The sequence below is a fragment of the Nelumbo lutea genome, chromosome 1, assembly GCF_056320005.1.
Source record: "Nelumbo lutea isolate HS-2025 chromosome 1, American lotus-T2T, whole genome shotgun sequence".
Taxonomy (NCBI): domain Eukaryota; kingdom Viridiplantae; phylum Streptophyta; class Magnoliopsida; order Proteales; family Nelumbonaceae; genus Nelumbo; species Nelumbo lutea.
Genome location: NC_142684.1, coordinates 54743625 through 54815713, shown reverse-complemented (window position 1 = coordinate 54815713; position 72089 = coordinate 54743625).

Genomic DNA, 72089 nt, shown 5'->3' with positions numbered 1-72089 from the left:
ACAGTTTCATTTTTTACAAGAGTTGAGTTGATTTCCTAATTATGTAAATTTGATGGGTTTTTTAATATTATCGTGATTAGAGTTGTATTAAGCCAGGTTCTCATACGTTTAATTGTTTGTGTCAAGTATTTCCTTTGAACTTTTTTAGATCGTTGACAAGGTATTGTTTGGATTGATCCAAGTTAATTGGTTTGTTTGAGTAGGTCTGGGCTTCCTATTTAAACGATATGACAGTTTACCTACTTTATCTCATTATTTTGGATTGGTTGAATTACTACATGGAGTTTGGAGTTCTAATAAGGATTATTAGTGGGTCTAGATTTGGTCGATCATTGGATGGTTGGTGAGGGCCTGGTCAGTTTTGGAAAAAGTTTAATTGGCTCTACCTGGTTTGGATAGAATCATTTCTGTGGGTTTCGATTCAATGGTTTGATTTGTTTTATGTTGTTTAAATGGTGGCATTGTTTGTATTGATGCTTGCTTATTGGCTATCTTTTGATTTCAATAAACTGGTTTCATTTTTTAAAACAATTGAGGTGATTTCCTAATTTCTCTGAATATGATGGGTTTTTTAATTCAGCATATCGTGATTAGAATTGTATTAAGCCGAGTTCCTGTACATTAAATTGTTTATATCATATATTTCCTTTGAATTCTTTTAAACCGTTGACAAGTTATTGTATCGATTGTTCCTAGTTCATTAGGTCTGGGTTTGCTATTTATACGAGAGTATTGTTTTCCAGCTTTATCTATGTAAGTTGGATTCGTTGAATTTACCACAAGGACTTTAGAGTTTTGAAAAGGATTATTAGTGGGTATAGATTATGACGATCATTGGATGGTTGGGGAGGGATTGGTCAATTTTGGAAAATGTTTAATTGGTTCTACCTGTTTTGGCTAGAATAAGTTTTGTGGGTTTTCATTGAATGGTTTTATTAACCTTAGGTATAATCGATGTTTATCAGATGAGTTTATCTATGTCGAGTTGGTTTTATTTGTATCTGGATCGATTAGTTTGAAAGTGAGTGCTCAAAAATTGACTATTTCTACTTTCAACTTTATTGTTTTTAATTTGGCTTTTTCTTGATAGGTTACATTTGCTTGGATTATCTTGGATTGTTTTAAGTTGATTTCAACTATGCTTTGCGTAGTTGATCTTTTTTATTTAATGCCTCGATAATTTACAATGGATTTGTTAAATAATGTGGATAATTTCTTGCCAGGCTTTTGTTTTGGAAAATGTATAATTGTATTTTGGCTAGAATCTGTTTTGCGGGCATTGATTGAATGGTTTCGTTGACCTTAGGTATAGACGATGTTTACTAGATGAGTTTATCTATGTTGAGTTGGTTTTATTTGTATCTGGGTCGGTTAATTTGAAAGTGAATCCTCAAAATTTGACTGTTCTTCTTTCAAATTTGTTGTGTCTAATTTGGCTTTTTCTTGATAGGTTACATTTGCTTTAATTATATTGGGTTGTTTTAAGTTGATTTCAACTACGCTTTGCGTAGTTGGTCTTTTCTAGTTAATGCCTCGATAATTTACAATGGATTTCTTAACTAATGTGGAAAACTTCTTACCAAGCTTCTATTGTAAATGTGAGCGGTTGGATTTATCTTATCTAGATATGATGGGTTTGTTTATGGTAAATTAGTGGTTTTAGAGTTGAAATCCGCACGATTCTTAACAGTTGATTTTACTATGTCAGTTTTCTGCTTTGAGTTGTTTGAGGTTGTTTAAACGGTGCGATTGTTTGTATTGATCCTTGTTTGTTGGCTTTGTTTTGATTTGAGTAGGAACAGTTTCATTTTTTACAAGAGTTGAGTTGATTTCCTAATTATTTAAATTTGATGGGTTTTTTAATTTAGAATATCGTGATTAGAGTTGTATTAAGCCAAGTTCTCATACGTTTAATTGTTTGTGTCAAGTATTTCCTTTGAACTTTTTTAGATCGTTGACAAGGTATTGTTTGGATTGATCCAAATTAATTGGTTTGTTTGAGTAGGTCTGGGCTTCCTATTTAAACGATATGACAGTTTACCTACTTTATCTAATTATTTTGGATTCGTTGAATTACTACATGGAGTTTGGAGTTCTAAGAACGATTATTAGTGGGTCTAGATTTGGTCGATCATTGGATGGTTGGTGAAGACCTGGTCAGTTTTGGAAAATGTTTAATTGGCTCTGCCTGGTTGGATATAATCATTTCTGTGGGTTTCGATTCAATGGTTTGATTTGTTTTATGTTGTTTAAATGGTGGGATTGTTTGTATTGATGCTTGCTTATTGGTTATCTTTTGATTTCAGTAAATTGGTTTCATTTTTTAAAACAATTGAGGTGATTTCCTAATTTCTCTAAATTTGATGGGTTTTTTAATTCAGAATATCGTGATTAGAATTGTATTAAGCCTAGTTCCTGTACGTTAAATTGTTTATATCAAACATTTCCTTTGATTTCTTTTAAACCGTTGACAATTATTGTATGGATTGTTCCTAGTTCATTAGGTCTGGGTTTGCTATTTATACGAGAGTATTGTTTTCCAGCTTTATCTATGTAAGTTGGATTCGTTGAATTTACCACAAGGACTTTAGAGTTTTGAAAAGGATTATTAGTGGGTATAGATTATGACGATCATTGGATGGTTGGGGAGGGATTGGTCAATTTTGGAAAATGTTTAATTGGTTCTACCTGTTTTGGCTAGAATAAGTTTTGTGGGTTTTCATTGAATGGTTTTATTAACCTTAGGTATAATCGATGTTTATCAGATGAGTTTATCTATGTGGAGTTGGTTTTATTTGTATCTGGATCGATTAGTTTGAAAGTGAGTGCTCAAAAATTGACTATTTCTACTTTCAACTTTATTGTTTTTAATTTGGCTTTTTCTTGATTGGTTACATTTGCTTGGATTATCTTGGATTGTTTTAAGTTGATTTCAACTATGCTTTGCGTAGTTGATCTTTTTTATTTAATGCCTCGATAATTTACAATGGATTTGTTAAATAATGTGGATAATTTCTTGCCAGGCTTTTGTTTTGGAAAATGTATAATTGTATTTTGGCTAGAATCAGTTTTGTGGGCATTGATTGAATGGTTTCGTTGACCTTAGGTATAGACGATGTTTACTAGATGAGTTTATCTATGTTGAGTTGGTTTTATTTGTATCTGGGTCGGTTAGTTTGAAAGTGAATCCTCAAAATTTGACTGTTCTTCTTTCAAATTTGTTGTCTCTAATTTGGCTTTTTCTTGATAGGTTACATTTGCTTTAATTATATTGGGTTGTTTTAAGTTGATTTCAACTACGCTTTGCGTAGTTTGTCTTTTTTAGTTATTGCCTCGATAATTTACAATGGATTTCTTAACTAATGTGGAAAACTTCTTACCAAGCTTCTATTGTAAATGTGAGCGGTTGGATTTATCTTATCTAGATATGATGGGTTTGTTTATGGTAAATTAGTGGTTTTAGAGTTGAAATCCGCACGATTCTTAACAGTTGATTTTACTATGTCAGTTTTCTGCTTTGAGTTGTTTGAGGTTGTTTAAACGGTGCGATTGTTTGTATTGATCCTTGTTTGTTGGCTTTGTTTTGATTTGAGTAGGAACAGTTTCATTTTTTACAAGAGTTGAGTTGATTTCCTAATTATTTAAATTTGATGGGTTTTTTAATTTAGAATATCGTGATTAGAGTTGTATTAAGCCAAGTTCTCATACGTTTAATTGTTTGTGTCAAGTATTTCCTTTGAACTTTTTTAGATCGTTGACAAGGTATTGTTTGGATTGATCCAAATTAATTGGTTTGTTTGAGTAGGTCTGGGCTTCCTATTTAAACGATATGACAGTTTACCTACTTTATCTAATTATTTTGGATTCGTTGAATTACTACATGGAGTTTGGAGTTCTAAGAACGATTATTAGTGGGTCTAGATTTGGTCGATCATTGGATGGTTGGTGAAGACCTGGTCAGTTTTGGAAAATGTTTAATTGGCTCTGCCTGGTTGGATATAATCATTTCTGTGGGTTTCGATTCAATGGTTTGATTTGTTTTATGTTGTTTAAATGGTGGGATTGTTTGTATTGATGCTTGCTTATTGGTTATCTTTTGATTTCAGTAAATTGGTTTCATTTTTTAAAACAATTGAGGTGATTTCCTAATTTCTCTAAATTTGATGGGTTTTTTAATTCAGAATATCGTGATTAGAATTGTATTAAGCCTAGTTCCTGTACGTTAAATTGTTTATATCAAACATTTCCTTTGATTTCTTTTAAACCGTTGACAATTATTGTATGGATTGTTCCTAGTTCATTAGGTCTGGGTTTGCTATTTATACGAGAGTATTGTTTTCCAGCTTTATCTATGTAAGTTGGATTCGTTGAATTTACCACAAGGACTTTAGAGTTTTGAAAAGGATTATTAGTGGGTATAGATTATGACGATCATTGGATGGTTGGGGAGGGATTGGTCAATTTTGGAAAATGTTTAATTGGTTCTACCTGTTTTGGCTAGAATAAGTTTTGTGGGTTTTCATTGAATGGTTTTATTAACCTTAGGTATAATCAATGTTTATCAGATGAGTTTATCTATGTCGAGTTGGTTTTATTTGTATCTGGATCGATTAGTTTGAAAGTGAGTGCTCAAAAATTGACTATTTCTACTTTCAACTTTATTGTTTTTAATTTGGCTTTTTCTTGATAGGTTACATTTGCTTGGATTATCTTGGATTGTTTTAAGTTGATTTCAACTATGCTTTGCGTAGTTGATCTTTTTTATTTAATGCCTCGATAATTTACAATGGATTTGTTAAATAATGTGGATAATTTCTTGCCAGGCTTTTGTTTTGGAAAATGTATAATTGTATTTTGGCTAGAATCTGTTTTGTGGGCATTGATTGAATGGTTTCGTTGACCTTAGGTATAGACGATGTTTACTAGATGAGTTTATCTATGTTGAGTTGGTTTTATTTGTATCTGGGTCGGTTAATTTGAAAGTAAATCCTCAAAATTTGACTGTTATTCTTTCAAATTTGTTGTGTCTAATTTGGATTTTTCTTGATAGGTTACATTTGCTTTAATTATATTGGGTTGTTTTAAGTTGATTTCAACTACGCTTTGCGTAGTTGGTCTTTTTTAGTTAATGCCTCGATAATTTACAATGGATTTCTTAACTAATGTGGAAAACTTCTTACCAAGCTTCTATTGTAAATGTGAGCGGTTGGATTTATCTTATCTAGATATGATGGGTTTGTTTATGGTAAATTAGTGGTTTTAGAGTTGAAATCCGCACGATTCTTAACAGTTGATTTTATTATGTCAGTTTTCTGCTTTGAGTTGTTTGAGGTTGTTTAAACGGTGCGATTGTTTGTATTGATCTTTGTTTGTTGGCTTTGTTTTGATTTGAGTAGGAACAGTTTCATTTTTTACAAGAGTTGAGTTGATTTCCTAATTATTTAAATTTGATGGGTTTTTTAATTTAGAATATCGTGATTAGAGTTGTATTAAGCCAGGTTCTCATACGTTTAATTGTTTGTGTCAAGTATATCCTTTGAACTTTTTTAGATCGTTGACAAGGTATTGTTTGGATTGATCCAAGTTAATTGGTTTGTTTGAGTAGGTCTGGGCTTCCTATTTAAACGATATGACAGTTTACCTACTTTATCTAATTATTTTGGATTCGTTGAATTACTACATGGAGTTTGGAGTTCTAAGAACGATTATTAGTGGGTCTAGATTTGGTCGATCATTGGATGGTTGGTGAAGACCTGGTCAGTTTTGGAAAATGTTTAATTGGCTCTGCCTGGTTGGATATAATCATTTCTGTGGGTTTCGATTCAATGGTTTGATTTGTTTTATGTTGTTTAAATGGTGGGATTGTTTGTATTGATGCTTGCTTATTGGTTATCTTTTGATTTCAGTAAATTGGTTTCATTTTTTAAAACAATTGAGGTGATTTCCTAATTTCTCTAAATTTGATGGGTTTTTTAATTCAGAATATCGTGATTAGAATTGTATTAAGCCTAGTTCCTGTACGTTAAATTGTTTATATCAAACATTTCCTTTGATTTCTTTTAAACCGTTGACAATTATTGTATGGATTGTTCCTAGTTCATTAGGTCTGGGTTTGCTATTTATACGAGAGTATTGTTTTCCAGCTTTATCTATGTAAGTTGGATTCGTTGAATTTACCACAAGGACTTTAGAGTTTTGAAAAGGATTATTAGTGGGTATAGATTATGACGATCATTGGATGGTTGGGGAGGGATTGGTCAATTTTGGAAAATGTTTAATTGGTTCTACCTGTTTTGGCTAGAATAAGTTTTGTGGGTTTTCATTGAATGGTTTTATTAACCTTAGGTATAATCGATGTTTATCAGATGAGTTTATCTATGTGGAGTTGGTTTTATTTGTATCTGGATCGATTAGTTTGAAAGTGAGTGCTCAAAAATTGACTATTTCTACTTTCAACTTTATTGTTTTTAATTTGGCTTTTTCTTGATAGGTTACATTTGCTTGGATTATCTTGGATTGTTTTAAGTTGATTTCAACTATGCTTTGCGTAGTTGATCTTTTTTATTTAATGCCTCGATAATTTACAATGGATTTGTTAAATAATGTGGATAATTTCTTGCCAGGCTTTTGTTTTGGAAAATGTATAATTGTATTTTGGCTAGAATCTGTTTTGTGGGCATTGATTGAATGGTTTCGTTGACCTTAGGTATAGACGATGTTTAATAGATGAGTTTATCTATGTTGAGTTGGTTTTATTTGTATCTGGGTCGGTTAATTTGAAAGTGAATCCTCAAAATTTGACTGTTCTTATTTCAAATTTGTTGTGTCTAATTTGGCTTTTTCTTGATAGGTTACATTTGCTTTAATTATATTGGGTTGTTTTAAGTTGATTTCAACTACGCTTTGCGTAGTTGGTCTTTTTTAGTTAATGCCTCGATAATTTACAATGGATTTCTTAACTAATGTGGAAAACTTCTTACCAAGCTTCTATTGTAAATGTGAGCGGTTGGATTTATCTTATCTAGATATGATGGGTTTGTTTATGTTAAATTAGTGGTTTTAGAGTTGAAATCCGCACGATTCTTAACAGTTGATTTTACTATGTCAGTTTTCTGCTTTGAGTTGTTTGAGGTTGTTTAAACGGTGCGATTGTTTGTATTGATCCTTGTTTGTTGGCTTTGTTTTGATTTGAGTAGGAACAGTTTCATTTTTTACAAGAGTTGAGTTGATTTCCTAATTATTTAAATTTGATGGGTTTTTTAATTTAGAATATCGTGATTAGAGTTGTATTAAGCCAAGTTCTCATACGTTTAATTGTTTGTGTCAAGTATTTCCTTTGAACTTTTTTAGATCGTTGACAAGGTATTGTTTGGATTGATCCAAATTAATTGGTTTGTTTGAGTAGGTCTGGGCTTCCTATTTAAACGATATGACAGTTTACCTACTTTATCTAATTATTTTGGATTCGTTGAATTACTACATGGAGTTTGGAGTTCTAAGAACGATTATTAGTGGGTCTAGATTTGGTCGATCATTGGATGGTTGGTGAAGACCTGGTCAGTTTTGGAAAATGTTTAATTGGCTCTGCCTGGTTGGATATAATCATTTCTGTGGGTTTCGATTCAATGGTTTGATTTGTTTTATGTTGTTTAAATGGTGGGATTGTTTGTATTGATGCTTGCTTATTGGTTATCTTTTGATTTCAGTAAATTGGTTTCATTTTTTAAAACAATTGAGGTGATTTCCTAATTTCTCTAAATTTGATGGGTTTTTTAATTCAGAATATCGTGATTAGAATTGTATTAAGCCTAGTTCCTGTACGTTAAATTGTTTATATCAAACATTTCCTTTGATTTCTTTTAAACCGTTGACAATTATTGTATGGATTGTTCCTAGTTCATTAGGTCTGGGTTTGCTATTTATACGAGAGTATTGTTTTCCAGCTTTATCTATGTAAGTTGGATTCGTTGAATTTACCACAAGGACTTTAGAGTTTTGAAAAGGATTATTAGTGGGTATAGATTATGACGATCATTGGATGGTTGAGGAGGGATTGGTCAATTTTGGAAAATGTTTAATTGGTTCTACCTGTTTTGGCTAGAATAAGTTTTGTGGGTTTTCATTGAATGGTTTTATTAACCTTAGGTATAATCGATGTTTATCAGATGAGTTTATCTATGTTGAGTTGGTTTTATTTGTATCTGGGTCGGTTAATTTGAAAGTGAATCCTCAAAATTTGACTGTTCTTCTTTCAAATTTGTTGTGTCTAATTTGGCTTTTTCTTGATAGGTTACATTTGCTTGGATTATCTTGGATTGTTTTAAGTTGATTTCAACTATGCTTTGCGTAGCTGATCTTTTTTATTTAATGCCTCGATAATTTACAATGGATTTGTTAAATAATGTGGATAATTTTTTACCAGGCTTCTGTTTTGGAAAATGTTTAATTGTATTTTGGCGAGAATCAATTTTGTGGGCTTTGGTTGAATGGTTTCGTGAACTTTTGGTATAGACGATGTTTATTAGATGAGTTTATCTATGTTGAGTTGGTTTTATTTGTATATGGATCGGTTAGTTTGAAAATGAATTCTCAAAATTTGACTGTTCTACTTTCAAATTTGTTGTCTCTATTTTGGCTTTTTCTTGATAGGTTACATTTGCTTTAATTATATTGGGTTGTTTTAGGTTGATTTTAGCTACGCTTTGTGTAGTTGGACTTTTTTAGTTAATGCCATGATAATTTACAATGGATTTGTTAAATAATGTGGATAAATTCTTACCAAGATTCTATTGTAAGTGTGAGCGGTTGGATTTATTTTATCTAGATATGATGGGTTTTTTTATGGTAAAATAGTGGCTTTAGAGTTGAAATCCGCACGATTCTTAACAGTTGATTTTACTTTGCCAGTTTTCTGCTTTGAGTTGTTTGAGGTTGTTCAAACGGTGCGATTGTTTGTATTGATCCATATTTGTTGGCTTTGTTTTGATTTGAGTAGGAACAGTTTCATTTTTTATAAGAGTTGAGTTCATTTCCTAATTATTTAAATTTGATGGGTTTTTTAATTTAGATTATCGTGATTAGAGTTGTATTAAGCCAGGTTCTCATACGTTTAATTGTTTGTGTCAAGTATTTCCTTTGAACTTTTTTAGATCGTTGACAAGGTATTGTTTGGATTGATCCAAGTTAATTGATTTGTTTGACTAGGTCTGGGCTTCCTATTTAAACGATATGACAGTTTACCTACTTTATCTCATTATTTTGGATTGGTTGAATTACTACATGGAGTTTGGAGTTCTAATAAGGATTATTAGTGGGTCTAGATTTGATCGATCATTGGATGGTTGGTGAGGACCTGGTCAGTTTTGGAAAATGTTTAATTGGCTCTACCTGGTTGGATAGAATCATTTCTGTGGGTTTCGATTCAATGGTTTGATTTGTTTTATGTTGTTTAAATGGTGGGATTGTTTGTATTGATGCTTGCTTATTGGTTATCTTTTGATTTCAGTAAACTGGTTTCATTTTTTAAAACAATTGAGGTGATTTCCTAATTTCTCTAAATTTGATGGGTTTTTTAATTCAGAATATCGTGATTAGAATTGTATTAAGCCTAGTTCCTGTACGTTAAATTGTTTATATCAAACATTTCCTTTGATTTCTTTTAGACCGTTGACAATTATTGTATGGATTGTTCCTAGTTCATTAGGTCTAGGTTTGCTATTTATACGAGAGTATTGTTTTCCAACTTTATCTATGTAAGTTGGATTCGTTGAATTTACCACAAGGACTTTAGAGTTTTGAAAAGGATTATTAGTGGGTATAGATTATGACGATCATTGGATGGTTGGGGAGGGATTGGTCAATTTTGGAAAATGTTTAATTGGTTCTACCTGTTTTGGCTAGAATAAGTTTTGTGGGTTTTCATTGAATGGTTTTATTAACCTTAGGTATAATCGATGTTTATCAGATGAGTTTATCTATGTTGAGTTGGTTTTATTTGTATCTGGATCGATTAGTTTGAAAGTGAGTGCTCAAAAATTGACTATTTCTACTTTCAACTTTGTTGTTTTTAATATGGCTTTTTCTTGATAGGTTACATTTGCTTGGATTATCTTGGGTTGTTTTAAGTTGATTTCAACTATGCTTTGCGTAGTTGATCTTTTTTATTTCATGCCTCGATAATTTACAATGGATTTGTTAAATAATGTGGATAATTTTTTACCAGGCTTCTGTTTTGGAAAATGTTTAATTGTATTTTCGCGAGAATCAATTTTGTGGGCTTTGATTGAATGGTTTCGTGAACTTTTGGTATAGACGATGTTTATTAGATGAGTTTATCTATGTTGAGTTGGTTTTATTTGTATCTGGATCGGTTAGTTTGAAAATGAATCATCAAAATTTGACTGTTCTACTTTCAAATTTGTTGGATCTAATTTGGCTTTTTCTTGATAGGTTACATTTGCTTTAATTATATTGGGTTGTTTTAGGTTGATTTTAGCTATGCTTTGTGTAGTTGGACTTTTTTAGTTAATGCCTCGATAATTTACAATGGATTTGTTAAATAATGTGGATAACTTCTTACCAAGATTCTATTGTAAGTGTGAGCGGTTGGATTTATTTTATCTAGATATGATGGGTTTTTTTATGGTAAAATAGTGGCTTTAGACTTTAAATCCGCACGATTCTTAACATTTGATTTTACTTTGCCAGTTTTCTGCTTTGAGTTGTTTGAGGTTGTTCAAACGGTGCGATTGTTTGTATTGATCCATATTTGTTGGCTTTGTTTTGATTTGAGTAGGAACAGTTTCATTTTTTACAAGAGTTGAGTTGATTTCCTAATTATTTAAATTTGATGGGTTTTTTAATTTAGAATATCGTGATTAGAGTTGTATTAAGCCAAATTCTCATACGTTTAATTGTTTGTGTCAAGTATTTCCTTTGAACTTTTTTAGATCGTTGACAAGCTATTGTTTGGATTGATCCAAGTTAATTGGTTTGTTTGAGTAGGTCTGGGCTTCCTATTTAAACGATATGACAGTTTACCTACTTTATCTCATTATTTTGGATTGGTTGAATTACTACATGGAGTTTGGAGTTCTAATAAGGATTATTAGTGGGTCTAGATTTGGTCGATCATTGGATGGTTGGTGAGGGCCTGGTCAGTTTTGGAAAATGTTTAATTGGCTCTACCTGGTTTGGATAGAATCATTTCTGTGGGTTTCGATTCAATGGTTTGATTTGTTTTATGTTGTTTAAATGGTGGCATTGTTTGTATTGATGCTTGCTTATTGGCTATCTTTTGATTTCAGTAAACTGGTTTCATTTTTTAAAACAATTGAGGTGATTTCCTAATTTCTCTAAAAATGATGGGTTTTTTAATTCAGCATATCGTGATTAGAATTGTATTAAGCCGAGTTCTTGTACATTAAATTGTTTATATCATATATTTCCTTTGAATTCTTTTAGACCGTTGACAAGTTATTGTATCGATTGTTCCTAGTTCATTAGGTCTGGGTTTGCTATTTATACGAGAGTATTGTTTTCCAGCTTTATCTATGTAAGTTGGATTCGTTGAATTTACCACAAGGACTTTAGAGTTTTGAAAAGGATTATTAGTGGGTATAGATTATGACGATCATTGGATGGTTGGGGAGGGATTGGTCAATTTTGGAAAATGTTTAATTGGTTCTACCTGTTTTGGCTAGAATAAGTTTTGTGGGTTTTCATTGAATGGTTTTATTAACCTTAGGTATAATCGATGTTTATCAGATGAGTTTATCTATGTTGAGTTGGTTTTATTTGTATCTGGATCGATTAGTTTGAAAGTGAGTGCTCAAAAATTGACTATTTCTACTTTCAACTTTATTGTTTTTAATTTGGCTTTTTCTTGATAGGTTACATTTGCTTGGATTATCTTGGATTGTTTTAAGTTGATTTCAACTATGCTTTGCGTAGTTGATCTTTTTTATTTAATGCCTCGATAATTTACAATGGATTTGTTAAATAATGTGGATAATTTCTTGCCAGGCTTTTGTTTTGGAAAATGTATAATTGTATTTTGGCTAGAATCTGTTTTGTGGGCATTGATTGAATGGTTTCGTTGACCTTAGGTATAGACGATGTTTACTAGATGAGTTTATCTATGTTGAGTTGGTTTTATTTGTATCTGGGTCGGTTAATTTGAAAGTGAATCCTCAAAATTTGACTGTTCTTCTTTCAAATTTGTTGTGTCTAATTTGGCTTTTTCTTGATAGGTTACATTTGCTTTAATTATATTGGGTTGTTTTAAGTTGATTTCAACTACGCTTTGCGTAGTTGGTCTTTTTTAGTTAATGCCTCGATAATTTACAATGGATTTCTTAACTAATGTGGAAAACTTCTTACCAAGCTTCTATTGTAAATGTGAGCGATTGGGTTTATCTTATCTAGATATGATGGGTTTGTTTATGGTAAATTAGTGGTTTTAGAGTTGAAATCCGCACGATTCTTAACAGTTGATTTTATTATGTCAGTTTTCTGCTTTGAGTTGTTTGAGGTTGTTTAAACGGTGCGATTGTTTGTTTTGATCCTTGTTTGTTGGCTTTGTTTTGATTTGAGTAGGAACAGTTTCATTTTTTACAAGAGTTGAGTTGATTTCCTAATTATTTAAATTTGATGGGTTTTTTAATTTAGAATATCGTGATTAGAGTTGTATTAAGCCAGGTTCTCATACGTTTAATTGTTTGTGTCAAGTATATCCTTTGAACTTTTTTAGATCGTTGACAAGGTATTGTTTGGATTGATCCAAGTTAATTGGTTTGTTTGAGTAGGTCTGGGCTTCCTATTTAAACGATATGACAGTTTACCTACTTTATCTAATTATTTTGGATTCGTTGAATTACTACATGGAGTTTGGAGTTCTAATAAGGATTATTAGTGGGTTAGATTTGGTCGATCATTGGATGGTTGGTGAGGACCTGGTCAGTTTTGGAAAATGTTTAGTTGGTTCTACCTGGTTGGATAGAATCATTTCTGTGGGTTTTGATTCAATGGTTTGATTTGTTTTATGTTGTTTAAATGGTGGGATTGTTTGTATTGATGCTTGCTTATTGGTTATCTTTTGATTTCAGTAAACTGGTTTCATTTTTTAAAACAATTGAGGTGATTTCCTAATTTCTCTAAATTTGATGGGTTTTTTAATTCAGCATATCGTGATTAGAATTGTATTAAGCCGAGTTCCTATACATTAAATTGTTTATATCATATATTTCCTTTGAATTCTTTTAGACCGTTGACAAGTTATTGTATCGATTGTTCCTAGTTCATTAGGTCTGGGTTTGCTATTTATACGAGAGTATTGTTTTCCAGCTTTATCTATGTAAGTTGGATTCGTTGAATTTACCACAAGGACTTTAGAGTTTTGAAAAGGATTATTAGTGGGTATAGATTATGACGATCATTGGATGGTTGGGGAGGGATTGGTCAATTTTGGAAAATGTTTAATTGGTTCTACCTGTTTTGGCTAGAATAAGTTTCGTGGGTTTTCATTGAATGGTTTTATTAACCTTAGGTATAATCGATGTTTATCAGATGAGTTTATCTATGTTGAGTTGGTTTTATTTGTATCTGGATCGATTAGTTTGAAAGTGAGTGCTCAAAAATTGACTATTTCTACTTTCAACTTTATTGTTTTTAATTTGGCTTTTTCTTGATTGGTTACATTTGCTTGGATTATCTTGGATTGTTTTAAGTTGATTTCAACTATGCTTTGCGTAGTTGATCTTTTTTATTTAATGCCTCGATAATTTACAATGGATTTGTTAAATAATGTGGATAATTTCTTGCCAGGCTTTTGTTTTGGAAAATGTATAATTGTATTTTGGCTAGAATCTGTTTTGTGGGCATTGATTGAATGGTTTCGTTGACCTTAGGTATAGACGATGTTTACTAGATGAGTTTATCTATGTTGAGTTGGTTTTATTTGTATCTGGGTCGGTTAATTTGAAAGTGAATCCTCAAAATTTGACTGTTCTTCTTTCAAATTTGTTGTGTCTAATTTGGCTTTTTCTTGATAGGTTACATTTGCTTTAATTATATTGGGTTGTTTTAAGTTGATTTCAACTACGCTTTGCGTAGTTGGTCTTTTTTAGTTAATGCCTCGATAATTTACAATGGATTTCTTAACTAATGTGGAAAACTTCTTACCAAGCTTCTATTGTAAATGTGAGCGGTTGGATTTATCTTATCTAGATATGATGGGTTTGTTTATGGTAAATTAGTGGTTTTAGAGTTGAAATCCGCACGATTCTTAACAGTTGATTTTACTATGTCAGTTTTCTGCTTTGAGTTGTTTGAGGTTGTTTAAACGGTGCGATTGTTTGTATTGATCCTTGTTTGTTGGCTTTGTTTTGATTTGAGTAGGAACAGTTTCATTTTTTACAAGAGTTGAGTTGATTTCCTAATTATTTAAATTTGATGGGTTTTTTAATTTAGAATATCGTGATTAGAGTTGTATTAAGCCAGGTTCTCATACGTTTAATTGTTTGTGTCAAGTATATCCTTTGAACTTTTTTAGATCGTTGACAAGGTATTGTTTGGATTGATCCAAGTTAATTGGTTTGTTTGAGTAGGTCTGGGCTTCCTATTTAAACGATATGACAGTTTACCTACTTTATCTAATTATTTTGGATTCGTTGAATTACTACATGGAGTTTGGAGTTTTAATAAGGATTATTAGTGGGTCTAGATTTGGTCGATCATTGGATGGTTGGTGAGGACCTGGTCAGTTTTGGAAAATGTTTAGTTGGTTCTACCTGGTTGGATAGAATCATTTCTGTGGGTTTTGATTCAATGGTTTGATTTGTTTTATGTTGTTTAAATGGTGGGATTGTTTGTATTGATGCTTGCTTATTGGTTATCTTTTGATTTCAGTAAACTGGTTTCATTTTTTAAAACAATTGAGGTGATTTCCTAATTTCTCTAAATTTGATGGGTTTTTTAATTCAGCATATCGTGATTAGAATTGTATTAAGCCGAGTTCCTGTACATTAAATTGTTTATATCATATATTTCCTTTGAATTCTTTTAGACCGTTGACAAGTTATTGTATCGATTGTTCCTAGTTCATTAGGTCTGGGTTTGCTATTTATACGAGAGTATTGTTTTCCAGCTTTATCTATGTAAGTTGGATTCGTTGAATTTACCACAAGGACTTTAGAGTTTTGAAAAGGATTATTAGTGGGTATAGATTATGACGATCATTGGATGGTTGGGGAGGGATTGGTCAATTTTGGAAAATGTTTAATTGGTTCTACCTGTTTTGGCTAGAATAAGTTTTGTGGGTTTTCATTGAATGGTTTTATTAACCTTAGGTATAATCGATGTTTATCAGATGAGTTTATCTATGTTGAGTTGGTTTTATTTGTATCTGTATCGATTAGTTTGAAAGTGAGTGCTCAAAAATTGACTATTTCTACTTTCAACTTTATTGTTTTTAATTTGGCTTTTTCTTGATAGGTTACATTTGCTTGGATTATCTTGGATTGTTTTAAGTTGATTTCAACTATGCTTTGCGTAGTTGATCTTTTTTATTTAATGCCTCGATAATTTACAATGGATTTGTTAAATAATGTGGATAATTTCTTGCCAGGCTTTTGTTTTGGAAAATGTATAATTGTATTTTGGCTAGAATCTGTTTTGTGGGCATTGATTGAATGGTTTCGTTGACCTTAGGTATAGACGATGTTTACTAGATGAGTTTATCTATGTTGAGTTGGTTTTATTTGTATCTGGGTCGGTTAATTTGAAAGTGAATCCTCAAAATTTGACTGTTCTTCTTTCAAATTTGTTGTGTCTAATTTGGCTTTTTCTTGATAGGTTACATTTGCTTTAATTATATTGGGTTGTTTTAAGTTGATTTCAACTACGCTTTGCGTAGTTGGTCATTTTTAGTTAATGCCTCGATAATTTACAATGGATTTCTTAACTAATGTGGAAAACTTCTTACCAAGCTTCTATTGTAAATGTGAGCGGTTGGATTTATCTTATCTAGATATGATGGGTTTGTTTATGGTAAATTAGTGGTTTTAGAGTTGAAATCCGCACGATTCTTAACAGTTGATTTTACTATGTCAGTTTTCTGCTTTGAGTTGTTTGAGGTTGTTTAAACGGTGCGATTGTTTGTATTGATCCTTGTTTGTTGGCTTTGTTTTGATTTGAGTAGGAACAGTTTCATTTTTTACAAGAGTTGAGTTGATTTCCTAATTATTTAAATTTGATGGGTTTTTTAATTTAGATTATCGTGATTAGAGTTGTATTAAGCCAAGTTCTCATACGTTTAATTGTTTGTGTCAAGTATTTCCTTTGAACTTTTTTAGATCGTTGACAAGGTATTGTTTGGATTGATCCAAATTAATTGGTTTGTTTGAGTAGGTCTGGGCTTCCTATTTAAACGATATGACAGTTTACCTACTTTATCTAATTATTTTGGATTCGTTGAATTACTACATGGAGTTTGGAGTTTTAATAAGGATTATTAGTGGGTCTAGATTTGGTCGATCATTGGATGGTTGGTGAGGACCTGGTCAGTTTTGGAAAATGTTTAGTTGGTTCTACCTGGTTGGATAGAATCATTTCTGTGGGTTTTGATTCAATGGTTTGATTTGTTTTATGTTGTTTAAATGGTGGGATTGTTTGTATTGATGCTTGCTTATTGGTTATCTTTTGATTTCAGTAAACTGGTTTCATTTTTTAAAACAATTGAGGTGATTTCCTAATTTCTCTAAATTTGATGGGTTTTTTAATTCAGCATATCGTGATTAGAATTGTATTAAGCCGAGTTCCTGTACATTAAATTGTTTATATCATATATTTCCTTTGAATTCTTTTAGACCGTTGACAAGTTATTGTATCGATTGTTCCTAGTTCATTAGGTCTGGGTTTGCTATTTATACGAGAGTATTGTTTTCCAGCTTTATCTATGTAAGTTGGATTCGTTGAATTTACCACAAGGACTTTAGAGTTTTGAAAAGGATTATTAGTGGGTATAGATTATGACGATCATTGGATGGTTGGGGAGGGATTGGTCAATTTTGGAAAATGTTTAATTGGTTCTACCTGTTTTGGCTAGAATAAGTTTTGTGGGTTTTCATTGAATGGTTTTATTAACCTTAGGTATAATCGATGTTTATCAGATGAGTTTATCTATGTTGAGTTGGTTTTATTTGTATCTGTATCGATTAGTTTGAAAGTGAGTGCTCAAAAATTGACTATTTCTACTTTCAACTTTATTGTTTTTAATTTGGCTTTTTCTTGATAGGTTACATTTGCTTGGATTATCTTGGATTGTTTTAAGTTGATTTCAACTATGCTTTGCGTAGTTGATCTTTTTTATTTAATGCCTCGATAATTTACAATGGATTTGTTAAATAATGTGGATAATTTCTTGCCAGGCTTTTGTTTTGGAAAATGTATAATTGTATTTTGGCTAGAATCTGTTTTGTGGGCATTGATTGAATGGTTTCGTTGACCTTAGGTATAGACGATGTTTACTAGATGAGTTTATCTATGTTGAGTTGGTTTTATTTGTATCTGGGTCGGTTAATTTGAAAGTGAATCCTCAAAATTTGACTGTTCTTCTTTCAAATTTGTTGTGTCTAATTTGGCTTTTTCTTGATAGGTTACATTTGCTTTAATTATATTGGGTTGTTTTAAGTTGATTTCAACTACGCTTTGCGTAGTTGGTCTTTTCTAGTTAATGCCTCGATAATTTACAATGGATTTCTTAACTAATGTGGAAAACTTCTTACCAAGCTTCTATTGTAAATGTGAGCGGTTGGATTTATCTTATCTAGATATGATGGGTTTGTTTATGGTAAATTAGTGGTTTTAGAGTTGAAATCCGCACGATTCTTAACAGTTGATTTTACTATGTCAGTTTTCTGCTTTGAGTTGTTTGAGGTTGTTTAAACGGTGCGATTGTTTGTATTGATCCTTGTTTGTTGGCTTTGTTTTGATTTGAGTAGGAACAGTTTCATTTTTTACAAGAGTTGAGTTGATTTCCTAATTATTTAAATTTGATGGGTTTTTTAATTTAGAATATCGTGATTAGAGTTGTATTAAGCCAAGTTCTCATACGTTTAATTGTTTGTGTCAAGTATTTCCTTTGAACTTTTTTAGATCGTTGACAAGGTATTGTTTGGATTGATCCAAATTAATTGGTTTGTTTGAGTAGGTCTGGGCTTCCTATTTAAACGATATGACAGTTTACCTACTTTATCTAATTATTTTGGATTCGTTGAATTACTACATGGAGTTTGGAGTTCTAAGAACGATTATTAGTGGGTCCAGATTTGGTCGATCATTGGATGGTTGGTGAAGACCTCCTCAGTTTTGGAAAATGTTTAATTGGCTCTGCCTGGTTGGATATAATCATTTCTGTGGGTTTCGATTCAATGGTTTGATTTGTTTTATGTTGTTTAAATGGTGGGATTGTTTGTATTGATGCTTGCTTATTGGTTATCTTTTGATTTCAGTAAATTGGTTTCATTTTTTAAAACAATTGAGGTGATTTCCTAATTTCTCTAAATTTGATGGGTTTTTTAATTCAGAATATCGTGATTAGAATTGTATTAAGCCTAGTTCCTGTACGTTAAATTGTTTATATCAAGCATTTCCTTTGATTTCTTTTAAACCGTTGACAATTATTGTATGGATTGTTCCTAGTTCATTAGGTCTGGGTTTGCTATTTATACGAGAGTATTGTTTTCCAGCTTTATCTATGTAAGTTGGATTCGTTGAATTTACCACAAGGACTTTAGAGTTTTGAAAAGGATTATTAGTGGGTATAGATTATGACGATCATTGGATGGTTGGGGAGGGATTGGTCAATTTTGGAAAATGTTTAATTGGTTCTACCTGTTTTGGCTAGAATAAGTTTTGTGGGTTTTCATTGAATGGTTTTATTAACCTTAGGTATAATCGATGTTTATCAGATGAGTTTATCTATGTCGAGTTGGTTTTATTTGTATCTGGATCGATTAGTTTGAAAGTGAGTGCTCAAAAATTGACTATTTCTACTTTCAACTTTATTGTTTTTAATTTGGCTTTTTCTTGATAGGTTACATTTGCTTGGATTATCTTGGATTGTTTTAAGTTGATTTCAACTATGCTTTGCGTAGTTGATCTTTTTTATTTAATGCCTCGATAATTTACAATGGATTTGTTAAATAATGTGGATAATTTCTTGCCAGGCTTTTGTTTTGGAAAATGTATAATTGTATTTTGGCTAGAATCTGTTTTGTGGGCATTGATTGAATGGTTTCGTTGACCTTAGGTATAGACGATGTTTACTAGATGAGTTTATCTATGTTGAGTTGGTTTTATTTGTATCTGGGTCGGTTAATTTGAAAGTGAATCCTCAAAATTTGACTGTTCTTCTTTCAAATTTGTTGTGTCTAATTTGGCTTTTTCTTGATAGGTTACATTTGCTTTAATTATATTGGGTTGTTTTAAGTTGATTTCAACTACGCTTTGCGTAGTTGGTCTTTTCTAGTTAATGCCTCGATAATTTACAATGGGTTTCTTAACTAATGTGGAAAACTTCTTACCAAGCTTCTATTGTAAATGTGAGCGGTTGGATTTATCTTATCTAGATATGATGGGTTTGTTTATGGTAAATTAGTGGTTTTAGAGTTGAAATCCGCACGATTCTTAACAGTTGATTTTACTATGTCAGTTTTCTGCTTTGAGTTGTTTGAGGTTGTTTAAACGGTGCGATTGTTTGTATTGATCCTTGTTTGTTGGCTTTGTTTTGATTTGAGTAGGAACAGTTTCATTTTTTACAAGAGTTGAGTTGATTTCCTAATTATTTAAATTTGATGGGTTTTTTAATTTAGAATATCGTGATTAGAGTTGTATTAAGCCAAGTTCTCATACGTTTAATTGTTTGTGTCAAGTATTTCCTTTGAACTTTTTTAGATCGTTGACAAGGTATTGTTTGGATTGATCCAAATTAATTGGTTTGTTTGAGTAGGTCTGGGCTTCCTATTTAAACGATATGACAGTTTACCTACTTTATCTAATTATTTTGGATTCGTTGAATTACTACATGGAGTTTGGAGTTCTAAGAACGATTATTAGTGGGTCTAGATTTGGTCGATCATTGGATGGTTGGTGAAGACCTGGTCAGTTTTGGAAAATGTTTAATTGGCTCTGCCTGGTTGGATATAATCATTTCTGTGGGTTTCGATTCAATGGTTTGATTTGTTTTATGTTGTTTAAATGGTGGGATTGTTTGTATTGATGCTTGCTTATTGGTTATCTTTTGATTACAGTAAATTGGTTTCATTTTTTAAAACAATTGAGGTGATTTCCTAATTTCTCTAAATTTGATGGGTTTTTTAATTCAGAATATCGTGATTAGAATTGTATTAAGCCTAGTTCCTGTACGTTAAATTGTTTATATCAAACATTTCCTTTGATTTCTTTTAAACCGTTGACAATTATTGTATGGATTGTTCCTAGTTCATTAGGTCTGGGTTTGCTATTTATACGAGAGTATTGTTTTCCAGCTTTATCTATGTAAGTTGGATTCGTTGAATTTACCACAAGGACTTTAGAGTTTTGAAAAGGATTATTAGTGGGTATAGATTATGACGATCATTGGATGGTTGGGGAGGGATTGGTCAATTTTGGAAAATGTTTAATTGGTTCTACCTGTTTTGGCTAGAATAAGTTTTGTGGGTTTTCATTGAATGGTTTTATTAACCTTAGGTATAATCGATGTTTATCAGATGAGTTTATCTATGTCGAGTTGGTTTTATTTGTATCTGGATCGATTAGTTTGAAAGTGAGTGCTCAAAAATTGACTATTTCTACTTTCAACTTTATTGTTTTTAATTTGGCTTTTTCTTGATAGGTTACATTTGCTTGGATTATCTTGGATTGTTTTAAGTTGATTTCAACTATGCTTTGCGTAGTTGATCTTTTTTATTTAATGCCTCGATAATTTACAATGGATTTGTTAAATAATGTGGATAATTTCTTGCCAGGCTTTTGTTTTGGAAAATGTATAATTGTATTTTGGCTAGAATCTGTTTTGTGGGCATTGATTGAATGGTTTCGTTGACCTTAGGTATAGACGATGTTTACTAGATGAGTTTATCTATGTTGAGTTGGTTTTATTTGTATCTGGGTCGGTTAATTTGAAAGTGAATCCTCAAAATTTGACTGTTCTTCTTTCAAATTTGTTGTGTCTAATTTGGCTTTTTCTTGATAGGTTACATTTGCTTTAATTATATTGGGTTGTTTTAAGTTGATTTCAACTACGCTTTGCGTAGTTGGTCTTTTCTAGTTAATGCCTCGATAATTTACAATGGATTTCTTAACTAATGTGGAAAACTTCTTACCAAGCTTCTATTGTAAATGTGAGCGGTTGGATTTATCTTATCTAGATATGATGGGTTTGTTTATGGTAAATTAGTGGTTTTAGAGTTGAAATCCGCACGATTCTTAACAGTTGATTTTACTATGTCAGTTTTCTGCTTTGAGTTGTTTGAGGTTGTTTAAACGGTGCGATTGTTTGTATTGATCCTTGTTTGTTGGCTTTGTTTTGATTTGAGTAGGAACAGTTTCATTTTTTACAAGAGTTGAGTTGATTTCCTAATTATTTAAATTTGATGGGTTTTTTAATTTAGAATATCGTGATTAGAGTTGTATTAAGCCAAGTTCTCATACGTTTAATTGTTTGTGTCAAGTATTTCCTTTGAACTTTTTTAGATCGTTGACAAGGTATTGTTTGGATTGATCCAAATTAATTGGTTTGTTTGAGTAGGTCTGGGCTTCCTATTTAAACGATATGACAGTTTACCTACTTTATCTAATTATTTTGGATTCGTTGAATTACTACATGGAGTTTGGAGTTCTAAGAACGATTATTAGTGGGTCTAGATTTGGTCGATCATTGGATGGTTGGTGAAGACCTGGTCAGTTTTGGAAAATGTTTAATTGGCTCTGCCTGGTTGGATATAATCATTTCTGTGGGTTTCGATTCAATGGTTTGATTTGTTTTATGTTGTTTAAATGGTGGGATTGTTTGTATTGATGCTTGCTTATTGGTTATCTTTTGATTTCAGTAAATTGGTTTCATTTTTTAAAACAATTGAGGTGATTTCCTAATTTCTCTAAATTTGATGGGTTTTTTAATTCAGAATATCGTGATTAGAATTGTATTAAGCCTAGTTCCTGTACGTTAAATTGTTTATATCAAACATTTCCTTTGATTTCTTTTAAACCGTTGACAATTATTGTATGGATTGTTCCTAGTTCATTAGGTCTGGGTTTGCTATTTATACGAGAGTATTGTTTTCCAGCTTTATCTATGTAAGTTGGATTCGTTGAATTTACCACAAGGACTTTAGAGTTTTGAAAAGGATTATTAGTGGGTATAGATTATGACGATCATTGGATGGTTGGGGAGGGATTGGTCAATTTTGGAAAATGTTTAATTGGTTCTACCTGTTTTGGCTAGAATAAGTTTTGTGGGTTTTCATTGAATGGTTTTATTAACCTTAGGTATAATCGATGTTTATCAGATGAGTTTATCTATGTCGAGTTGGTTTTATTTGTATCTGGATCGATTAGTTTGAAAGTGAGTGCTCAAAAATTGACTATTTCTACTTTCAACTTTATTGTTTTTAATTTGGCTTTTTCTTGATAGGTTACATTTGCTTGGATTATCTTGGATTGTTTTAAGTTGATTTCAACTATGCTTTGCGTAGTTGATCTTTTTTATTTAATGCCTCGATAATTTACAATGGATTTGTTAAATAATGTGGATAATTTCTTGCCAGGCTTTTGTTTTGGAAAATGTATAATTGTATTTTGGCTAGAATCTGTTTTGTGGGCATTGATTGAATGGTTTCGTTGACCTTAGGTATAGACGATGTTTACTAGATGAGTTTATCTATGTTGAGTTGGTTTTATTTGTATCTGGGTCGGTTAATTTGAAAGTGAATCCTCAAAATTTGACTGTTCTTCTTTCAAATTTGTTGTGTCTAATTTGGCTTTTTCTTGATAGGTTACATTTGCTTTAATTATATTGGGTTGTTTTAAGTTGATTTCAACTACGCTTTGCGTAGTTGGTCTTTTCTAGTTAATGCCTCGATAATTTACAATGGATTTCTTAACTAATGTGGAAAACTTCTTACCAAGCTTCTATTGTAAATGTGAGCGGTTGGATTTATCTTATCTAGATATGATGGGTTTGTTTATGGTAAATTAGTGGTTTTAGAGTTGAAATCTGCACGATTCTTAACAGTTGATTTTACTATGTCAGTTTTCTGCTTTGAGTTGTTTGAGGTTGTTTAAACGGTGCGATTGTTTGTATTGATCCTTGTTTGTTGGCTTTGTTTTGATTTGAGTAGGAACAGTTTCATTTTTTACAAGAGTTGAGTTGATTTCCTAATTATTTAAATTTGATGGGTTTTTTAATTTAGAATATCGTGATTAGAGTTGTATTAAGCCAAGTTCTCATACGTTTAATTGTTTGTGTCAAGTATTTCCTTTGAACTTTTTTAGATCGTTGACAAGGTATTGTTTGGATTGATCCAAATTAATTGGTTTGTTTGAGTAGGTCTGGGCTTCCTATTTAAACGATATGACAGTTTACCTACTTTATCTAATTATTTTGGATTCGTTGAATTACTACATGGAGTTTGGAGTTCTAAGAACGATTATTAGTGGGTCTAGATTTGGTCGATCATTGGATGGTTGGTGAAGACCTCCTCAGTTTTGGAAAATGTTTAATTGGCTCTGCCTGGTTGGATATAATCATTTCTGTGGGTTTCGATTCAATGGTTTGATTTGTTTTATGTTGTTTAAATGGTGGGATTGTTTGTATTGATGCTTGCTTATTGGTTATCTTTTGATTTCAGTAAATTGGTTTCATTTTTTAAAACAATTGAGGTGATTTCCTAATTTCTCTAAATTTGATGGGTTTTTTAATTCAGAATATCGTGATTAGAATTGTATTAAGCCTAGTTCCTGTACGTTAAATTGTTTATATCAAACATTTCCTTTGATTTCTTTTAAACCGTTGACAATTATTGTATGGATTGTTCCTAGTTCATTAGGTCTGGGTTTGCTATTTATACGAGAGTATTGTTTTCCAGCTTTATCTATGTAAGTTGGATTCGTTGAATTTACCACAAGGACTTTAGAGTTTTGAAAAGGATTATTAGTGGGTATAGATTATGACGATCATTGGATGGTTGGGGAGGGATTGGTCAATTTTGGAAAATGTTTAATTGGTTCTACCTGTTTTGGCTAGAATAAGTTTTGTGGGTTTTCATTGAATGGTTTTATTAACCTTAGGTATAATCAATGTTTATCAGATGAGTTTATCTATGTCGAGTTGGTTTTATTTGTATCTGGATCGATTAGTTTGAAAGTGAGTGCTCAAAAATTGACTATTTCTACTTTCAACTTTATTGTTTTTAATTTGGCTTTTTCTTGATAGGTTACATTTGCTTGGATTATCTTGGATTGTTTTAAGTTGATTACAACTATGCTTTGCGTAGTTGATCTTTTTTATTTAATGCCTCGATAATTTACAATGGATTTGTTAAATAATGTGGATAATTTCTTGCCAGGCTTTTGTTTTGGAAAATGTATAATTGTATTTTGGCTAGAATCTGTTTTGTGGGCATTGATTGAATGGTTTCGTTGACCTTAGGTATAGACGATGTTTACTAGATGAGTTTATCTATGTTGAGTTGGTTTTATTTGTATCTGGGTCGGTTAATTTGAAAGTAAATCCTCAAAATTTGACTGTTCTTCTTTCAAATTTGTTGTGTCTAATTTGGCTTTTTCTTGATAGGTTACATTTGCTTTAATTATATTGGGTTGTTTTAAGTTGATTTCAACTACGCTTTGCGTAGTTGGTCTTTTTTAGTTAATGCCTCGATAATTTACAATGGATTTCTTAACTAATGTGGAAAACTTCTTACCAAGCTTCTATTGTAAATGTGAGCGGTTGGATTTATCTTATCTAGATATGATGGGTTTGTTTATGGTAAATTAGTGGTTTTAGAGTTGAAATCCGCACGATTCTTAACAGTTGATTTTATTATGTCAGTTTTCTGCTTTGAGTTGTTTGAGGTTGTTTAAACGGTGCGATTGTTTGTATTGATCCTTGTTTGTTGGTTTTGTTTTGATTTGAGTAGGAACAGTTTCATTTTTTACAAGAGTTGAGTTGATTTCCTAATTATTTAAATTTGATGGGTTTTTTAATTTAGAATATCGTGATTAGAGTTGTATTAAGCCAGGTTCTCATACGTTTAATTGTTTGTGTCAAGTATATCCTTTGAACTTTTTTAGATCGTTGACAAGGTATTGTTTGGATTGATCCAAGTTAATTGGTTTGTTTGAGTAGGTCTGGGCTTCCTATTTAAACGATATGACAGTTTACCTACTTTATCTAATTATTTTGGATTCGTTGAATTACTACATGGAGTTTGGAGTTTTAATAAGGATTATTAGTGGGTCTAGATTTGGTCGATCATTGGATGGTTGGTGAGGACCTGGTCAGTTTTGGAAAATGTTTAGTTGGTTCTACCTGGTTGGATAGAATCATTTCTGTGGGTTTTGATTCAATGGTTTGATTTGTTTTATGTTGTTTAAATGGTGGGATTGTTTGTATTGATGCTTGCTTATTGGTTATCTTTTGATTTCAGTAAACTGGTTTCATTTTTTAAAACAATTGAGGTGATTTCCTAATTTCTCTAAATTTGATGGGTTTTTTAATTCAGCATATCGTGATTAGAATTGTATTAAGCCGAGTTCCTGTACATTAAATTGTTTATATCATATATTTCCTTTGAATTCTTTTAGACCGTTGACAAGTTATTGTATCGATTGTTCCTAGTTCATTAGGTCTGGGTTTGCTATTTATACGAGAGTATTGTTTTCCAGCTTTATCTATGTAAGTTGGATTCGTTGAATTTACCACAAGGACTTTAGAGTTTTGAAAAGGATTATTAGTGGGTATAGATTATGACGATCATTGGATGGTTGGGGAGGGATTGGTCAATTTTGGAAAATGTTTAATTGGTTCTACCTGTTTTGGCTAGAATAAGTTTTGTGGGTTTTCATTGAATGGTTTTATTAACCTTAGGTATAATCGATGTTTATCAGATGAGTTTATCTATGTTGAGTTGGTTTTATTTGTATCTGTATCGATTAGTTTGAAAGTGAGTGCTCAAAAATTGACTATTTCTACTTTCAACTTTATTGTTTTTAATTTGGCTTTTTCTTGATAGGTTACATTTGCTTGGATTATCTTGGATTGTTTTAAGTTGATTTCAACTATGCTTTGCGTAGTTGATCTTTTTTATTTAATGCCTCGATAATTTACAATGGATTTGTTAAATAATGTGGATAATTTCTTGCCAGGCTTTTGTTTTGGAAAATGTATAATTGTATTTTGGCTAGAATCTGTTTTGTGGGCATTGATTGAATGGTTTCGTTGACCTTAGGTATAGACGATGTTTACTAGATGAGTTTATCTATGTTGAGTTGGTTTTATTTGTATCTGGGTCGGTTAATTTGAAAGTGAATCCTCAAAATTTGACTGTTCTTCTTTCAAATTTGTTGTGTCTAATTTGGCTTTTTCTTGATAGGTTACATTTGCTTTAATTATATTGGGTTGTTTTAAGTTGATTTCAACTACGCTTTGCGTAGTTGGTCTTTTTTAGTTAATGCCTCGATAATTTACAATGGATTTCTTAACTAATGTGGAAAACTTCTTACCAAGCTTCTATTGTAAATGTGAGCGGTTGGATTTATCTTATCTAGATATGATGGGTTTGTTTATGGTAAATTAGTGGTTTTAGAGTTGAAATCCGCACGATTCTTAACAGTTGATTTTACTATGTCAGTTTTCTGCTTTGAGTTGTTTGAGGTTGTTTAAACGGTGCGATTGTTTGTATTGATCCTTGTTTGTTGGCTTTGTTTTGATTTGAGTAGGAACAGTTTCATTTTTTACAAGAGTTGAGTTGATTTCCTAATTATTTAAATTTGATGGGTTTTTTAATTTAGAATATCGTGATTAGAGTTGTATTAAGCCAAGTTCTCATACGTTTAATTGTTTGTGTCAAGTATTTCCTTTGAACTTTTTTAGATCGTTGACAAGGTATTGTTTGGATTGATCCAAATTAATTGGTTTGTTTGAGTAGGTCTGGGCTTCCTATTTAAACGATATGACAGTTTACCTACTTTATCTAATTATTTTGGATTCGTTGAATTACTACATGGAGTTTGGAGTTCTAAGAACGATTATTAGTGGGTCTAGATTTGGTCGATCATTGGATGGTTGGTGAAGACCTCCTCAGTTTTGGAAAATGTTTAATTGGCTCTGCCTGGTTGGATATAATCATTTCTGTGGGTTTCGATTCAATGGTTTGATTTGTTTTATGTTGTTTAAATGGTGGGATTGTTTGTATTGATGCTTGCTTATTGGTTATCTTTTGATTTCAGTAAATTGGTTTCATTTTTTAAAACAATTGAGGTGATTTCCTAATTTCTCTAAATTTGATGGGTTTTTTAATTCAGAATATCGTGATTAGAATTGTATTAAGCCTAGTTCCTGTACGTTAAATTGTTTATATCAAGCATTTCCTTTGATTTCTTTTAAACCGTTGACAATTATTGTATGGATTGTTCCTAGTTCATTAGGTCTGGGTTTGCTATTTATACGAGAGTATTGTTTTCCAGCTTTATCTATGTAAGTTGGATTCGTTGAATTTACCACAAGGACTTTAGAGTTTTGAAAAGGATTATTAGTGGGTATAGATTATGACGATCATTGGATGGTTGGGGAGGGATTGGTCAATTTTGGAAAATGTTTAATTGGTTCTACCTGTTTTGGCTAGAATAAGTTTTGTGGGTTTTCATTGAATGGTTTTATTAACCTTAGGTATAATCGATGTTTATCAGATGAGTTTATCTATGTCGAGTTGGTTTTATTTGTATCTGGATCGATTAGTTTGAAAGTGAGTGCTCAAAAATTGACTATTTCTACTTTCAACTTTATTGTTTTTAATTTGGCTTTTTCTTGATAGGTTACATTTGCTTGGATTATCTTGGATTGTTTTAAGTTGATTTCAACTATGCTTTGCGTAGTTGATCTTTTTTATTTAATGCCTCGATAATTTACAATGGATTTGTTAAATAATGTGGATAATTTCTTGCCAGGCTTTTGTTTTGGAAAATGTATAATTGTATTTTGGCTAGAATCTGTTTTGTGGGCATTGATTGAATGGTTTCGTTGACCTTAGGTATAGACGATGTTTACTAGATGAGTTTATCTATGTTGAGTTGGTTTTATTTGTATCTGGGTCGGTTAATTTGAAAGTGAATCCTCAAAATTTGACTGTTCTTCTTTCAAATTTGTTGTGTCTAATTTGGCTTTTTCTTGATAGGTTACATTTGCTTTAATTATATTGGGTTGTTTTAAGTTGATTTCAACTACACTTTGCGTAGTTGGTCTTTTCTAGTTAATGCCTCGATAATTTACAATGGATTTCTTAACTAATGTGGAAAACTTCTTACCAAGCTTCTATTGTAAATGTGAGCGGTTGGATTTATCTTATCTAGATATGATGGGTTTGTTTATGGTAAATTAGTGGTTTTAGAGTTGAAATCCGCACGATTCTTAACAGTTGATTTTACTATGTCAGTTTTCTGCTTTGAGTTGTTTGAGGTTGTTTAAACGGTGCGATTGTTTGTATTGATCCTTGTTTGTTGGCTTTGTTTTGATTTGAGTAGGAACAGTTTCATTTTTTACAAGAGTTGAGTTGATTTCCTAATTATTTAAATTTGATGGGTTTTTTAATTTAGAATATCGTGATTAGAGTTGTATTAAGCCAAGTTCTCATACGTTTAATTGTTTGTGTCAAGTATTTCCTTTGAACTTTTTTAGATCGTTGACAAGGTATTGTTTGGATTGATCCAAATTAATTGGTTTGTTTGAGTAGGTCTGGGCTTCCTATTTAAACGATATGACAGTTTACCTACTTTATCTAATTATTTTGGATTCGTTGAATTACTACATGGAGTTTTGAGTTCTAAGAACGATTATTAGTGGGTCTAGATTTGGTCGATCATTGGATGGTTGGTGAAGACCTGGTCAGTTTTGGAAAATGTTTAATTGGCTCTGCCTGGTTGGATATAATCATTTCTGTGGGTTTCGATTCAATGGTTTGATTTGTTTTATGTTGTTTAAATGGTGGGATTGTTTGTATTGATGCTTGCTTATTGGTTATCTTTTGATTTCAGTAAATTGGTTTCATTTTTTAAAACAATTGAGGTGATTTCCTAATTTCTCTAAATTTGATGGGTTTTTTAATTCAGAATATCGTGATTAGAATTGTATTAAGCCTAGTTCCTGTACGTTAAATTGTTTATATCAAACATTTCCTTTGATTTCTTTTAAACCGTTGACAATTATTGTATGGATTGTTCCTAGTTCATTAGGTCTGGGTTTGCTATTTATACGAGAGTATTGTTTTCCAGCTTTATCTATGTAAGTTGGATTCGTTGAATTTACCACAAGGACTTTAGAGTTTTGAAAAGGATTATTAGTGGGTATAGATTATGACGATCATTGGATGGTTGGGGAGGGATTGGTCAATTTTGGAAAATGTTTAATTGGTTCTACCTGTTTTGGCTAGAATAAGTTTTGTGGGTTTTCATTGAATGGTTTTATTAACCTTAGGTATAATCAATGTTTATCAGATGAGTTTATCTATGTCGAGTTGGTTTTATTTGTATCTGGATCGATTAGTTTGAAAGTGAGTGCTCAAAAATTGACTATTTCTACTTTCAACTTTATTGTTTTTAATTTGGCTTTTTCTTGATAGGTTACATTTGCTTGGATTATCTTGGATTGTTTTAAGTTGATTACAACTATGCTTTGCGTAGTTGATCTTTTTTATTTAATGCCTCGATAATTTACAATGGATTTGTTAAATAATGTGGATAATTTCTTGCCAGGCTTTTGTTTTGGAAAATGTATAATTGTATTTTGGCTAGAATCTGTTTTGTGGGCATTGATTGAATGGTTTCGTTGACCTTAGGTATAGACGATGTTTACTAGATGAGTTTATCTATGTTGAGTTGGTTTTATTTGTATCTGGGTCGGTTAATTTGAAAGTAAATCCTCAAAATTTGACTGTTCTTCTTTCAAATTTGTTGTGTCTAATTTGGCTTTTTCTTGATAGGTTACATTTGCTTTAATTATATTGGGTTGTTTTAAGTTGATTTCAACTACGCTTTGCGTAGTTGGTCTTTTTTAGTTAATGCCTCGATAATTTACAATGGATTTCTTAACTAATGTGGAAAACTTCTTACCAAGCTTCTATTGTAAATGTGAGCGGTTGGATTTATCTTATCTAGATATGATGGGTTTGTTTATGGTAAATTAGTGGTTTTAGAGTTGAAATCCGCACGATTCTTAACAGTTGATTTTATTATGTCAGTTTTCTGCTTTGAGTTGTTTGAGGTTGTTTAAACGGTGCGATTGTTTGTATTGATCCTTGTTTGTTGGTTTTGTTTTGATTTGAGTAGGAACAGTTTCATTTTTTACAAGAGTTGAGTTGATTTCCTAATTATTTAAATTTGATGGGTTTTTTAATTTAGAATATCGTGATTAGAGTTGTATTAAGCCAGGTTCTCATACGTTTAATTGTTTGTGTCAAGTATATCCTTTGAACTTTTTTAGATCGTTGACAAGGTATTGTTTGGATTGATCCAAGTTAATTGGTTTGTTTGAGTAGGTCTGGGCTTCCTATTTAAACGATATGACAGTTTACCTACTTTATCTAATTATTTTGGATTCGTTGAATTACTACATGGAGTTTGGAGTTTTAATAAGGATTATTAGTGGGTCTAGATTTGGTCGATCATTGGATGGTTGGTGAGGACCTGGTCAGTTTTGGAAAATGTTTAGTTGGTTCTACCTGGTTGGATAGAATCATTTCTGTGGGTTTTGATTCAATGGTTTGATTTGTTTTATGTTGTTTAAATGGTGGGATTGTTTGTATTGATGCTTGCTTATTGGTTATCTTTTGATTTCAGTAAACTGGTTTCATTTTTTAAAACAATTGAGGTGATTTCCTAATTTCTCTAAATTTGATGGGTTTTTTAATTCAGCATATCGTGATTAGAATTGTATTAAGCCGAGTTCCTGTACATTAAATTGTTTATATCATATATTTCCTTTGAATTCTTTTAGACCGTTGACAAGTTATTGTATCGATTGTTCCTAGTTCATTAGGTCTGGGTTTGCTATTTATACGAGAGTATTGTTTTCCAGCTTTATCTATGTAAGTTGGATTCGTTGAATTTACCACAAGGACTTTAGAGTTTTGAAAAGGATTATTAGTGGGTATAGATTATGACGATCATTGGATGGTTGGGGAGGGATTGGTCAATTTTGGAAAATGTTTAATTGGTTCTACCTGTTTTGGCTAGAATAAGTTTTGTGGGTTTTCATTGAATGGTTTTATTAACCTTAGGTATAATCGATGTTTATCAGATGAGTTTATCTATGTTGAGTTGGTTTTATTTGTATCTGTATCGATTAGTTTGAAAGTGAGTGCTCAAAAATTGACTATTTCTACTTTCAACTTTATTGTTTTTAATTTGGCTTTTTCTTGATAGGTTACATTTGCTTGGATTATCTTGGATTGTTTTAAGTTGATTTCAACTATGCTTTGCGTAGTTGATCTTTTTTATTTAATGCCTCGATAATTTACAATGGATTTGTTAAATAATGTGGATAATTTCTTGCCAGGCTTTTGTTTTGGAAAATGTATAATTGTATTTTGGCTAGAATCTGTTTTGTGGGCATTGATTGAATGGTTTCGTTGACCTTAGGTATAGACGATGTTTACTAGATGAGTTTATCTATGTTGAGTTGGTTTTATTTGTATCTGGGTCGGTTAATTTGAAAGTGAATCCTCAAAATTTGACTGTTCTTCTTTCAAATTTGTTGTGTCTAATTTGGCTTTTTCTTGATAGGTTACATTTGCTTTAATTATATTGGGTTGTTTTAAGTTGATTTCAACTACGCTTTGCGTAGTTGGTCTTTTTTAGTTAATGCCTCGATAATTTACAATGGATTTCTTAACTAATGTGGAAAACTTCTTACCAAGCTTCTATTGTAAATGTGAGCGGTTGGATTTATCTTATCTAGATATGATGGGTTTGTTTATGGTAAATTAGTGGTTTTAGAGTTGAAATCCGCACGATTCTTAACAGTTGATTTTACTATGTCAGTTTTCTGCTTTGAGTTGTTTGAGGTTGTTTAAACGGTGCGATTGTTTGTATTGATCCTTGTTTGTTGGCTTTGTTTTGATTTGAGTAGGAACAGTTTCATTTTTTACAAGAGTTGAGTTGATTTCCTAATTATTTAAATTTGATGGGTTTTTTAATTTAGAATATCGTGATTAGAGTTGTATTAAGCCAAGTTCTCATACGTTTAATTGTTTGTGTCAAGTATTTCCTTTGAACTTTTTTAGATCGTTGACAAGGTATTGTTTGGATTGATCCAAATTAATTGGTTTGTTTGAGTAGGTCTGGGCTTCCTATTTAAACGATATGACAGTTTACCTACTTTATCTAATTATTTTGGATTCGTTGAATTACTACATGGAGTTTGGAGTTCTAAGAACGATTATTAGTGGGTCTAGATTTGGTCGATCATTGGATGGTTGGTGAAGACCTCCTCAGTTTTGGAAAATGTTTAATTGGCTCTGCCTGGTTGGATATAATCATTTCTGTGGGTTTCGATTCAATGGTTTGATTTGTTTTATGTTGTTTAAATGGTGGGATTGTTTGTATTGATGCTTGCTTATTGGTTATCTTTTGATTTCAGTAAATTGGTTTCATTTTTTAAAACAATTGAGGTGATTTCCTAATTTCTCTAAATTTGATGGGTTTTTTAATTCAGAATATCGTGATTAGAATTGTATTAAGCCTAGTTCCTGTACGTTAAATTGTTTATATCAAGCATTTCCTTTGATTTCTTTTAAACCGTTGACAATTATTGTATGGATTGTTCCTAGTTCATTAGGTCTGGGTTTGCTATTTATACGAGAGTATTGTTTTCCAGCTTTATCTATGTAAGTTGGATTCGTTGAATTTACCACAAGGACTTTAGAGTTTTGAAAAGGATTATTAGTGGGTATAGATTATGACGATCATTGGATGGTTGGGGAGGGATTGGTCAATTTTGGAAAATGTTTAATTGGTTCTACCTGTTTTGGCTAGAATAAGTTTTGTGGGTTTTCATTGAATGGTTTTATTAACCTTAGGTATAATCGATGTTTATCAGATGAGTTTATCTATGTCGAGTTGGTTTTATTTGTATCTGGATCGATTAGTTTGAAAGTGAGTGCTCAAAAATTGACTATTTCTACTTTCAACTTTATTGTTTTTAATTTGGCTTTTTCTTGATAGGTTACATTTGCTTGGATTATCTTGGATTGTTTTAAGTTGATTTCAACTATGCTTTGCGTAGTTGATCTTTTTTATTTAATGCCTCGATAATTTACAATGGATTTGTTAAATAATGTGGATAATTTCTTGCCAGGCTTTTGTTTTGGAAAATGTATAATTGTATTTTGGCTAGAATCTGTTTTGTGGGCATTGATTGAATGGTTTCGTTGACCTTAGGTATAGACGATGTTTACTAGATGAGTTTATCTATGTTGAGTTGGTTTTATTTGTATCTGGGTCGGTTAATTTGAAAGTGAATCCTCAAAATTTGACTGTTCTTCTTTCAAATTTGTTGTGTCTAATTTGGCTTTTTCTTGATAGGTTACATTTGCTTTAATTATATTGGGTTGTTTTAAGTTGATTTCAACTACACTTTGCGTAGTTGGTCTTTTCTAGTTAATGCCTCGATAATTTACAATGGATTTCTTAACTAATGTGGAAAACTTCTTACCAAGCTTCTATTGTAAATGTGAGCGGTTGGATTTATCTTATCTAGATATGATGGGTTTGTTTATGGTAAATTAGTGGTTTTAGAGTTGAAATCCGCACGATTCTTAACAGTTGATTTTACTATGTCAGTTTTCTGCTTTGAGTTGTTTGAGGTTGTTTAAACGGTGCGATTGTTTGTATTGATCCTTGTTTGTTGGCTTTGTTTTGATTTGAGTAGGAACAGTTTCATTTTTTACAAGAGTTGAGTTGATTTCCTAATTATTTAAATTTGATGGGTTTTTTAATTTAGAATATCGTGATTAGAGTTGTATTAAGCCAAGTTCTCATACGTTTAATTGTTTGTGTCAAGTATTTCCTTTGAACTTTTTTAGATCGTTGACAAGGTATTGTTTGGATTGATCCAAATTAATTGGTTTGTTTGAGTAGGTCTGGGCTTCCTATTTAAACGATATGACAGTTTACCTACTTTATCTAATTATTTTGGATTCGTTGAATTACTACATGGAGTTTTGAGTTCTAAGAACGATTATTAGTGGGTCTAGATTTGGTCGATCATTGGATGGTTGGTGAAGACCTGGTCAGTTTTGGAAAATGTTTAATTGGCTCTGCCTGGTTGGATATAATCATTTCTGTGGGTTTCGATTCAATGGTTTGATTTGTTTTATGTTGTTTAAATGGTGGGATTGTTTGTATTGATGCTTGCTTATTGGTTATCTTTTGATTTCAGTAAATTGGTTTCATTTTTTAAAACAATTGAGGTGATTTCCTAATTTCTCTAAATTTGATGGGTTTTTTAATTCAGAATATCGTGATTAGAATTGTATTAAGCCTAGTTCCTGTACGTTAAATTGTTTATATCAAACATTTCCTTTGATTTCTTTTAAACCGTTGACAATTATTGTATGGATTGTTCCTAGTTCATTAGGTCTGGGTTTGCTATTTATACGAGAGTATTGTTTTCCAGCTTTATCTATGTAAGTTGGATTCGTTGAATTTACCACAAGGACTTTAGAGTTTTGAAAAGGATTATTAGTGGGTATAGATTATGACGATCATTGGATGGTTGGGGAGGGATTGGTCAATTTTGGAAAATGTTTAATTGGTTCTACCTGTTTTGGCTAGAATAAGTTTTGTGGGTTTTCATTGAATGGTTTTATTAACCTTAGGTATAATCAATGTTTATCAGATGAGTTTATCTATGTCGAGTTGGTTTTATTTGTATCTGGATCGATTAGTTTGAAAGTGAGTGCTCAAAAATTGACTATTTCTACTTTCAACTTTATTGTTTTTAATTTGGCTTTTTCTTGATAGGTTACATTTGCTTGGATTATCTTGGATTGTTTTAAGTTGATTACAACTATGCTTTGCGTAGTTGATCTTTTTTATTTAATGCCTCGATAATTTACAATGGATTTGTTAAATAATGTGGATAATTTCTTGCCAGGCTTTTGTTTTGGAAAATGTATAATTGTATTTTGGCTAGAATCTGTTTTGTGGGCATTGATTGAATGGTTTCGTTGACCTTAGGTATAGACGATGTTTACTAGATGAGTTTATCTATGTTGAGTTGGTTTTATTTGTATCTGGGTCGGTTAATTTGAAAGTAAATCCTCAAAATTTGACTGTTCTTCTTTCAAATTTGTTGTGTCTAATTTGGCTTTTTCTTGATAGGTTACATTTGCTTTAATTATATTGGGTTGTTTTAAGTTGATTTCAACTACGCTTTGCGTAGTTGGTCTTTTTTAGTTAATGCCTCGATAATTTACAATGGATTTCTTAACTAATGTGGAAAACTTCTTACCAAGCTTCTATTGTAAATGTGAGCGGTTGGATTTATCTTATCTAGATATGATGGGTTTGTTTATGGTAAATTAGTGGTTTTAGAGTTGAAATCCGCACGATTCTTAACAGTTGATTTTATTATGTCAGTTTTCTGCTTTGAGTTGTTTGAGGTTGTTTAAACGGTGCGATTGTTTGTATTGATCCTTGTTTGTTGGTTTTGTTTTGATTTGAGTAGGAACAGTTTCATTTTTTACAAGAGTTGAGTTGATTTCCTAATTATTTAAATTTGATGGGTTTTTTAATTTAGAATATCGTGATTAGAGTTGTATTAAGCCAGGTTCTCATACGTTTAATTGTTTGTGTCAAGTATATCCTTTGAACTTTTTTAGATCGTTGACAAGGTATTGTTTGGATTGATCCAAGTTAATTGGTTTGTTTGAGTAGGTCTGGGCTTCCTATTTAAACGATATGACAGTTTACCTACTTTATCTAATTATTTTGGATTCGTTGAATTACTACATGGAGTTTGGAGTTTTAATAAGGATTATTAGTGGGTCTAGATTTGGTCGATCATTGGATGGTTGGTGAGGACCTGGTCAGTTTTGGAAAATGTTTAGTTGGTTCTACCTGGTTGGATAGAATCATTTCTGTGGGTTTTGATTCAATGGTTTGATTTGTTTTATGTTGTTTAAATGGTGGGATTGTTTGTATTGATGCTTGCTTATTGGTTATCTTTTGATTTCAGTAAACTGGTTTCATTTTTTAAAACAATTGAGGTGATTTCCTAATTTCTCTAAATTTGATGGGTTTTTTAATTCAGCATATCGTGATTAGAATTGTATTAAGCCGAGTTCCTGTACATTAAATTGTTTATATCATATATTTCTTTTGAATTCTTTTAGACCGTTGACAAGTTATTGTATCGATTGTTCCTAGTTCATTAGGTCTGGGTTTGCTATTTATACGAGAGTATTGTTTTCCAGCTTTATCTATGTAAGTTGGATTCGTTGAATTTACCACAAGGACTTTAGAGTTTTGAAAAGGATTATTAGTGGGTATAGATTATGACGATCATTGGATGGTTGGGGAGGGATTGGTCAATTTTGGAAAATGTTTAATTGGTTCTACCTGTTTTGGCTAGAATAAGTTTTGTGGGTTTTCATTGAATGGTTTTATTAACCTTAGGTATAATCGATGTTTATCAGATGAGTTTATCTATGTCGAGTTGGTTTTATTTGTATCTGGATCGATTAGTTTGAAAGTGAGTGCTCAAAAATTGACTATTTCTACTTTCAACTTTATTGTTTTTAATTTGGCTTTTTCTTGATAGGTTACATTTGCTTGGATTATCTTGGATTGTCTTAAGTTGATTTCAACTATGCTTTGCGTAGTTGATCTTTTTTATTTAATGCCTTGATAATTTACAATGGATTTGTTAAATAATGTGGATAATTTCTTGCCAGGCTTTTGTTTTGGAAAATGTATAATTGTATTTTGGCTAGAATCTGTTTTGTGGGCATTGATTGAATGGTTTCGTTGACCTTAGGTATAGACGATGTTTACTAGATGAGTTTATCTATGTTGAGTTGGTTTTATTTGTATCTGGGTCGGTTAATTTGAAAGTGAATCCTCAAAATTTGACTGTTCTTCTTTCAAATTTGTTGTGTCTAATTTGGCTTTTTCTTGATAGGTTACATTTGCTTTAATTATATTGGGTTGTTTTAAGTTGATTTCAACTACGCTTTGCGTAGTTGGTCTTTTTTAGTTAATGCCTCGATAATTTACAATGGATTTCTTAACTAATGTGGAAAACTTCTTACCAAGCTTCTATTGTAAATGTGAGCGGTTGGATTTATCTTATCTAGATATGATGGGTTTGTTTATGGTAAATTAGTGGTTTTAGAGTTGAAATCCGCACGATTCTTAACAGTTGATTTTACTATGTCAGTTTTCTGCTTTGAGTTGTTTGAGGTTGTTTAAACGGTGCGATTGTTTGTATTGATCCTTGTTTGTTGGCTTTGTTTTGATTTGAGTAGGAACAGTTTCATTTTTTACAAGAGTTGAGTTGATTTCCTAATTATTTAAATTTGATGGGTTTTTTAATTTAGAATATCGTGATTAGAGTTGTATTAAGCCAAGTTCTCATACGTTTAATTGTTTGTGTCAAGTATTTCCTTTGAACTTTTTTAGATCGTTGACAAGGTATTGTTTGGATTGATCCAAATTAATTGGTTTGTTTGAGTAGGTCTGGGCTTCCTATTTAAACGATATGACAGTTTACCTACTTTATCTAATTATTTTGGATTCGTTGAATTACTACATGGAGTTTGGAGTTCTAAGAACGATTATTAGTGGGTCTAGATTTGGTCGATCATTGGATGGTTGGTGAAGACCTGGTCAGTTTTGGAAAATGTTTAATTGGCTCTGCCTGGTTGGATATAATCATTTCTGTGGGTTTCGATTCAATGGTTTGATTTGTTTTATGTTGTTTAAATGGTGGGATTGTTTGTATTGATGCTTGCTTATTGGTTATCTTTTGATTTCAGTAAATTGGTTTCATTTTTTAAAACAATTGAGGTGATTTCCTAATTTCTCTAAATTTGATGGGTTTTTTAATTCAGAATATCATGATTAGAATTGTATTAAGCCTAGTTCCTGTACGTTAAATTGTTTATATCAAACATTTCCTTTGATTTCTTTTAAACCGTTGACAATTATTGTATGGATTGTTCCTAGTTCATTAGGTCTGGGTTTGCTATTTATACGAGAGTATTGTTTTCCAGCTTTATCTATGTAAGTTGGATTCGTTGAATTTACCACAAGGACTTTAGAGTTTTGAAAAGGATTATTAGTGGGTATAGATTATGACGATCATTGGATGGTTGGGGAGGGATTGGTCAATTTTGGAAAATGTTTAATTGGTTCTACCTGTTTTGGCTAGAATAAGTTTTGTGGGTTTTCATTGAATGGTTTTATTAACCTTAGGTATAATCGATGTTTATCAGATGAGTTTATCTATGTCGAGTTGGTTTTATTTGTATCTGGATCGATTAGTTTGAAAGTGAGTGCTCAAAAATTGACTATTTCTACTTTCAACTTTATTGTTTTTAATTTGGCTTTTTCTTGATAGGTTACATTTGCTTGGATTATCTTGGATTGTTTTAAGTTGATTTCAACTATGCTTTGCGTAGTTGATCTTTTTTATTTAATGCCTCGATAATTTACAATGGATTTGTTAAATAATGTGGATAATTTCTTGCCAGGCTTTTGTTTTGGAAAATGTATAATTGTATTTTGGCTAGAATCTGTTTTGTGGGCATTGATTGAATGGTTTCGTTGACCTTAGGTATAGACGATGTTTACTAGATGAGTTTATCTATGTTGAGTTGGTTTTATTTGTATCTGGGTCAGTTAATTTGAAAGTGAATCCTCAAAATTTGACTGTTCTTCTTTCAAATTTGTTGTGTCTAATTTGGCTTTTTCTTGATAGGTTACATTTGCTTTAATTATATTGGGTTGTTTTAAGTTGATTTCAACTACGCTTTGCGTAGTTGGTCTTTTTTAGTTAATGCCTCGATAATTTACAATGGATTTCTTAACTAATGTGGAAAACTTCTTACCAAGCTTCTATTGTAAATGTGAGCGGTTGGATTTATCTTATCTAGATATGATGGGTTTGTTTATGGTAAATTAGTGGTTTTAGAGTTGAAATCCGCACGATTCTTAACAGTTGATTTTACTATGTCAGTTTTCTGCTTTGAGTTGTTTGAGGTTGTTTAAACGGTGCGATTGTTTGTATTGATCCTTGTTTGTTGGCTTTGTTTTGATTTGAGTAGGAACAGTTTCATTTTTTACAAGAGTTGAGTTGATTTCCTAATTATTTAAATTTGATGGGTTTTTTAATTTAGAATATCGTGATTAGAGTTGTATTAAGCCAAGTTCTCATACGTTTAATTGTTTGTGTCAAGTATTTCCTTTGAACTTTTTTAGATCGTTGACAAGGTATTGTTTGGATTGATCCAAATTAATTGGTTTGTTTGAGTAGGTCTGGGCTTCCTATTTAAACGATATGACAGTTTACCTACTTTATCTAATTATTTTGGATTCGTTGAATTACTACATGGAGTTTGGAGTTCTAAGAACGATTATTAGTGGGTCTAGATTTGGTCGATCATTGGATGGTTGGTGAAGACCTGGTCAGTTTTGGAAAATGTTTAATTGGCTCTGCCTGGTAGAGTTTTGAAAAGGATTATTAATGGGTATAGATTATGACGATCATTGGATGGTTGGGGAGGGATTGGTCAATTTTGGAAAATGTTTAATTGGTTCTACCTGTTTTGGCTAGAATAAGTTTTGTGGGTTTTCATTGAATGGTTTTATTAACCTTAGGTATAATCGATGTTTATCAGATGAGTTTATCTATGTTGAGTTGGTTTTATTTGTATCTGTATCGATTAGTTTGAAAGTGAGTGCTCAAAAATTGACTATTTCTACTTTCAACTTTATTGTTTTTAATTTGGCTTTTTCTTGATAGGTTACATTTGCTTGGATTATCTTGGATTGTTTTAAGTTGATTTCAACTATGCTTTGCGTAGTTGATCTTTTTTATTTAATGCCTCGATAATTTACAATGGATTTGTTAAATAATGTGGATAATTTCTTGCCAGGCTTTTGTTTTGGAAAATGTATAATTGTATTTTGGCTAGAATCTGTTTTGTGGGCATTGATTGAATGGTTTCGTTGACCTTAGGTATAGACGATGTTTACTAGATGAGTTTATCTATGTTGAGTTGGTTTTATTTGTATCTGGGTCGGTTAATTTGAAAGTGAATCCTCAAAATTTGACTGTTCTTCTTTCAAATTTGTTGTGTCTAATTTGGCTTTTTCTTGATAGGTTACATTTGCTTTAATTATATTGGGTTGTTTTAAGTTGATTTCAACTACGCTTTGCGTAGTTGGTCTTTTTTAGTTAATGCCTCGATAATTTACAATGGATTTCTTAACTAATGTGGAAAACTTCTTACCAAGCTTCTATTGTAAATGTGAGCGGTTGGATTTATCTTATCTAGATATGATGGGTTTGTTTATGGTAAATTAGTGGTTTTAGAGTTGAAATCCGCACGATTCTTAACAGTTGATTTTACTATGTCAGTTTTCTGCTTTGAGTTGTTTGAGGTTGTTTAAACGGTGCGATTGTTTGTATTGATCCTTGTTTGTTGGCTTTGTTTTGATTTGAGTAGGAACAGTTTCATTTTTTACAAGAGTTGAGTTGATTTCCTAATTATTTAAATTTGATGGGTTTTTTAATTTAGAATATCGTGATTAGAGTTGTATTAAGCCAAGTTCTCATACGTTTAATTGTTTGTGTCAAGTATTTCCTTTGAACTTTTTTAGATCGTTGACAAGGTATTGTTTGGATTGATCCAAATTAATTGGTTTGTTTGAGTAGGTCTGGGCTTCCTATTTAAACGATATGACAGTTTACCTACTTTATCTAATTATTTTGGATTCGTTGAATTACTACATGGAGTTTGGAGTTCTAAGAACGATTATTAGTGGGTCTAGATTTGGTCGATCATTGGATGGTTGGTGAAGACCTGGTCAGTTTTGGAAAATGTTTAATTGGCTCTGCCTGGTTGGATATAATCATTTCTGTGGGTTTCGATTCAATGGTTTGATTTGTTTTATGTTGTTTAAATGGTGGGATTGTTTGTATTGATGCTTGCTTATTGGTTATCTTTTGATTTCAGTAAATTGGTTTCATTTTTTAAAACAATTGAGGTGATTTCCTAATTTCTCTAAATTTGATGGGTTTTTTAATTCAGAATATCGTGATTAGAATTGTATTAAGCCTAGTTCCTGTACGTTAAATTGTTTATATCAAACATTTCCTTTGATTTCTTTTAAACCGTTGACAATTATTGTATGGATTGTTCCTAGTTCATTAGGTCTGGGTTTGCTATTTATACGAGAGTATTGTTTTCCAGCTTTATCTATGTAAGTTGGATTCGTTGAATTTACCACAAGGACTTTAGAGTTTTGAAAAGGATTATTAGTGGGTATAGATTATGACGATCATTGGATGGTTGGGGAGGGATTGGTCAATTTTGGAAAATGTTTAATTGGTTCTACCTGTTTTGGCTAGAATAAGTTTTGTGGGTTTTCATTGAATGGTTTTATTAACCTTAGGTATAATCGATGTTTATCAGATGAGTTTATCTATGTCGAGTTGGTTTTATTTGTATCTGGATCGATTAGTTTGAAAGTGAGTGCTCAAAAATTGATTATTTCTACTTTCAACTTTATTGTTTTTAATTTGGCTTTTTCTTGATAGGTTACATTTGCTTGGATTATCTTGGATTGTTTTAAGTTGATTTCAACTATGCTTTGCGTAGTTGATCTTTTTTATTTAATGCCTCGATAATTTACAATGGATTTGTTAAATAATGTGGATAATTTCTTGCCAGGCTTTTGTTTTGGAAAATGTATAATTGTATTTTGGCTAGAATCTGTTTTGTGGGCATTGATTGAATGGTTTCGTTGACCTTAGGTATAGACGATGTTTACTAGATGAGTTTATCTATGTTGAGTTGGTTTTATTTGTATCTGGGTCGGTTAATTTGAAAGTGAATCCTCAAAATTTGACTGTTCTTCTTTCAAATTTGTTGTGTCTAATTTGGCTTTTTCTTGATAGGTTACATTTGCTTTAATTATATTGGGTTGTTTTAAGTTGATTTCAACTACGCTTTGCGTAGTTGGTCTTTTTTAGTTAATGCCTCGATAATTTACAATGGATTTCTTAACTAATGTGGAAAACTTCTTACCAAGCTTCTATTGTAAATGTGAGCGGTTGGATTTATCTTATCTAGATATGATGGGTTTGTTTATGGTAAATTAGTGGTTTTAGAGTTGAAATCCGCACGATTCTTAACAGTTGATTTTACTATGTCAGTTTTCTGCTTTGAGTTGTTTGAGGTTGTTTAAACGGTGCGATTGTTTGTATTGATCCTTGTTTGTTGGCTTTGTTTTGATTTGAGTAGGAACAGTTTCATTTTTTACAAGAGTTGAGTTGATTTCCTAATTATTTAAATTTGATGGGTTTTTTAATTTAGAATATCGTGATTAGAGTTGTATTAAGCCAAGTTCTCATACGTTTAATTGTTTGTGTCAAGTATTTCCTTTGAACTTTTTTAGATCGTTGACAAGGTATTGTTTGGATTGATCCAAATTAATTGGTTTGTTTGAGTAGGTCTGGGCTTCCTATTTAAACGATATGACAGTTTACCTACTTTATCTAATTATTTTGGATTCGTTGAATTACTACATGGAGTTTGGAGTTCTAAGAACGATTATTAGTGGGTCTAGATTTGGTCGATCATTGGATGGTTGGTGAAGACCTGGTCAGTTTTGGAAAATGTTTAATTGGCTCTGCCTGGTTGGATATAATCATTTCTGTGGGTTTCGATTCAATGGTTTGATTTGTTTTATGTTGTTTAAATGGTGGGATTGTTTGTATTGATGCTTGCTTATTGGTTATCTTTTGATTTCAGTAAATTGGTTTCATTTTTTAAAACAATTGAGGTGATTTCCTAATTTCTCTAAATTTGATGGGTTTTTTAATTCAGAATATCGTGATTAGAATTGTATTAAGCCTAGTTCCTGTACGTTAAATTGTTTATATCAAACATTTCCTTTGATTTCTTTTAAACCGTTGACAATTATTGTATGGATTGTTCCTAGTTCATTAGGTCTGGGTTTGCTATTTATACGAGAGTATTGTTTTCCAGCTTTATCTATGTAAGTTGGATTCGTTGAATTTACCACAAGGACTTTAGAGTTTTGAAAAGGATTATTAGTGGGTATAGATTATGACGATCATTGGATGGTTGGGGAGGGATTGGTCAATTTTGGAAAATGTTTAATTGGTTCTACCTGTTTTGGCTAGAATAAGTTTTGTGGGTTTTCATTGAATGGTTTTATTAACCTTAGGTATAATCGATGTTTATCAGATGAGTTTATCTATGTCGAATTGGTTTTATTTGTATCTGTATCGATTAGTTTGAAAGTGAGTGCTCAAAAATTGACTATTTCTACTTTCAACTTTATTGTTTTTAATTTGGCTTTTTCTTGATAGGTTACATTTGCTTGGATTATCTTGGATTGTTTTAAGTTGATTTCAACTATGCTTTGCGTAGTTGATCTTTTTTATTTAATGCCTCGATAATTTACAATGGATTTGTTAAATAATGTGGATAATTTCTTGCCAGGCTTTTGTTTTGGAAAATGTATAATTGTATTTTGGCTAGAATCTGTTTTGTGGGCATTGATTGAATGGTTTCGTTGACCTTAGGTATAGACGATGTTTATTAGATGAGTTTATCTATGTTGAGTTGGTTTTATTTGTATCTGGGTCGGTTAATTTGAAAGTGAATCCTCAAAATTTGACTGTTCTTCTTTCAAATTTGTTGTGTCTAATTTGGCTTTTTCTTGATAGGTTACATTTGCTTTAATTATATTGGGTTGTTTTAAGTTGATTTCAACTACGCTTTGCGTAGTTGGTCTTTTCTAGTTAATGCCTCGATAATTTACAATGGATTTCTTAACTAATGTGGAAAACTTCTTACCAAGCTTCTATTGTAAATGTGAGCGGTTGGATTTATCTTATCTAGATATGATGGGTTTGTTTATGGTAAATTAGTGGTTTTAGAGTTGAAATCTGCACGATTCTTAACAGTTGATTTTACTATGTCAGTTTTCTGCTTTGAGTTGTTTGAGGTTGTTTAAACGGTGCGATTGTTTGTATTGATCCTTGTTTGTTGGCTTTGTTTTGATTTGAGTAGGAACAGTTTCATTTTTTACAAGAGTTGAGTTGATTTCCTAATTATTTAAATTTGATGGGTTTTTTAATTTAGAATATCGTGATTAGAGTTGTATTAAGCCAAGTTCTCATACGTTTAATTGTTTGTGTCAAGTATTTCCTTTGAACTTTTTTAGATCGTTGACAAGGTATTGTTTGGATTGATCCAAATTAATTGGTTTGTTTGAGTAGGTCTGGGCTTCCTATTTAAACGATATGACAGTTTACCTACTTTATCTAATTATTTTGGATTCGTTGAATTACTACATGGAGTTTGGAGTTCTAAGAACGATTATTAGTGGGTCTAGATTTGGTCGATCATTGGATGGTTGGTGAAGACCTGGTCAGTTTTGGAAAATGTTTAATTGGCTCTGCCTGGTAGAGTTTTGAAAAGGATTATTAATGGGTATAGATTATGACGATCATTGGATGGTTGGGTAGGGATTGGTCAATTTTGGAAAATGTTTAATTGGTTCTACCTGTTTTGGCTAGAATAAGTTTTGTGGGTTTTCATTGAATGGTTTTATTAACCTTAGGTATAATCGATGTTTATCAGATGAGTTTATCTATGTTGAGTTGGTTTTATTTGTATCTGGATCGATTAGTTTGAAAGTGAGTGCTCAAAAATTGACTATTTCTACTTTCAACTTTATTGTTTTTAATTTGGCTTTTTCTTGATAGGTTACATTTGCTTGGATTATCTTGGATTGTTTTAAGTTGATTTCAACTATGCTTTGCGTAGTTGATCTTTTTTATTTAATGCCTCGATAATTTACAATGGATTTGTTAAATAATGTGGATAATTTCTTGCCAGGCTTTTGTTTTGGAAAATGTATAATTGTATTTTGGCTAGAATCTGTTTTGTGGGCATTGATTGAATGGTTTCGTTGACCTTAGGTATAGACGATGTTTACTAGATGAGTTTATCTATGTTGAGTTGGTTTTATTTGTATCTGGGTCGGTTAATTTGAAAGTGAATCCTCAAAATTTGACTGTTCTTCTTTCAAATTTGTTGTGTCTAATTTGGCTTTTTCTTGATAGGTTACATTTGCTTTAATTATATTGGGTTGTTTTAAGTTGATTTCAACTACGCTTTGCGTAGTTGGTCTTTTTTAGTTAATGCCTCGATAATTTACAATGGATTTCTTAACTAATGTGGAAAACTTCTTACCAAGCTTCTATTGTAAATGTGAGCGGTTGGATTTATCTTATCTAGATATGATGGGTTTGTTTATGGTAAATTAGTGGTTTTAGAGTTGAAATCCGCACGATTCTTAACAGTTGATTTTACTATGTCAGTTTTCTGCTTTGAGTTGTTTGAGGTTGTTTAAACGGTGCGATTGTTTGTATTGATCCTTGTTTGTTGGCTTTGTTTTGATTTGAGTAGGAACAGTTTCATTTTTTACAAGAGTTGAGTTGATTTCCTAATTATTTAAATTTGATGGGTTTTTTAATTTAGAATATCGTGATTAGAGTTGTATTAAGCCAAGTTCTCATACGTTTAATTGTTTGTGTCAAGTATTTCCTTTGAACTTTTTTAGATCGTTGACAAGGTATTGTTTGGATTGATCCAAATTAATTGGTTTGTTTGAGTAGGTCTGGGCTTCCTATTTAAACGATATGACAGTTTACCTACTTTATCTAATTATTTTGGATTCGTTGAATTACTACATGGAGTTTGGAGTTCTAAGAACGATTATTAGTGGGTCTAGATTTGGTCGATCATTGGATGGTTGGTGAAGACCTGGTCAGTTTTGGAAAATGTTTAATTGGCTCTGCCTGATAGAGTTTTGAAAAGGATTATTAATGGGTATAGATTATGACGATCATTGGATGGTTGGGTAGGGATTGGTCAATTTTGGAAAATGTTTAATTGGTTCTACCTGTTTTGGCTAGAATAAGTTTTGTGGGTTTTCATTGAATGGTTTTATTAACCTTAGGTATAATCGATGTTTATCAGATGAGTTTATCTATGTTGAGTTGGTTTTATTTGTATCTGTATCGATTAGTTTGAAAGTGAGTGCTCAAAAATTGACTATTTCTACTTTCAACTTTATTGTTTTTAATTTGGCTTTTTCTTGATAGGTTACATTTGCTTGGATTATCTTGGATTGTTTTAAGTTGATTTCAACTATGCTTTGCGTAGTTGATCTTTTTTATTTAATGCCTCGATAATTTACAATGGATTTGTTAAATAATGTGGATAATTTCTTGCCAGGCTTTTGTTTTGGAAAATGTATAATTGTATTTTGGCTAGAATCTGTTTTGTGGGCATTGATTGAATGGTTTCGTTGACCTTAGGTATAGACGATGTTTACTAGATGAGTTTATCTATGCTGAGTTGGTTTTATTTGTATCTGGGTCGGTTAATTTGAAAGTGAATCCTCAAAATTTGACTGTTCTTCTTTCAAATTTGTTGTGTCTAATTTGGCTTTTTCTTGATAGGTTACATTTGCTTTAATTATATTGGGTTGTTTTAAGTTGATTTCAACTACGCTTTGCGTAGTTGGTCTTTTTTAGTTAATGCCTCGATAATTTACAATGGATTTTTTAACTAATGTGGAAAACTTATTACCAAGCTTCTATTGTAAATGTGAGCGGTTGGATTTATCTTATCTAGATATGATGGGTTTGTTTATGGTAAATTAGTGGTTTTAGAGTTGAAATCCGCACGATTCTTAACAGTTGATTTTACTATGTCAGTTTTCTGCTTTGAGTTGTTTGAGGTTGTTTAAACGGTGCGATTGTTTGTATTGATCCTTGTTTGTTGGCTTTGTTTTGATTTGAGTAGGAACAGTTTCATTTTTTACAAGAGTTGAGTTGATTTCCTAATTATTTAAATTTGATGGGTTTTTTAATTTAGAATATCGTGATTAGAGTTGTATTAAGCCAAGTTCTCATACGTTTAATTGTTTGTGTCAAGTATTTCCTTTGAACTTTTTTAGATCGTTGACAAGGTATTGTTTGGATTGATCCAAATTAATTGGTTTGTTTGAGTAGGTCTGGGCTTCCTATTTAAACGATATGACAGTTTACCTACTTTATCTAATTATTTTGGATTCGTTGAATTACTACATGGAGTTTGGAGTTCTAAGAACGATTATTAGTGGGTCTAGATTTGGTCGATCATTGGATGGTTGGTGAAGACCTGGTCAGTTTTGGAAAAAGTTTAATTGGCTCTGCCTGGTTGGATATAATCATTTCTGTGGGTTTCGATTCAATGGTTTGATTTGTTTTATGTTGTTTAAATGGTGGGATTGTTTGTATTGATGCTTGCTTATTGGTTATCTTTTGATTTCAGTAAATTGGTTTCATTTTTTAAAACAATTGAGGTGATTTCCTAATTTCTCTAAATTTGATGGATTTTTTAATTCAGAATATCGTGATTAGAATTGTATTAAGCCTAGTTCCTGTACGTTAAATTGTTTATATCAAACATTTCCTTTGATTTCTTTTAAACCGTTGACAATTATTGTATGGATTGTTCCTAGTTCATTAGGTCTGGGTTTGCTATTTATACGAGAGTATTGTTTTCCAGTTTTATCTATGTAAGTTGGATTCGTTGAATTTACCACAAGGACTTTAGAGTTTTGAAAAGGATTATTAGTGGGTATAGATTATGACGATCATTGGATGGTTGGGGAGGGATTGGTCAATTTTGGAAAATGTTTAATTGGTTCTACCTGTTTTGGCTAGAATAAGTTTTGTGGGTTTTCATTGAATGGTTTTATTAACCTTAGGTATAATCGATGTTTATCAGATGAGTTTATCTATGTTGAGTTGGTTTTATTTGTATCTGTATCGATTAGTTTGAAAGTGAGTGCTCAAAAATTGACTATTTCTACTTTCAAATTTATTGTTTTTAATTTGGCTTTTTCTTGATAGGTTACATTTGCTTGGATTATCTTGGATTGTTTTAAGTTGATTTCAACTATGCTTTGCGTAGTTGATCTTTTTTATTTAATGCCTCGATAATTTACAATGGATTTGTTAAATAATGTGGATAATTTCTTGCCAGGCTTTTGTTTTGGAAAATGTATAATTGTATTTTGGCTAGAATCTGTTTTGTGGGCATTGATTGAATGGTTTCGTTGACCTTAGGTATAGACGATATTTACTAGATGAGTTTATCTATGTTGAGTTGGTTTTATTTGTATCTGGGTCGGTTAGTTTGAAAGTGAATCCTCAAAATTTGACTGTTCTTCTTTCAAATTTGTTGTCTCTAATTTGGCTTTTTCTTGATAGGTTACATTTGCTTTAATTATATTGGGTTGTTTTAATTTGATTTCAACTACGCTTTGCGTAGTTGGTCTTTTTTAGTTAATGCCTCGATAATTTACAATGGATTTCTTAACTAATGTGGAAAACTTCTTACCAAGCTTCTATTGTAAATGTGAGCGATTGGATTTATCTTATCTAGATATGATGGGTTTGTTTATGGTAAATTAGTGGTTTTAGAGTTGAAATCCGCACGATTCTTAACAGTTGATTTCAACTATGCTTTGCGTAGTTGATCTTTTTTATTTAATGCCTCGATAATTTACAATGGATTTGTTAAATAATGTGGATAATTTCTTGCCAGGCTTTTGTTTTGGAAAATGTATAATTGTATTTTGGCTAGAATCAGTTTTGTGGGCATTGATACGTTAAATTGTTTATATCAAACATTTCCTTTGATTTCTTTTAAACCGTTGACAATTATTGTATGGATTGTTCCTAGTTCATTAAGTCTGGGTTTGCTATTTATACGAGAGTATTGTTTTCCAGCTTTATCTATGTAAGTTGGATTCGTTGAATTTACCACAAGGACTTTAGAGTTTTGAAAAGGATTATTAGTGGGTATAGATTATGACGATCATTAGATGGTTGGGGAGGGATTGGTCAATTTTGGAAAATGTTTAATTGGTTCTACCTGTTTTGGCTAGAATAAGTTTTGTGGGTTTTCATTGAATGGTTTTATTAACCTTAGGTATAATCGATGTTTATCAGATGAGTTGATCTATGTTGAGTTGGTTTTATTTGTATCTGGATCGATTAGTTTGAAAGTGAGTGCTCAAAAATTGACTATTTCTACTTTCAACTTTATTGTTTTTAATTTGGCTTTTTCTTGATAGGTTACATTTGCTTGGATTATCTTGGATTGTTTTAAGTTGATTTCAACTATGCTTTGCGTAGTTGATCTTTTTTATTTAATGCCTCGATAATTTACAATGGATTTGTTAAATAATGTGGATAATTTCTTGCCAGGCTTTTGTTTTGGAAAATGTATAATTGTATTTTGGCTAGAATCTGTTTTGTGGGCATTGATTGAATGGTTTCGTTGACCTTAGGAATAGACGATGTTTACTAGATGAGTTTATCTATGTTGAGTTGGTTTTATTTGTATCTGGGTCGGTTAATTTGAAAGTGAATCCTCAAAATTTGACTGTTCTTCTTTCAAATTTGTTGTGTCTAATTTGGCTTTTTCTTGATAGGTTACATTTGCTTTAATTATATTGGGTTGTTTTAAGTTGATTTCAACTACGCTTTGCGTAGTTGGTCTTTTTTAGTTAATGCCTCGATAATTTACAATGGATTTCTTAACTAATATGGAAAACTTCTTACCAAGCTTCTATTGTAAATGTGAGCGGTTGGATTTATCTTATCTAGATATGATGGGTTTGTTTATGGTAAATTAGTGGTTTTAGAGTTGAAATCCGCACGATTCTTAACAGTTGATTTTATTATGTCAGTTTTCTGCTTTGAGTTGTTTGAGGTTGTTTAAACGGTGCGATTGTTTGTATTGATCCTTGTTTGTTGGCTTTGTTTTGATTTGAGTAGGAACAGTTTCATTTTTTACAAGAGTTGAGTTGATTTCCTAATTATTTAAATTTGATGGGTTTTTTAATTTAGAATATCGTGATTAGAGTTGTATTAAGCCAGGTTCTCATACGTTTAATTGTTTGTGTCAAGTATATCCTTTGAACTTTTTTAGATCGTTGACAAGGTATTGTTTGGATTGATCCAAGTTAATTGGTTTGTTTGAGTAGGTCTGGGCTTCCTATTTAAACGATATGACAGTTTACCTACTTTATCTAATTATTTTGGATTCGTTGAATTACTACATGGAGTTTGGAGTTTTAATAAGGATTATTAGTGGGTCTAGATTTGGTCGATCATTGGATGGTTGGTGAGGACCTGGTCAGTTTTGGAAAATGTTTAGTTGGTTCTACCTGGTTGGATAGAATCATTTCTGTGGGTTTTGATTCAATGGTTTGATTTGTTTTATGTTGTTTAAATGGTGGGATTGTTTGTATTGATGCTTGCTTATTGGTTATCTTTTGATTTCAGTAAACTGGTTTCATTTTTTAAAACAATTGAGGTGATTTCCTAATTTCTCTAAATTTGATGGGTTTTTTAATTCAGCATATCGTGATTAGAATTGTATTAAGCCGAGTTCCTGTACATTAAATTGTTTATATCATATATTTCCTTTGAATTCTTTTAGACCGTTGACAAGTTATTGTATCGATTGTTCCTAGTTCATTAGGTCTGGGTTTGCTATTTATACGAGAGTATTGTTTTCCAGCTTTATCTATGTAAGTTGGATTCGTTGAATTTACCACAAGGACTTTAGAGTTTTGAAAAGGATTATTAGTGGGTATAGATTATGACGATCATTGGATGGTTGGGGAGGGATTGGTCAATTTTGGAAAATGTTTAATTGGTTCTACCTGTTTTGGCTAGAATAAGTTTTGTGGGTTTTCATTGAATGGTTTTATTAACCTTAGGTATAATCGATGTTTATCAGATGAGTTTATCTATGTTGAGTTGGTTTTATTTGTATCTGTATCGATTAGTTTGAAAGTGAGTGCTCAAAAATTGACTATTTCTACTTTCAACTTTATTGTTTTTAATTTGGCTTTTTCTTGATAGGTTACATTTGCTTGGATTATCTTGGATTGTTTTAAGTTGATTTCAACTATGCTTTGCGTAGTTGATCTTTTTTATTTAATGCCTCGATAATTTACAATGGATTTGTTAAATAATGTGGATAATTTCTTGCCAGGCTTTTGTTTTGGAAAATGTATAATTGTATTTTGGCTAGAATCTGTTTTGTGGGCATTGATTGAATGGTTTCGTTGACCTTAGGTATAGACGATGTTTACTAGATGAGTTTATCTATGTTGAGTTGGTTTTATTTGTATCTGGGTCGGTTAATTTGAAAGTGAATCCTCAAAATTTGACTGTTCTTCTTTCAAATTTGTTGTGTCTAATTTGGCTTTTTCTTGATAGGTTACATTTGCTTTAATTATATTGGGTTGTTTTAAGTTGATTTCAACTACGCTTTGCGTAGTTGGTCTTTTTTAGTTAATGCCTCGATAATTTACAATGGATTTCTTAACTAATGTGGAAAACTTCTTACCAAGCTTCTATTGTAAATGTGAGCGGTTGGATTTATCTTATCTAGATATGATGGGTTTGTTTATGGTAAATTAGTGGTTTTAGAGTTGAAATCCGCACGATTCTTAACAGTTGATTTTACTATGTCAGTTTTCTGCTTTGAGTTGTTTGAGGTTGTTTAAACGGTGCGATTGTTTGTATTGATCCTTGTTTGTTGGCTTTGTTTTGATTTGAGTAGGAACAGTTTCATTTTTTACAAGAGTTGAGTTGATTTCCTAATTATTTAAATTTGATGGGTTTTTTAATTTAGAATATCGTGATTAGAGTTGTATTAAGCCAAGTTCTCATACGTTTAATTGTTTGTGTCAAGTATTTCCTTTGAACTTTTTTAGATCGTTGACAAGGTATTGTTTGGATTGATCCAAATTAATTGGTTTGTTTGAGTAGGTCTGGGCTTCCTATTTAAACGATATGACAGTTTACCTACTTTATCTAATTATTTTGGATTCGTTGAATTACTACATGGAGTTTGGAGTTCTAAGAACGATTATTAGTGGGTCTAGATTTGGTCGATCATTGGATGGTTGGTGAAGACCTGGTCAGTTTTGGAAAATGTTTAATTGGCTCTGCCTGGTTGGATATAATCATTTCTGTGGGTTTCGATTCAATGGTTTGATTTGTTTTATGTTGTTTAAATGGTGGGATTGTTTGTATTGATGCTTGCTTATTGGTTATCTTTTGATTTCAGTAAATTGGTTTCATTTTTTAAAACAATTGAGGTGATTTCCTAATTTCTCTAAATTTGATGGGTTTTTTAATTCAGAATATCGTGATTAGAATTGTATTAAGCCTAGTTCCTGTACGTTAAATTGTTTATATCAAACATTTCCTTTGATTTCTTTTAAACCGTTGACAATTATTGTATGGATTGTTCCTAGTTCATTAGGTCTGGGTTTGCTATTTATACGAGAGTATTGTTTTCCAGCTTTATCTATGTAAGTTGGATTCGTTGAATTTACCACAAGGACTTTAGAGTTTTGAAAAGGATTATTAGTGGGTATAGATTATGACGATCATTGGATGGTTGGGGAGGGATTGGTCAATTTTGGAAAATGTTTAATTGGTTCTACCTGTTTTGGCTAGAATAAGTTTTGTGGGTTTTCATTGAATGGTTTTATTAACCTTAGGTATAATCGATGTTTATCAGATGAGTTTATCTATGTCGAGTTGGTTTTATTTGTATCTGGATCGATTAGTTTGAAAGTGAGTGCTCAAAAATTGACTATTTCTACTTTCAACTTTATTGTTTTTAATTTGGCTTTTTCTTGATAGGTTACATTTGCTTGGATTATCTTGGATTGTTTTAAGTTGATTTCAACTATGCTTTGCGTAGTTGATCTTTTTTATTTAATGCCTCGATAATTTACAATGGATTTGTTAAATAATGTGGATAATTTCTTGCCAGGCTTTTGTTTTGGAAAATGTATAATTGTATTTTGGCTAGAATCTGTTTTGTGGGCATTGATTGAATGGTTTCGTTGACCTTAGGTATAGACGATGTTTACTAGATGAGTTTATCTATGTTGAGTTGGTTTTATTTGTATCTGGGTCGGTTAATTTGAAAGTGAATCCTCAAAATTTGACTGTTCTTCTTTCAAATTTGTTGTGTCTAATTTGGCTTTTTCTTGATAGGTTACATTTGCTTTAATTATATTGGGTTGTTTTAAGTTGATTTCAACTACGCTTTGCGTAGTTGGTCTCTTTTAGTTAATGCCTCGATAATTTACAATGGATTTCTTAACTAATGTGGAAAACTTCTTACCAAGCTTCTATTGTAAATGTGAGCGGTTGGATTTATCTTATCTAGATATGATGGGTTTGTTTATGGTAAATTAGTGGTTTTAGAGTTGAAATCCGCACGATTCTTAACAGTTGATTTTATTATGTCAGTTTTCTGCTTTGAGTTGTTTGAGGTTGTTTAAACGGTGCGATTGTTTGTATTGATCCTTGTTTGTTGGCTTTGTTTTGATTTGAGTAGGAACAGTTTCATTTTTTACAAGAGTTGAGTTGATTTCCTAATTATTTAAATTTGATGGGTTTTTTAATTTAGAATATCGTGATTAGAGTTGTATTAAGCCAAGTTCTCATACGTTTAATTGTTTGTGTCAAGTATTTCCTTTGAACTTTTTTAGATCGTTGACAAGGTATTGTTTGGATTGATCCAAATTAATTGGTTTGTTTGAGTAGGTCTGGGCTTCCTATTTAAACGATATGACAGTTTACCTACTTTATCTAATTATTTTGGATTCGTTGAATTACTACATGGAGTTTGGAGTTCTAAGAACGATTATTAGTGGGTCTAGATTTGGTCGATCATTGGATGGTTGGTGAAGACCTGGTCAGTTTTGGAAAAAGTTTAATTGGCTCTGCCTGGTTGGATATAATCATTTCTGTGGGTTTCGATTCAATGGTTTGATTTGTTTTATGTTGTTTAAATGGTGGGATTGTTTGTATTGATGCTTGCTTATTGGTTATCTTTTGATTTCAGTAAATTGGTTTCATTTTTTAAAACAATTGAGGTGATTTCCTAATTTCTCTAAATTTGATGGGTTTTTTAATTCAGAATATCGTGATTAGAATTGTATTAAGCCTAGTTCCTGTACGTTAAATTGTTTATATCAAACATTTCCTTTGATTTCTTTTAAACCGTTGACAATTATTGTATGGATTGTTCCTAGTTCATTAGGTCTGGGTTTGCTATTTATACGAGAGTATTGTTTTCCAGTTTTATCTATGTAAGTTGGATTCGTTGAATTTACCACAAGGACTTTAGAGTTTTGAAAAGGATTATTAGTGGGTATAGATTATGAAGATCATTGGATGGTTGGGGAGGGATTGGTCAATTTTGGAAAATGTTTAATTGGTTCTACCTGTTTTGGCTAGAATAAGTTTTGTGGGTTTTCATTGAATGGTTTTATTAACCTTAGGTATAATCGATGTTTATCAGATGAGTTTATCTATGTTGAGTTGGTTTTATTTGTATCTGTATCGATTAGTTTGAAAGTGAGTGCTCAAAAATTGACTATTTCTACTTTCAAATTTATTGTTTTTAATTTGGCTTTTTCTTGATAGGTTACATTTGCTTGGATTATCTTGGATTGTTTTAAGTTGATTTCAACTATGCTTTGCGTAGTTGATCTTTTTTATTTAATGCCTCGATAATTTACAATGGATTTGTTAAATAATGTGGATAATTTCTTGCCAGGCTTTTGTTTTGGAAAATGTATAATTGTATTTTGGCTAGAATCTGTTTTGTGGGCATTGATTGAATGGTTTCGTTGACCTTAGGTATAGACGATGTTTACTAGATGAGTTTATCTATGTTGAGTTGGTTTTATTTGTATCTGGGTCGGTTAGTTTGAAAGTGAATCCTCAAAATTTGACTGTTCTTCTTTCAAATTTGTTGTCTCTAATTTGGCTTTTTCTTGATAGGTTACATTTGCTTTAATTATATTGGGTTGTTTTAATTTGATTTCAACTACGCTTTGCGTAGTTGGTCTTTTTTAGTTAATGCCTCGATAATTTACAATGGATTTCTTAACTAATGTGGAAAACTTCTTACCAAGCTTCTATTGTAAATGTGAGCGATTGGATTTATCTTATCTAGATATGATGGGTTTGTTTATGGTAAATTAGTGGTTTTAGAGTTGAAATCCGCACGATTCTTAACAGTTGATTTCAACTATGCTATGCGTAGTTGATCTTTTTTATTTAATGCCTCGATAATTTACAATGGATTTGTTAAATAATGTGGATAATTTCTTGCCAGGCTTTTGTTTTGGAAAATGTATAATTGTATTTTGGCTAGAATCAGTTTTGTGGGCATTGATACGTTAAATTGTTTATATCAAACATTTCCTTTGATTTCTTTTAAACCGTTGACAATTATTGTATGGATTGTTCCTAGTTCATTAAGTCTGGGTTTGCTATTTATACGAGAGTATTGTTTTCCAGCTTTATCTATGTAAGTTGGATTCGTTGAATTTACCACAAGGACTTTAGAGTTTTGAAAAGGATTATTAGTGGGTATAGATTATGACGATCATTGGATGGTTGGGGAGGGATTGGTCAATTTTGGAAAATGTTTAATTGGTTCTACCTGTTTTGGCTAGAATAAGTTTTGTGGGTTTTCATTGAATGGTTTTATTAACCTTAGGTATAATCGATGTTTATCAGATGAGTTGATCTATGTTGAGTTGGTTTTATTTGTATCTGGATCGATTAGTTTGAAAGTGAGTGCTCAAAAATTGACTATTTCTACTTTCAACTTTATTGTTTTTAATTTGGCTTTTTCTTGATAGGTTACATTTGCTTGGATTATCTTGGATTGTTTTAAGTTGATTTCAACTATGCTTTGCGTAGTTGATCTTTTTTATTTAATGCCTCGATAATTTACAATGGATTTGTTAAATAATGTGGATAATTTCTTGCCAGGCTTTTGTTTTGGAAAATGTATAATTGTATTTTGGCTAGAATCTGTTTTGTGGGCATTGATTGAATGGTTTCGTTGACCTTAGGAATAGACGATGTTTACTAGATGAGTTTATCTATGTTGAGTTGGTTTTATTTGTATCTGGGTCGGTTAATTTGAAAGTGAATCCTCAAAATTTGACTGTTCTTCTTTCAAATTTGTTGTGTCTAATTTGGCTTTTTCTTGATAGGTTACATTTGCTTTAATTATATTGGGTTGTTTTAAGTTGATTTCAACTACGCTTTGCGTAGTTGGTCTTTTTTAGTTAATGCCTCGATAATTTACAATGGATTTCTTAACTAATATGGAAAACTTCTTACCAAGCTTCTATTGTAAATGTGAGCGGTTGGATTTATCTTATCTAGATATGATGGGTTTGTTTATGGTAAATTAGTGGTTTTAGAGTTGAAATCCGCACGATTCTTAACAGTTGATTTTATTATGTCAGTTTTCTGCTTTGAGTTGTTTGAGGTTGTTTAAACGGTGCGATTGTTTGTATTGATCCTTGTTTGTTGGCTTTGTTTTGATTTGAGTAGGAACAGTTTCATTTTTTACAAGAGTTGAGTTGATTTCCTAATTATTTAAATTTGATGGGTTTTTTAATTTAGAATATCGTGATTAGAGTTGTATTAAGCCAGGTTCTCATACGTTTAATTGTTTGTGTCAAGTATATCCTTTGAACTTTTTTAGATCGTTGACAAGGTATTGTTTGGATTGATCCAAGTTAATTGGTTTGTTTGAGTAGGTCTGGGCTTCCTATTTAAACGATATGACAGTTTACCTACTTTATCTAATTATTTTGGATTCGTTGAATTACTACATGGAGTTTGGAGTTTTAATAAGGATTATTAGTGGGTCTAGATTTGGTCGATCATTGGATGGTTGGTGAGGACCTGGTCAGTTTTGGAAAATGTTTAGTTGGTTCTACCTGGTTGGATAGAATCATTTCTGTGGGTTTTGATTCAATGGTTTGATTTGTTTTATGTTGTTTAAATGGTGGGATTGTTTGTATTGATGCTTGCTTATTGGTTATCTTTTGATTTCAGTAAACTGGTTTCATTTTTTAAAACAATTGAGGTGATTTCCTAATTTCTCTAAATTTGATGGGTTTTTTAATTCAGCATATCGTGATTAGAATTGTATTAAGCCGAGTTCCTGTACATTAAATTGTTTATATCATATATTTCCTTTGAATTCTTTTAGACCGTTGACAAGTTATTGTATCGATTGTTCCTAGTTCATTAGGTCTGGGTTTGCTATTTATACGAGAGTATTGTTTTCCAGCTTTATCTATGTAAGTTGGATTCGTTGAATTTACCACAAGGACTTTAGAGTTTTGAAAAGGATTATTAGTGGGTATAGATTATGACGATCATTAGATGGTTGGGGAGGGATTGGTCAATTTTGGAAAATGTTTAATTGGTTCTACCTGTTTTGGCTAGAATAAGTTTTGTGGGTTTTCATTGAATGGTTTTATTAACCTTAGGTATAATCGATGTTTATCAGATGAGTTTATCTATGTTGAGTTGGTTTTATTTGTATCTGTATCGATTAGTTTGAAAGTGAGTGCTCAAAAATTGACTATTTCTACTTTCAACTTTATTGTTTTTAATTTGGCTTTTTCTTGATAGGTTACATTTGCTTGGATTATCTTGGATTGTTTTAAGTTGATTTCAACTATGCTTTGCGTAGTTGATCTTTTTTATTTAATGCCTCGATAATTTACAATGGATTTGTTAAATAATGTGGATAATTTCTTGCCAGGCTTTTGTTTTGGAAAATGTATAATTGTATTTTGGCTAGAATCTGTTTTGTGGGCATTGATTGAATGGTTTCGTTGACCTTAGGTATAGACGATGTTTATTAGATGAGTTTATCTATGTTGAGTTGGTTTTATTTGTATCTGGGTCGGTTAATTTGAAAGTGAATCCTCAAAATTTGACTATTCTTCTTTCAAATTTGTTGTGTCTAATTTGGCTTTTTCTTGATAGGTTACATTTGCTTTAATTATATTGGGTTGTTTTAAGTTGATTTCAACTACGCTTTGCGTAGTTGGTCTTTTCTAGTTAATGCCTCGATAATTTACAATGGATTTCTTAACTAATGTGGAAAACTTCTTACCAAGCTTCTATTGTAAATGTGAGCGGTTGGATTTATCTTATCTAGATATGATGGGTTTGTTTATGGTAAATTAGTGGTTTTAGAGTTGAAATCTGCACGATTCTTAACAGTTGATTTTACTATGTCAGTTTTCTGCTTTGAGTTGTTTGAGGTTGTTTAAACGGTGCGATTGTTTGTATTGATCCTTGTTTGTTGGCTTTGTTTTGATTTGAGTAGGAACAGTTTCATTTTTTACAAGAGTTGAGTTGATTTCCTAATTATTTAAATTTGATGGGTTTTTTAATTTAGAATATCGTGATTAGAGTTGTATTAAGCCAAGTTCTCATACGTTTAATTGTTTGTGTCAAGTATTTCCTTTGAACTTTTTTAGATCGTTGACAAGGTATTGTTTGGATTGATCCAAATTAATTGGTTTGTTTGAGTAGGTCTGGGCTTCCTATTTAAACGATATGACAGTTTACCTACTTTATCTAATTATTTTGGATTCGTTGAATTACTACATGGAGTTTGGAGTTCTAAGAACGATTATTAGTGGGTCTAGATTTGGTCGATCATTGGATGGTTGGTGAAGACCTGGTCAGTTTTGGAAAATGTTTAATTGGCTCTGCCTGGTAGAGTTTTGAAAAGGATTATTAATGGGTATAGATTATGACGATCATTGGATGGTTGGGTAGGGATTGGTCAATTTTGGAAAATGTTTAATTGGTTCTACCTGTTTTGGCTAGAATAAGTTTTGTGGGTTTTCATTGAATGGTTTTATTAACCTTAGGTATAATCGATGTTTATCAGATGAGTTTATCTATGTTGAGTTGGTTTTATTTGTATCTGTATCGATTAGTTTGAAAGTGAGTGCTCAAAAATTGACTATTTCTACTTTCAACTTTATTGTTTTTAATTTGGCTTTTTCTTGATAGGTTACATTTGCTTGGATTATCTTGGATTGTTTTAAGTTGATTTCAACTATGCTTTGCGTAGTTGATCTTTTTTATTTAATGCCTCGATAATTTACAATGGATTTGTTAAATAATGTGGATAATTTCTTGCCAGGCTTTTGTTTTGGAAAATGTATAATTGTATTTTGGCTAGAATCTGTTTTGTGGGCATTGATTGAATGGTTTCGTTGACCTTAGGTATAGACGATGTTTACTAGATGAGTTTATCTATGTTGAGTTGGTTTTATTTGTATCTGGGTCGGTTAATTTGAAAGTGAATCCTCAAAATTTGACTGTTCTTCTTTCAAATTTGTTGTGTCTAATTTGGCTTTTTCTTGATAGGTTACATTTGCTTTAATTATATTGGGTTGTTTTAAGTTGATTTCAACTACGCTTTGCGTAGTTGGTCTTTTTTAGTTAATGCCTCGATAATTTACAATGGATTTCTTAACTAATGTGGAAAACTTATTACCAAGCTTCTATTGTAAATGTGAGCGGTTGGATTTATCTTATCTAGATATGATGGGTTTGTTTATGGTAAATTAGTGGTTTTAGAGTTGAAATCCGCACGATTCTTAACAGTTGATTTTACTATGTCAGTTTTCTGCTTTGAGTTGTTTGAGGTTGTTTAAACGGTGCGATTGTTTGTATTGATCCTTGTTTGTTGGCTTTGTTTTGATTTGAGTAGGAACAGTTTCATTTTTTACAAGAGTTGAGTTGATTTCCTAATTATTTAAATTTGATGGGTTTTTTAATTTAGAATATCGTGATTAGAGTTGTATTAAGCCAAGTTCTCATACGTTTAATTGTTTGTGTCAAGTATTTCCTTTGAACTTTTTTAGATCGTTGACAAGGTATTGTTTGGATTGATCCAAATTAATTGGTTTGTTTGAGTAGGTCTGGGCTTCCTATTTAAACGATATGACAGTTTACCTACTTTATCTAATTATTTTGGATTCGTTGAATTACTACATGGAGTTTGGAGTTCTAAGAACGATTATTAGTGGGTCTAGATTTGGTCGATCATTGGATGGTTGGTGAAGACCTGGTCAGTTTTGGAAAAAGTTTAATTGGCTCTGCCTGATAGAGTTTTGAAAAGGATTATTAATGGGTATAGATTATGACGATCATTGGATGGTTGGGTAGGGATTGGTCAATTTTGGAAAATGTTTAATTGGTTCTACCTGTTTTGGCTAGAATAAGTTTTGTGGGTTTTCATTGAATGGTTTTATTAACCTTAGGTATAATCGATGTTTATCAGATGAGTTTATCTATGTTGAGTTGGTTTTATTTGTATCTGTATCGATTAGTTTGAAAGTGAGTGCTCAAAAATTGACTATTTCTACTTTCAACTTTATTGTTTTTAATTTGGCTTTTTCTTGATAGGTTACATTTGCTTGGATTATCTTGGATTGTTTTAAGTTGATTTCAACTATGCTTTGCGTAGTTGATCTTTTTTATTTAATGCCTCGATAATTTACAATGGATTTGTTAAATAATGTGGATAATTTCTTGCCAGGCTTTTGTTTTGGAAAATGTATAATTGTATTTTGGCTAGAATCTGTTTTGTGGGCATTGATTGAATGGTTTCGTTGACCTTAGGTATAGACGATGTTTACTAGATGAGTTTATCTATGCTGAGTTGGTTTTATTTGTATCTGGGTCGGTTAATTTGAAAGTGAATCCTCAAAATTTGACTGTTCTTCTTTCAAATTTGTTGTGTCTAATTTGGCTTTTTCTTGATAGGTTACATTTGCTTTAATTATATTGGGTTGTTTTAAGTTGATTTCAACTACGCTTTGCGTAGTTGGTCTTTTTTAGTTAATGCCTCGATAATTTACAATGGATTTTTTAACTAATGTGGAAAACTTATTACCAAGCTTCTATTGTAAATGTGAGCGGTTGGATTTATCTTATCTAGATATGATGGGTTTGTTTATGGTAAATTAGTGGTTTTAGAGTTGAAATCCGCACGATTCTTAACAGTTGATTTTACTATGTCAGTTTTCTGCTTTGAGTTGTTTGAGGTTGTTTAAACGGTGCGATTGTTTGTATTGATCCTTGTTTGTTGGCTTTGTTTTGATTTGAGTAGGAACAGTTTCATTTTTTACAAGAGTTGAGTTGATTTCCTAATTATTTAAATTTGATGGGTTTTTTAATTTAGAATATCGTGATTAGAGTTGTATTAAGCCAAGTTCTCATACGTTTAATTGTTTGTGTCAAGTATTTCCTTTGAACTTTTTTAGATCGTTGACAAGGTATTGTTTGGATTGATCCAAATTAATTGGTTTGTTTGAGTAGGTCTGGGCTTCCTATTTAAACGATATGACAGTTTACCTACTTTATCTAATTATTTTGGATTCGTTGAATTACTACATGGAGTTTGGAGTTCTAAGAACGATTATTAGTGGGTCTAGATTTGGTCGATCATTGGATGGTTGGTGAAGACCTGGTCAGTTTTGGAAAAAGTTTAATTGGCTCTGCCTGGTTGGATATAATCATTTCTGTGGGTTTCGATTCAATGGTTTGATTTGTTTTATGTTGTTTAAATGGTGGGATTGTTTGTATTGATGCTTGCTTATTGGTTATCTTTTGATTTCAGTAAATTGGTTTCATTTTTTAAAACAATTGAGGTGATTTCCTAATTTCTCTAAATTTGATGGATTTTTTAATTCAGAATATCGTGATTAGAATTGTATTAAGCCTAGTTCCTGTACGTTAAATTGTTTATATCAAACATTTCCTTTGATTTCTTTTAAACCGTTGACAATTATTGTATGGATTGTTCCTAGTTCATTAGGTCTGGGTTTGCTATTTATACGAGAGTATTGTTTTCCAGTTTTATCTATGTAAGTTGGATTCGTTGAATTTACCACAAGGACTTTAGAGTTTTGAAAAGGATTATTAGTGGGTATAGATTATGACGATCATTGGATGGTTGGGGAGGGATTGGTCAATTTTGGAAAATGTTTAATTGGTTCTACCTGTTTTGGCTAGAATAAGTTTTGTGGGTTTTCATTGAATGGTTTTATTAACCTTAGGTATAATCGATGTTTATCAGATGAGTTTATCTATGTTGAGTTGGTTTTATTTGTATCTGTATCGATTAGTTTGAAAGTGAGTGCTCAAAAATTGACTATTTCTACTTTCAAATTTATTGTTTTTAATTTGGCTTTTTCTTGATAGGTTACATTTGCTTGGATTATCTTGGATTGTTTTAAGTTGATTTCAACTATGCTTTGCGTAGTTGATCTTTTTTATTTAATGCCTCGATAATTTACAATGGATTTGTTAAATAATGTGGATAATTTCTTGCCAGGCTTTTGTTTTGGAAAATGTATAATTGTATTTTGGCTAGAATCTGTTTTGTGGGCATTGATTGAATGGTTTCGTTGACCTTAGGTATAGACGATATTTACTAGATGAGTTTATCTATGTTGAGTTGGTTTTATTTGTATCTGGGTCGGTTAGTTTGAAAGTGAATCCTCAAAATTTGACTGTTCTTCTTTCAAATTTGTTGTCTCTAATTTGGCTTTTTCTTGATAGGTTACATTTGCTTTAATTATATTGGGTTGTTTTAATTTGATTTCAACTACGCTTTGCGTAGTTGGTCTTTTTTAGTTAATGCCTCGATAATTTACAATGGATTTCTTAACTAATGTGGAAAACTTCTTACCAAGCTTCTATTGTAAATGTGAGCGATTGGATTTATCTTATCTAGATATGATGGGTTTGTTTATGGTAAATTAGTGGTTTTAGAGTTGAAATCCGCACGATTCTTAACAGTTGATTTCAACTATGCTTTGCGTAGTTGATCTTTTTTATTTAATGCCTCGATAATTTACAATGGATTTGTTAAATAATGTGGATAATTTCTTGCCAGGCTTTTGTTTTGGAAAATGTATAATTGTATTTTGGCTAGAATCAGTTTTGTGGGCATTGATACGTTAAATTGTTTATATCAAACATTTCCTTTGATTTCTTTTAAACCGTTGACAATTATTGTATGGATTGTTCCTAGTTCATTAAGTCTGGGTTTGCTATTTATACGAGAGTATTGTTTTCCAGCTTTATCTATGTAAGTTGGATTCGTTGAATTTACCACAAGGACTTTAGAGTTTTGAAAAGGATTATTAGTGGGTATAGATTATGACGATCATTAGATGGTTGGGGAGGGATTGGTCAATTTTGGAAAATGTTTAATTGGTTCTACCTGTTTTGGCTAGAATAAGTTTTGTGGGTTTTCATTGAATGGTTTTATTAACCTTAGGTATAATCGATGTTTATCAGATGAGTTGATCTATGTTGAGTTGGTTTTATTTGTATCTGGATCGATTAGTTTGAAAGTGAGTGCTCAAAAATTGACTATTTCTACTTTCAACTTTATTGTTTTTAATTTGGCTTTTTCTTGATAGGTTACATTTGCTTGGATTATCTTGGATTGTTTTAAGTTGATTTCAACTATGCTTTGCGTAGTTGATCTTTTTTATTTAATGCCTCGATAATTTACAATGGATTTGTTAAATAATGTGGATAATTTCTTGCCAGGCTTTTGTTTTGGAAAATGTATAATTGTATTTTGGCTAGAATCTGTTTTGTGGGCATTGATTGAATGGTTTCGTTGACCTTAGGAATAGACGATGTTTACTAGATGAGTTTATCTATGTTGAGTTGGTTTTATTTGTATCTGGGTCGGTTAATTTGAAAGTGAATCCTCAAAATTTGACTGTTCTTCTTTCAAATTTGTTGTGTCTAATTTGGCTTTTTCTTGATAGGTTACATTTGCTTTAATTATATTGGGTTGTTTTAAGTTGATTTCAACTACGCTTTGCGTAGTTGGTCTTTTTTAGTTAATGCCTCGATAATTTACAATGGATTTCTTAACTAATATGGAAAACTTCTTACCAAGCTTCTATTGTAAATGTGAGCGGTTGGATTTATCTTATCTAGATATGATGGGTTTGTTTATGGTAAATTAGTGGTTTTAGAGTTGAAATCCGCACGATTCTTAACAGTTGATTTTATTATGTCAGTTTTCTGCTTTGAGTTGTTTGAGGTTGTTTAAACGGTGCGATTGTTTGTATTGATCCTTGTTTGTTGGCTTTGTTTTGATTTGAGTAGGAACAGTTTCATTTTTTACAAGAGTTGAGTTGATTTCCTAATTATTTAAATTTGATGGGTTTTTTAATTTAGAATATCGTGATTAGAGTTGTATTAAGCCAGGTTCTCATACGTTTAATTGTTTGTGTCAAGTATATCCTTTGAACTTTTTTAGATCGTTGACAAGGTATTGTTTGGATTGATCCAAGTTAATTGGTTTGTTTGAGTAGGTCTGGGCTTCCTATTTAAACGATATGACAGTTTACCTACTTTATCTAATTATTTTGGATTCGTTGAATTACTACATGGAGTTTGGAGTTTTAATAAGGATTATTAGTGGGTCTAGATTTGGTCGATCATTGGATGGTTGGTGAGGACCTGGTCAGTTTTGGAAAATGTTTAGTTGGTTCTACCTGGTTGGATAGAATCATTTCTGTGGGTTTTGATTCAATGGTTTGATTTGTTTTATGTTGTTTAAATGGTGGGATTGTTTGTATTGATGCTTGCTTATTGGTTATCTTTTGATTTCAGTAAACTGGTTTCATTTTTTAAAACAATTGAGGTGATTTCCTAATTTCTCTAAATTTGATGGGTTTTTTAATTCAGCATATCGTGATTAGAATTGTATTAAGCCGAGTTCCTGTACATTAAATTGTTTATATCATATATTTCCTTTGAATTCTTTTAGACCGTTGACAAGTTATTGTATCGATTGTTCCTAGTTCATTAGGTCTGGGTTTGCTATTTATACGAGAGTATTGTTTTCCAGCTTTATCTATGTAAGTTGGATTCGTTGAATTTACCACAAGGACTTTAGAGTTTTGAAAAGGATTATTAGTGGGTATAGATTATGACGATCATTGGATGGTTGGGGAGGGATTGGTCAATTTTGGAAAATGTTTAATTGGTTCTACCTGTTTTGGCTAGAATAAGTTTTGTGGGTTTTCATTGAATGGTTTTATTAACCTTAGGTATAATCGATGTTTATCAGATGAGTTTATCTATGTTGAGTTGGTTTTATTTGTATCTGTATCGATTAGTTTGAAAGTGAGTGCTCAAAAATTGACTATTTCTACTTTCAACTTTATTGTTTTTAATTTGGCTTTTTCTTGATAGGTTACATTTGCTTGGATTATCTTGGATTGTTTTAAGTTGATTTCAACTATGCTTTGCGTAGTTGATCTTTTTTATTTAATGCCTCGATAATTTACAATGGATTTGTTAAATAATGTGGATAATTTCTTGCCAGGCTTTTGTTTTGGAAAATGTATAATTGTATTTTGGCTAGAATCTGTTTTGTGGGCATTGATTGAATGGTTTCGTTGACCTTAGGTATAGACGATGTTTACTAGATGAGTTTATCTATGTTGAGTTGGTTTTATTTGTATCTGGGTCGGTTAATTTGAAAGTGAATCCTCAAAATTTGACTGTTCTTCTTTCAAATTTGTTGTGTCTAATTTGGCTTTTTCTTGATAGGTTACATTTGCTTTAATTATATTGGGTTGTTTTAAGTTGATTTCAACTACGCTTTGCGTAGTTGGTCTTTTTTAGTTAATGCCTCGATAATTTACAATGGATTTCTTAACTAATGTGGAAAACTTCTTACCAAGCTTCTATTGTAAATGTGAGCGGTTGGATTTATCTTATCTAGATATGATGGGTTTGTTTATGGTAAATTAGTGGTTTTAGAGTTGAAATCCGCACGATTCTTAACAGTTGATTTTACTATGTCAGTTTTCTGCTTTGAGTTGTTTGAGGTTGTTTAAACGGTGCGATTGTTTGTATTGATCCTTGTTTGTTGGCTTTGTTTTGATTTGAGTAGGAACAGTTTCATTTTTTACAAGAGTTGAGTTGATTTCCTAATTATTTAAATTTGATGGGTTTTTTAATTTAGAATATCGTGATTAGAGTTGTATTAAGCCAAGTTCTCATACGTTTAATTGTTTGTGTCAAGTATTTCCTTTGAACTTTTTTAGATCGTTGACAAGGTATTGTTTGGATTGATCCAAATTAATTGGTTTGTTTGAGTAGGTCTGGGCTTCCTATTTAAACGATATGACAGTTTACCTACTTTATCTAATTATTTTGGATTCGTTGAATTACTACATGGAGTTTGGAGTTCTAAGAACGATTATTAGTGGGTCTAGATTTGGTCGATCATTGGATGGTTGGTGAAGACCTGGTCAGTTTTGGAAAATGTTTAATTGGCTCTGCCTGGTTGGATATAATCATTTCTGTGGGTTTCGATTCAATGGTTTGATTTGTTTTATGTTGTTTAAATGGTGGGATTGTTTGTATTGATGCTTGCTTATTGGTTATCTTTTGATTTCAGTAAATTGGTTTCATTTTTTAAAACAATTGAGGTGATTTCCTAATTTCTCTAAATTTGATGGGTTTTTTAATTCAGAATATCGTGATTAGAATTGTATTAAGCCTAGTTCCTGTACGTTAAATTGTTTATATCAAACATTTCCTTTGATTTCTTTTAAACCGTTGACAATTATTGTATGGATTGTTCCTAGTTCATTAGGTCTGGGTTTGCTATTTATACGAGAGTATTGTTTTCCAGCTTTATCTATGTAAGTTGGATTCGTTGAATTTACCACAAGGACTTTAGAGTTTTGAAAAGGATTATTAGTGGGTATAGATTATGACGATCATTGGATGGTTGGGGAGGGATTGGTCAATTTTGGAAAATGTTTAATTGGTTCTACCTGTTTTGGCTAGAATAAGTTTTGTGGGTTTTCATTGAATGGTTTTATTAACCTTAGGTATAATCGATGTTTATCAGATGAGTTTATCTATGTCGAGTTGGTTTTATTTGTATCTGGATCGATTAGTTTGAAAGTGAGTGCTCAAAAATTGACTATTTCTACTTTCAACTTTATTGTTTTTAATTTGGCTTTTTCTTGATAGGTTACATTTGCTTGGATTATCTTGGATTGTTTTAAGTTGATTTCAACTATGCTTTGCGTAGTTGATCTTTTTTATTTAATGCCTCGATAATTTACAATGGATTTGTTAAATAATGTGGATAATTTCTTGCCAGGCTTTTGTTTTGGAAAATGTATAATTGTATTTTGGCTAGAATCTGTTTTGTGGGCATTGATTGAATGGTTTCGTTGACCTTAGGTATAGACGATGTTTACTAGATGAGTTTATCTATGTTGAGTTGGTTTTATTTGTATCTGGGTCGGTTAATTTGAAAGTGAATCCTCAAAATTTGACTGTTCTTCTTTCAAATTTGTTGTGTCTAATTTGGCTTTTTCTTGATAGGTTACATTTGCTTTAATTATATTGGGTTGTTTTAAGTTGATTTCAACTACGCTTTGCGTAGTTGGTCTCTTTTAGTTAATGCCTCGATAATTTACAATGGATTTCTTAACTAATGTGGAAAACTTCTTACCAAGCTTCTATTGTAAATGTGAGCGGTTGGATTTATCTTATCTAGATATGATGGGTTTGTTTATGGTAAATTAGTGGTTTTAGAGTTGAAATCCGCACGATTCTTAACAGTTGATTTTATTATGTCAGTTTTCTGCTTTGAGTTGTTTGAGGTTGTTTAAACGGTGCGATTGTTTGTATTGATCCTTGTTTGTTGGCTTTGTTTTGATTTGAGTAGGAACAGTTTCATTTTTTACAAGAGTTGAGTTGATTTCCTAATTATTTAAATTTGATGGGTTTTTTAATTTAGAATATCGTGATTAGAGTTGTATTAAGCCAAGTTCTCATACGTTTAATTGTTTGTGTCAAGTATTTCCTTTGAACTTTTTTAGATCGTTGACAAGGTATTGTTTGGATTGATCCAAATTAATTGGTTTGTTTGAGTAGGTCTGGGCTTCCTATTTAAACGATATGACAGTTTACCTACTTTATCTAATTATTTTGGATTCGTTGAATTACTACATGGAGTTTGGAGTTCTAAGAACGATTAGTGGGTCTAGATTTAGTCGATCATTGGATGGTTGGTGAAGACCTGGTCAGTTTTGGAAAATGTTTAATTGGCTCTGCCTGGTTGGATATAATCATTTCTGTGGGTTTCGATTCAATGGTTTGATTTGTTTTATGTTGTTTAAATGGTGGGATTGTTTGTATTGATGCTTGCTTATTGGTTATCTTTTGATTTCAGTAAATTGGTTTCATTTTTTAAAACAATTGAGGTGATTTCCTAATTTCTCTAAATTTGATGGGTTTTTTAATTCAGAATATCGTGATTAGAATTGTATTAAGCCTAGTTCCTGTACGTTAAATTGTTTATATCAAACATTTCCTTTGATTTCTTTTAAACCGTTGACAATTATTGTATGGATTGTTCCTAGTTCATTAGGTCTGGGTTTGCTATTTATACGAGAGTATTGTTTTCCAGCTTTATCTATGTAAGTTGGATTCGTTGAATTTACCACAAGGACTTTAGAGTTTTGAAAAGGATTATTAGTGGGTATAGATTATGACGATCATTGGATGGTTGGGGAGGGATTGGTCAATTTTGGAAAATGTTTAATTGGTTCTACCTGTTTTGGCTAGAATAAGTTTTGTGGGTTTTCATTGAATGGTTTTATTAACCTTAGGTATAATCGATGTTTATCAGATGAGTTTATCTATGTTGAGTTGGTTTTATTTGTATCTGTATCGATTAGTTTGAAAGTGAGTGCTCAAAAATTGACTATTTCTACTTTCAACTTTATTGTTTTTAATTTGGCTTTTTCTTGATAGGTTACATTTGCTTGGATTATCTTGGATTGTTTTAAGTTGATTTCAATTATGCTTTGCGTAGTTGATCTTTTTTATTTAATGCCTCGATAATTTACAATGGATTTGTTAAATAATGTGGATAATTTCTTGCCAGGCTTTTGTTTTGGAAAATGTATAATTGTATTTTGGCTAGAATCTGTTTTGCGGGCATTGATTGAATGGTTTCGTTGACCTTAAGTATAGACGATGTTTACTAGATGAGTTTATCTATGTTGAGTTGGTTTTATTTGTATCTGGGTCGGTTAATTTGAAAGTGAATCCTCAAAATTTGACTGTTCTTCTTTCAAATTTGTTGTGTCTAATTTGGCTTTTTCTTGATAGGTTACATTTGCTTTAATTATATTGGGTTGTTTTAAGTTGATTTCAACTACGCTTTGCGTAGTTGGTCTCTTTTAGTTAATGCCTCGATAATTTACAATGGATTTCTTAACTAATGTGGAAAACTTCTTACCAAGCTTCTATTGTAAATGTGAGCGGTTGGATTTATCTTATCTAGATATGATGGGTTTGTTTATGGTAAATTAGTGGTTTTAGAGTTGAAATCCGCACGATTCTTAACAGTTGATTTTACTATGTCAGTTTTCTGCTTTGAGTTGTTTGAGGTTGTTTAAACGGTGCGATTGTTTGTATTGATCCTTGTTTGTTGGCTTTGTTTTGATTTGAGTAGGAACAGTTTCATTTTTTACAAGAGTTGAGTTGATTTCCTAATTATTTAAATTTGATGGGTTTTTTAATTTAGAATATCGTGATTAGAGTTGTATTAAGCCAAGTTCTCATACGTTTAATTGTTTGTGTCAAGTATTTCCTTTGAACTTTTTTAGATCGTTGACAAGGTATTGTTTGGATTGATCCAAATTAATTGGTTTGTTTGAGTAGGTCTGGGCTTCCTATTTAAACGATATGACAGTTTACCTACTTTATCTAATTATTTTGGATTCGTTGAATTACTACATGGAGTTTGGAGTTCTAAGAACGATTATTAGTGGGTCTAGATTTAGTCGATCATTGGATGGTTGGTGAAGACCTGGTCAGTTTTGGAAAATGTTTAATTGGCTCTGCCTGGTTGGATATAATCATTTCTGTGGGTTTCGATTCAATGGTTTGATTTGTTTTATGTTGTTTAAATGGTGGGATTGTTTGTATTGATGCTTGCTTATTGGTTATCTTTTGATTTCAGTAAATTGGTTTCATTTTTTAAAACAATTGAGGTGATTTCCTAATTTCTCTAAATTTGATGGGTTTTTTAATTCAGAATATCGTGATTAGAATTGTATTAAGCCTAGTTCCTGTACGTTAAATTGTTTATATCAAACATTTCCTTTGATTTCTTTTAAACCGTTGACAATTATTGTATGGATTGTTCCTAGTTCATTAGGTCTGGGTTTGCTATTTATACGAGAGTATTGTTTTCCAGTTTTATCTATGTAAGTTGGATTCGTTGAATTTACCACAAGGACTTTAGAGTTTTGAAAAGGATTATTAGTGGGTATAGATTATGACGATCATTGGATGGTTGGGGAGGGATTGGTCAATTTTGGAAAATGTTTAATTGGTTCTACCTGTTTTGGCTAGAATAAGTTTTGTGGGTTTTCATTGAATGGTTTTATTAACCTTAGGTATAATCGATGTTTATCAGATGAGTTTATCTATGTTGAGTTGGTTTTATTTGTATCTGTATCGATTAGTTTGAAAGTGAGTGCTCAAAAATTGACTATTTCTACTTTCAACTTTATTGTTTTTAATTTGGCTTTTTCTTGATAGGTTACATTTGCTTGGATTATCTTGGATTGTTTTAAGTTGATTTCAACTATGCTTTGCGTAGTTGATCTTTTTTATTTAATGCCTCGATAATTTACAATGGATTTGTTAAATAATGTGGATAATTTCTTGCCAGGCTTTTGTTTTGGAAAATGTATAATTGTATTTTGGCTAGAATCTGTTTTGTGGGCATTGATTGAATGGTTTCGTTGACCTTAGGTATAGACGATGTTTACTAGATGAGTTTATCTATGTTGAGTTGGTTTTATTTGTATCTGGGTCGGTTAATTTGAAAGTGAATCCTCAAAATTTGACTGTTCTTCTTTCAAATTTGTTGTGTCTAATTTGGCTTTTTCTTGATAGGTTACATTTGCTTTAATTATATTGGGTTGTTTTAAATTGATTTCAACTACGCTTTGCGTAGTTGGTCTTTTTTAGTTAATGCGTCGATAATTTACAATGGATTTCTTAACTAATGTGGAAAACTTCTTACCAAGCTTCTATTGTAAATGTGAGCGGTTGGATTTATCTTATCTAGATATGATGGGTTTGTTTATGGTAAATTAGTGGTTTTAGAGTTGAAATCCGCACGATTCTTAACAGTTGATTTTACTATGTCAGTTTTCTGCTTTGAGTTGTTTGAGGTTGTTTAAACGGTGCGATTGTTTGTATTGATCCTTGTTTGTTGGCTTTGTTTTGATTTGAGTAGGAACAGTTTCATTTTTTACAAGAGTTGAGTTGATTTCCTAATTATTTAAATTTGATGGGTTTTTTAATTTAGAATATCGTGATTAGAGTTGTATTAAGCCAAGTTCTCATACGTTTAATTGTTTGTGTCAAGTATTTCCTTTGAACTTTTTTAGATCATTGACAAGGTATTGTTTGGATT